A 64322-nucleotide genomic window follows, 5' to 3' on the forward strand; every position below is an offset into this window, starting at 1 on the left:
TAACATTATTCTACGTTTGATATACACACGACACCATATGAAAAATAATGGAAACTAAACATGGATTTAAGAGAAGTCTTATTAAAACCGCAGAGCCTCAAATTCAACAACAATTAAGAGTGCATTATAGCCCAACCATCCACGTATCGATTGGATCACAGTTTCATCAATCCAAGAAAAGTTGATGCTACAGAGCAAGCATTGCCTATTCAAATTGTAAACAACTAAAAGTTGACGAAGTTGATTATTTCGATATAGCAAAATCACGTGCACAAACGTTAACATCATGAAAGAACTAATTGCACCATAATTAACCTTCATTCAAGAACTGCACGTTCTATTGTAATTGTCTGGAGAAAACATTTATGTGTTGGACAAAAACGTTAACTTATTTAACATGTCCATATAAATACAAAAAACGTATATACTACTACTACTACTACTACTATAATTTATGTAAATAAGTTCATTGTTTATTCTCACCGTACGTGGTGCAATTCTTTGTTCCCTTCGGCTTTATGTTTTTTTCTTCTTCTTGAATTGCTGCAGAATGAATGTCCAGAGAGCGTGCAACAGAGATATATAGTACGAGAGTTTTGCGGTGTCGTAACATTACTACTTCAAACCCATTAAGAACTTCCCACGTGTTTATATATGTAAATTAAAGCTAGCTAGATTTAATTTATATATATTTAGTGGTAGAATTTCATTTTTTTGCGCGGAGTGCCCTTCTTTTGGGGTGGTCTTTAAATTTTTTTCGTATTTGAAATGTTTAAATTTTGCCTTCGGCAATTAACACTATAGGTCGGTTCGAACCACGCGCGGTCGAAATTTTAAAAAAAAATTCGCAAGAGCGATTTAAATTTATTTATCGCCAACAAGCATACATTGTTAAGGAATTACACATTTTATGCGGACCCCGATACTCATGCCTTATGGGCGGACTTGGCATAAGTATGCGGTCCAGATAACTTTGATAATTCCTTCACAAAGTTATGCGGTGGGGGCATACAATGGGCAAACTTTTATGCGGACCGGCATAACTTTGTGAAGGAATTATCAAAGTTATCGGGACCGCATACTTATGCCAAGTCCGCCCATAAGGCATAAGTATGCGGGTCCGGCATAACTTTGGTAATTCCTTCACAAAGTTATGCCGGTTGGGGCATACTTTTAATGGGAAAACTTTTATGCGGATCCGGCATAAACTTTTGAATGAATTATCAAAGTTATGCGGACCGGCATACTTATGCCAAGTGCCCATAAGGCATAAGTATCCGGTCCGCATAACTTTGGTAATTCCTTCACAAGTGTATGCCGTTGGGGGCATAGCGAAATTTGAACTTGCCTTGCGAATTTTTTTTAAAATTTTTAACGCGTGGGTTCGAACTGGAACCTATGGGTTTATGCGAAGGGCAAAATTTAAAGATTTCAAATATGAGGGGCAAAATTTAAAGACCACCCCAAACGAAGGGCAATTCTGCGAATTGCCCGTAGAATTTTATGGAGTCCGGAACCAAAATGACCCAATAAAAGACCAAGTGAACTAAAATACCCAAAAAAAATTGGTACAAAAATACCTTTAGCGCAGTAAAATACTGCGCTATAGGAGTCCCCTATTTTGCTGAAACAGACTCTTATTACATTTTCACAATTTTTTACGTACTTTAGCGGCATATTAATCATGCTTTGAGACTCTGGAACTTCAATATGTTATATCGAACCCTACTTTTTTTTTTGTACGATTAATAAGGTAAGCTCAATCCATCAAGGATACGCAAAAATTCAGATTGTCATTTTAGTGGTTGAAAAGTACACGAAGTGCATTTTTGTTTGAAGACTTGTAGTCCTTAGCTTTACGTTATTTATATTTTAGGGTTTCGTGTTCTTTTTAAATTAATTCTTATCTTTATTTAGAATGTGTCACGTTTTTTATTATCAATTTAGGATGTAACACTTCATAAATAATAATAAAGACTAAGATAATATTTATAAATATAAATAGAAACGCTTTAAATATATAATATTTACTTAAACTGTACAAGATTATTGTATATACTAGTGGATCCCACATGTAGTATGCCGGAGACTATCCTTAGGCCTAAGGCTCATACCTCCCCACCACCCTCGCCATCGTCTCCATCGCCCTTTTTCCTCTTAATAACAGGGCGCTCCAAGTCATGATCATCTCCTCTTCCCCTCCCCCTTGTGCCCTTGACTATAACGTGCTTCTTCTTGGGATCTAGTCCCGTTGCCACGCTCAGAATCTCAGGCTGAGCTGGGTCTGAAAACTCGACCTCTTCCTCGTCGGGAGTTGCCACCGTAGGCGCCGAATGATGAACCTGAAAAATATATACTCCCTCCGTCCCAAAAGATTGTCCTCTTTTGATTTGGTACAAAGTTTAAGAAATAAAGGAAGACTTTTGAAATGTGTGGTCCAAAACAAGCCTTAGATATTTGTGTGGCTGTAAATTATCTCATAAAGTTAAATTGTTTCTAAATATAGAAAGGGGACAATCTTTTTGGGACAAACTAAAAAGGAAAGGAGGACATATCTTTTTGGGACAGAGAGAGTAATAATAGTACCATTTCTTATTTATATTGAATACATTAACGTTTGTTGAATAATCAAACCTGTGTATCGACGGGCGACTGAGTAGGCTCTTGAGGTAGGTATGTAGGCTCCTGAGATGGGTCTGGTGCTGAATACGATGTAGTCTCCTGGACGAGATGTTGTTCGAGGTCCAAATAAAGGTTAAAAAAATTAAGTTAATATGCGCCTTATATTAAATAAAATTGATTTTAAGCAAAAAGCTTAATTGATTTTAAGCAAAAAGCTTACCTGTGGCTCGATAGTCTCATTAGAAGATACCACTGGCTCAGCAGGCTCATGAGTAGGCTCCTGAGTGGGTCGCTCTTGTGGACCCACTGGCACCATGTTATATCTCGCATTTTGTACGTCGGAATATTTTAAGTTAGTTGCGACAAGTTAAAGACAAGGCTATTTTTCCGACTTCGTTATAAGACATAAGTTGCCTATGATTTATTGGCATGGATTATTAAGGAAAATTTGGGGCCAAAAGTTAAATATGGAAAGTTGGCTATTTCATGAAAATGAAGGCATGTGGCCGGCCACATGTGATGTGGGCCATGGCCACATGGAAGCTTAGTACATGTTATTTAATAGATGACAAATTCATCATTCTTCATCCTTTGAGACTTAGAAAATTCTAGAGATTTGGAGAAAAGAAAAAAAAAAAAAAAAAAAGGAGAAAGACATGGAGCATGTGCATGGTCATGTGCACATTTTTATAGATATATATATATATATGGATGACCAAGTAAAGCAAGCCTTCATCATTTTCCACTTGAGAAAGTTCAAGAAAATTTGAGAGAGAACAAGGGGAGAGGTTCGGCCACCATGGCTGAACTTGGTGCTCCAAGAAAAGGTCAAGGAAAAATTATTTTCGTCAAGCTTTCCCACTAATTGAGAGGTCCTCTACACCATGGAGTAATTGTTGAAGTAAGAAAAACATTCCTTCTTACAAACACAAGCTAGCCGAGTGAAGAACAAGAGTGAGAGGTAAGGTTCAATCTCATTTTTCATGTGTTGTGGATGATTTGTACATGTTGTGAAATGTAGAAATGAAAGGAGTTCATGAAAACATGGTGTTGTGTGTGTGGCCGTGTGTAATGTGTTGAGGCCGTGTGTGTGTGTGGTTGTGTAGAAGTGAAGAATTAATTGTATATAGCTTGTTTGTGTGTTGTTGTAATGTGTGGAAAATGAATGAAACTCATGGAATGATGTATGATGAGGAATGGTCGTGTAGGGGCTGTTTGGTATGTAAGAAATGAATTAACGTTGTCTAGCATTTTGGTTGTTGTCGTTATGTATTCTATGATGAGAATGAGAGTTCGATGACTCAAGTGGAAGTTGTAGCCGTTGTGGGCTGTTTTGGAAGTTAATGAAATTATAATATGGTTTGTAGTATTTATGATAAGAATGTTGTCATTGTGTGAGTTGTTGATAAAGTTTATGAATTTGGCGGAAAGAAATGTATTGTTGTTGTTCTTATGGAAATTTGAGGTTTCGGGTGAAGTGGAGCATTAATTGGATTGTTTAGAATATTGCGCGGATTGTTGGAAGTATTCTTGAATCGTGTTTAAATGGGTTTGGATTATTATTTAAATATACGATCGTTGATATTAGTTTGAATATACGTAGTTGCATTGAATATAAATGAATGTCGTCAAATTATGTAGAAAGGAGTTATTAATGTTAGAATATGTTGGAAATTGCGTATTGATATCGTTTATATGGTTGTTGGTGTTGTTGTTGAATATTTGGCCGAGTTGAATTCTCGGGGATGTCCAATTTATAGGGAAGTCTTTGCCGAAATTTTTGTAGAAAAAGTAGTGGCTTGGAATTGGATTCTTCGATGTTTATGGCTAATGTTCGATGCCTACTGATGTTATTGTAGATCGCGAGAAGCCGAGACGTAAGTTCGAAGTAGCTTAGGAAGCGGCTAAGGTATGTAAAGCTCACCCCTTCTTTCTTTTGGCATGTCCTAGTTGTAATTAGGCTATGACACGAGTTTCGAGGTAATTCCGCTCTTAAATTCCGGAGTATGTTCCTGATTTATAATTGTTTATTGATGTTAGTATCCATAATAAGGTCATGCTACGGTCTTTATGTCTCCGATATGAATGGATTAGAATGTCGTATGACCGGTTTTGTTTCTAAAGAATCCCATGTCTAGAAATGTCCGTAACTTTCGTAAAAAGAACCGGATTGCTTTGAAACGTTCGTAGAAAGTTTTGTAACGCATGATGACTTTGATTTTCATAGGCGGGCTCGGAATGATTTGATATACGACTATGGTCCCTACGATACTTTGATATACTTATGATATCTGACATGTTTCCGAGTACCGCCCGAAAGATTTTTGATATAACTATTGTCCGGATTTTCAAATGACGATTCGTTCTGACTACTTCATTGAGTCTCTGAAAATGTTTTATGTGCATATGGTTTCTCACTACTCTGCTCGTGCCAAGCTCAAGGTATCCTTCACTAAGACCCGGGCCAGGACACGCATTCGTGCACATTCCTCTGCATTATTCACCGAGTCCCTCACTAGAGGGCCGGGACACGCTATATGTATATGTATATGATGATGTGATGATGGGGATGGCGGCCAGGATGGCATACCGAGTCCCTTTCTAGCGGGGCCGGGACACGCTATTCACCGAGTCCCTCACTAGAGGGCCGGGTACGGTATATGTATATATATATATGTATATGCATGCATGATCATGATATGATTTTATTTACCGAGTCCCTCACTGGAGGGCCGGGACACGCTATATGTATACATGATGATTATACGATTTTGATATGCATGATAAGTGTTTTCAAAGGCAAGTTTTATGATTTTCAGTACTCTTTACTTCAGTATGATCCCGCTTATTATGTTTCATGCTTTACATACTCAGTACATATTCCGTACTGACCCCCTTTCTTCGGGGGCGCGTTTCATGCCGCGCGTACACCTGTGAGTGATGAGATTAGCGAGAAGATGTTCCGGCGGGATTGGCGAGCTCCATTTGCCCGAGTTTGCCAAGTCGAGTATTATGTTATGGTTTCATGTTCCATGTTAGAGACTTTGCAGGCAGTGTCGTGGGTATAAGATGTCGGTTATGTAAGCGGCTATATAAGCCGATGTATTATTACGCATTGTGTTACAAGTTTCATATGTTACAAATTTTTATTTGTTTTGAAAAAGATGAAAAGCATATTTGACTTTCCGAAAAACTTCCGTTATGTATTTATGTCATGGCTAAGGGCCCAGTATGATTATAAATGTCATAAGAGTCAGCGGGTTCGCTCGGCCCTAGGTAAGGGTCGGGTGCCCATCACACCCTATCGGATTAAGGGTGTGACACACCAAACCCTAAAATATGAAAAATTGCGAAATAATAAGTAACATATATATTAAAAATAAGTACTTTACATAATCAAATATATACTTTAACTATTCACCTTATATTGAATAAAATTGATTTTAATAAAAAGCTTACCTGTGGCTCGACATTCACATGGGAAGACACCGCTGGCTCGGCAGGCCCATGAGAAAATGCCCGAGTGGGTCGCTCTGGTGGACCCACTGGCGCCGAATCCTAAAATATAAAAAATTACAAAATAATAAGTAACATATATATTTAAAATAAGTAATTTAGATGATCAAATAAGTATTTTAAATACTAACTGGGATTAAAATGTCATCGAAGTCAAGAATCCTGGGTCCGTCTAAATTCCTCACAGGCCACTCATCACCTAACGAAGTGTGTAACGCCGCCCAATCGAAGTCATCACGCTCCTCCATGTACGCATTCTGGCTCGACTGAAATGAAGACCCAGGTATCTCAGCAAGTAGGAGTGCCGGCGTAAACATAGGTGACTGTCCAGCTGAGCTGGCCTGGAATGACTGCGGATGGACTAGAACGGGAACGACCTCTAGAATGGGAGCGGCCTCGTTTGCCTCATCTACTAGATGGTGTCCTCCACCCGGTGTCCTCAGCGGCGGATCTGCGTCTCTACGAGCACCGCGTCCTTTAGGAAGACCGCGTCCTCTTGCAAAGACCGCGTCTACGGCGCATCGCCTCTCTCGGCAGCGACCACGTCCTCTGCTCGCGCCGCCCGATACTCGATCTCGGGAACGGGATCACTATGTGCCTAAACTCTCTCAAGCACGGATACGATCCTCGAATATCCGTACCATCTCCGCCGCAACCCCTGCAACCCCCGGGGTAAGGCATATGCTCTAACCCCAATATGCGTAATCGTTATACGGTCACCAGCTGCATTTGTGTTCAACGGTAAAAAAAAAAAAAAAAAAAAAAAAAAAGTTATTTTAAAACGTAACAATTAAATCAATTAAATAAATCTAAATACGACAAACTTACCAATGCTTCGTACTGCCCCGCGAGTGCTGAGTATCCTACATCCCTTGCGGGACGCAAAGCTTTGCTGATCAATCGACGTGCGATCCGATGATATCAGCACATGTAATCCTAAATGGGAGTCAAATGGCCGACCACCGCTAAAGTGCCCAACCTGTGTTGCCAACGGTGGAGCTAGACACCCATGAAAACCATAAATGCATCATCAACGGCGGCCTGACCGTCCCTCTAGTAGTGTCGGAGCTCATGACGAACGTCAGGGGGTATACTCTGTGTATGCCCAAACTGTCATAAGATGCGCTCGGGCATGTGGTCCTCAACAATGTCCAAATCAATGGACACCACGACCTCCACACCCCCTGATCTGCCCTGTAAAAGGCCAGCAACCCGTCCAATATAGCAGCGTACGACGTCCATATAAATAGTTGCATAACATATGAATACAAATTAGTGATCACCAAGTAGAAAAGATGTTTAATTAAATTAATAATGTAAAGTTAAATAGTTTTACCGCATCATCCGTCATATGATCAAGCTGGTCCCAAAATGGAAGAATACTATGGTGCATGTCCACATCTCGGTCAAAACCTGCCGTCCACCTCCTCGCATAGGGCATGTCAATATCGAGGTGATGCCTAGATACAGGCTGAAAAGGCAGCATCCTCTCCCACGCCCATAATTGTAAGTGATATTAGAAAATACGATTTTTTAGTCGTCGTTTCAAGAGGTTTGTTTACATTAAAGGAACACACACTTAAAATATTACATGGAGAAGAGCAAAAAATCCACATACATTGCTGACACGACCAATAGATGCTCGGCATAGGCATCTGTAGAGGTATACCAAAACAGCACCGCCCGCCTGTAGTCTCCCAAGCGGTCCAGATGCTCCAAGAAGGCCAAATATCGTAAGCTGACATAGGCACCCGATGAGTTCGGGAACAAGATGCCCCCGAATATAATAAGCAGGTACAAACAGGCATGACGATCAACAACGTCCTGCTGAGTGCTGTCCTCAACAGGATCCTCTGCCAGTAATAAGTGCAAAGTGCACTAATCTGCACCCGACTTTGTCCCGACATCTGGCCCGCGGCATCAGGCATGAAGTGGGTGAGCCTAGTCAACTCAGTCACCCATGTACTATCAGGAAGAGGCTCGTACCGAGTGTATAATAGGTCTCCATCTACCCACAATCCAAACAGGACCTCCACATCCTGAAGTGGAATCGTGGCCTCACCAGTGCGAAGATGGAAGGTATGTGTCTCCGGCCTCCACCGCTCAACTATGGCCATAATGAGCGCCCAATCATGTTGTACCCGACCAATGGACACGCAACGATAGATACCGCCCCGAAACAATATCTCAAAGACGCAAGAGTATGGGGGGCGCTCGCATAAAAGAGCCCACGCTCTCTGCAGCTTACAGGGATGGAGCCTAGTCGATATCTCTATAACACCAATCCATAGTAACTTTGACCTATGATTGTCTTGCAAAGACAAAACTGATCTATCATCGGGCCCTAGGTGATCATTGGGCCCCAGGTGAACATTTGGATCCATGAAAGAGTCGGGTCTGTAAAATTAAATTAGTCATTATTCTTGACATTAAAGAGAAATTATATTAACTAATTAATCATTTATAGGGAATATGTGAATTATGTTGTATTATATCTTGTGAATAATTAACATGAGATAAACAAATAAATAAAGTAACAATAGGAGATTGCCATATTTTTTGTAACTAGTCTCTATGTACGTGCGTTGCACTAATATTTCTTGTCGATTATTATAATGTTATTTATATTCCATTGATAAATAACTTGAAAAAATAATATCTAATTATTATCTTGAATACAATATTTAGTTTGAATGTATAAAAATCAAATATTTACTGCCTCGCACGATTCTGAATATTTGATTTGGTAATTTTGTTATCAATCTTTAGTAGATAGTCTTTTCCAAAAATTATTTTCACTCTCTAACCAAATATTGGAAGAAAATAATTATTTTTCAGAATAACTTTCGTCATATTAAATGTGCGGTAAATTTAATATGTGATAGTAAGGACACGGGGTTTTGAATTATGTGATGGCAAAGACTTTTAAGTTAATTAGTTTGGGAATCGAAATTCAGCAGTAATATTTGTTTAGAACTCTATTTTGAATATGTGATATTTTTTAGTTGACCGAAATAGCCAACACAAATATGATAAAATTAGACTGAAAGAGTATATTCGTCGACCACATATTTTTCTAGAAACTTTGCATTTTATCGTTAACATATCTATTTATGAAATTCATAATAATTTTTATTTCCGTGAACATATATACTAAAAGAAGAACTTTAACTATTCTTTTTTAAGTTTAGTAGATAATCTTTTATTTATTTATTTTGTATGTTATCTAGTTGACATAGAATAGAATTATCTAAATATTGTGTTCTTAACCACAACTTCATCGAGTCCTCTCAAATTTAGGTTTAGTAGTTAATCTTTTTTGTTTTAATATGTTACCTAGTTGACATAGAATAGAATAGCTAATATATATATTCATGCTTTTAAAATAATATAGATTTCACAATTCATAATTAATTAACAAAACGATAATTCATAAACAATTAACAAAATATCAATTCATAATCAATAATTAAGAACTAATTAATTAATAATTGCATATTTTACAAATAATAGTACATTACTATATTAAGCAATTCATAAACAATTAACAAATTAACAATTCATAAATAATTAACAAATTAATAATTCATAAACATATAACAAATTAACAATTCATAAATATTTAACAAATTAACAATTCAAAAACATTTAACAAATTAACAATTCATAAACATATAACAAATAATAAATTAGCCAAAAAAGGGGGGCGGGGAGGGGGGGAGCGGTAGCAAAAGCTACTGCCCAGCCCGATCAACAACAAAATTCAAGACGATTAAATGTTAAACATGCTTAGAATATAATGTATATAACAAAAGTTCATAGTAGAAAACCTTAATCGAAGATTTTTGTAGGGTTGTTTTAATCGAGTTGTAAGCCGCTTTTTTCCAAAATTCGAGCTTAGAATCTCGCTCCTTAACTTCAATATACCGAGAATCTAAACTTTCCCGACGAAAATTAATAGAAAACGACGTATTATGAAGTGAGGACCACGTTGAAATTGCCTCCAATGGCGTTTTTAAAATTCTTTTTGGCGTGGAGGGACCAGTGGTGGAACCCGATGGGTTTTTATGGGGACTCATCGCGCTGAGAGATTTCTTGCTCCTAAAGGAGAGAATGGAATATCTTTATCGCGCTAAAAGTAGGTACTTTTGTACCAATTTTTTTTGGGTATTTTGGTTCATTTAGTCTTTTATTGGGTCATTTTGGTTTCGGACTCAATTTTATGTTGTATCTTCCATTACAAGCAAAAGATACGCGCGAGACATCTCATTATTTGACAAGTGGATCCATTTGTTTAATTTAATTAAATAAAAAAGGAATAGAAAGGTACTCCCTTGTGTGGCATAGTTTAACTTGTTACTGAATGCAAAAAATGCGGGAGAAAATCAACAAAAACTCATTGCATTAATTCATTACATTGTATCTTGAATTGAAAAAAAAAAAAAGATTATATCATTATTTGTAGAGAACTAAAGGGAATAAAATAAAATAAAAATATGTGATTTTCCTTATATATACTAAAGCTGAATATTCTGCAATTAATGTAGATACTAGACTTAGAAGAAAACTAAATATTTTAAAATATTTCTAAACTAAAAATAAAGTAAATATTCTACCATTAATATAAATCACAAAGTAGAAGTAAAGTAAATTTTAACATAACTGAGCGTTAAGTTTCAAAGATCAGTGAACACTTTCGAAATTTATGATATGAAACATGTTATCACATTTGTATAGTGATCGGGTTTCAAGAAACGTAAAATGTGATAACATGTTTCATATCATAAATTTCGTCTCTTACTATCGTCTTAAAAGCAAAACAATTTGTTCTTGCGATATTGTAAAGTCACACTGCAATATCATGATTCTTTACTGGATAAGATTTTAGTTTATTAATTTAAAAAATTAAAGATGAACAACCTTCCCCTAGTAATTTTAAAGAAAAATAAATTAGAAAGAAAGAACAAAATAGTTTAACTTATTATAAAAGAAGAAATAAAAGTTGGACACATAAGGGGCAAACTTGTCCATTTTGGATTATAAAATAGTTTGGTTACACTAAATATCAAAGAAGGAGGTCCATGTAATATTTGAAACCACAAGAGAACCATGTGTTATAAGCCAAAATCTCAGAGGAGGTCTCTGAAATTATCCCCAATTTAAATTAAGCTAACATTGTGTGAAGGGGTGGGAGAAGGGAAGAACGGCAAGTAGGGGTGTACATGGACCGGGTTGGTTCGGATTTCTTAAACACCAAACCAAACCAATTGCGTCGGGTTTTTAAATTTATACACCAAACCAAACCAATAAAATTCGGTTTTTCAACCTCGGTTTTTCTCGGGTTATTCGGTTTTCTCGGGTTATTAAGTTTTTTTTTCCGGAATAATCTTGATACAAAACATATAACTTTTACGTCAAATATTTCTTTAGTCTAGTAAGATACAACTATATAATTAAGGTGTTTCATAAGAAAATAACACAAAATGTGAGAAGAGTGATGACATTGTATTAAAATATTCAACAAAAGATAATAAAATCGGTTAAAATAAATATTGCTAATTAATAAGCCATAAAGAAAATGTCATAATCTAAAAATACTAAGTCATTCTAACATAAGTACGGCTAATAAGTATTAATTACATGATAAGAAAAAAAAAACTTAAGTTCTGTATTTTCACTCTCTAAACCAATTATGCAAAACTAAAGAATAGATATCCAACATTATTGTCATTTCTATGGGTAAATTGAAGTTCTTTTGTTAGTATTAGTGTTGAGTTGGTTTTGGTTTGGACTTTATATGAGTGACTAACATCCATAGGATATAAAACTTATTCACATTCAAAATCCTAAGTTCAAGCTTGAATAATATGATAATAGATGAAAAACTATGAAAAAAATTAAGAAATATTTATAAATTACGTTACAAATAAATATTTTTATGTATAAAATATTTTAAAAATTGAATACATGTAATGTCGGGTTGATTTGGTTCGGTTTAACTTTTTTTAGCTAAAACCAAACCAAACCAAACCAATTATGGTCGGGTTTTTTTTTCCAACACCAAACCAAGTCAAACCAAACCACTAGTCGGGTTTTTTTCTCAGTTTGACTCGGTTTATCGGTTCGGTGCGGTTTATCGGTTTACTTTATACACCCCTAACGGCAAGGATGGGATTGGGGATGAGAAAGACCGACGGACCCGGTTGGGAAGGGGGTAAAACGACACAGATGGTTGGAAATTTATTTTTTATTATATTGTATTTATTGTTTTAATATTATATTTTTGTAAATAATGTGTTATTCAATGATTGGTTCGTTTGGCATATCAATGGACACAAGCGTTTATAAGACGCATTTATGTCAATTTGATACGTTTATCTAATCACTTATTATTTAGAGCGTCTAACTGACAATTTCCATCAACTTCAAATCCGCTTGTCATGCAATGAAAGTGTTTCATATAAACTTATGTTTGTTGTGTCTGTGACAAATAAAATTCTCCATAAAAATATTCTGTTTTCCTTTGTGTTAATTGCAAAATCTTAATTAATGTATTCGGATTAGGGAATACTTGGAGTCTGCTATTTCTAGTTCCGTGGAAAAGAACTTGTTGAATGTCCCTTGCCAGAATATTCTTGACTCCTCTTTCAATAACTACCGATTATTAAAATATCATAAGTAGTAAAAAGTGCTTCATGTGATTCGTGGTAAGAAACTTCTTTTTATTTTATTTTTTTTGTTTCAGAAAATTAACTAGTTATTTATATCAATACAGAAAAGCTGAGTTGTGACTTTTGACATGCAAACTACTATGAGTACACAATATCATGTCCTCTCCAACTTATCGAACATTCATGTTAGCTACTTCTAGATCAATGTAGTAGTATTCAAATTCATTTTGTTATTTCCTTCCTGGCCACAATTTTATGTATTCTGTTTCTATGAGAAAAGAAAGTTAAGTAGGCCTAAGTTTTCACCATTTAAATGTATCTTATAATATGAAGGGACGGTGCTACAACTTACATCATTATGCGCTAATTAAATTATCTAGAGACTCCGTCGATGCACCCAATTTAGTATGCTGATAGATAATCTTGTATAAAAAGCACCTATGTAAGCACGATTATATGACCAATCATAGATGCCATTGAGAATTTTGTCCCACAGAATTTTCTTAGGGCCAGTAAAAAGCTTTTTCTATTCTTTTATTAACTGATTTATGTATCAGATTCCATTCACCCCAAGGTTGGGAATTAATGATTGGCTCTATCTATAAAGATTTTGGATATGTTTCATAATGATCAAATTAAATCTGGTCTTGTTTCCTCCTTTCCAGTCATTCTCGATACAATTTTTAAATATTGGATTTTCCGTTATTTAAATCGTCTGTCGCCGTCACTTGTATTGAACAGGGTTCTATGGTCGGTCTGTGACCCCTGGATGCCGAAGGCGTCCTTGGGGTGATCTCGTAGTTCCTACGGGGTGGAGATGATAGGGTCAGTCCATGAATTTTTCTTCCTTTTCTTTTGTCGCATTTCGCTCAAAGGTTTTTTTCTTATATAATATTGAATAGTTAATAACTAAGATTTCAATTTCAGTAGTTTAGTCAATTATTATGCATATAAGATTTCTGTTTTGTGGGCCTTCTTAGCTCAAAGGTTAGAGCCCCGATCGTGAAGCTTATCCGGGAGATATTTTTTAATTGCATTCATGCCTTTTGGAACTAGATTGTTGTAGCAATTGGACAAAGATTTGTTCAATTGCTTAATGAATTTGGACTTTTCAATTACTTTGTGTAGAGTGGATTCCTAGATTGCAACAATAGATTATTTCAATCGCTTGCGAATCTCATACTTTAACTATTGTCTTAATCTTATACATCCAATATAAATCTATATCTATATATAATATAAAGTTAGATATAAACAAGGTGTTGTGGAACCTCTGTATGACCTCCAATGCTATTTATCTTTATTCTCAAATTTTTTGCATTTTTTCCTTCTCTCCTTTCATTGATCACTCAATTTATATAGCTGAAAATATTTATTACCCCCTTTTAAAAGTAATGGACTGGATCTGACGTGCCCTTTTCTTTCCTCAACATGGTTGGACATGTTTTAACATATTAATTATAATTTCAGCTACTAACTTTATGCCATGAGTTACATAATTTAATTTGCAGATATTGAAGGGTTCTTCCCATTTAAAAATTCAACATCATTATCTACTTTGACAAACTATATGTATTGGAGTAGTGAGTATGCGTCAAAGCTAAGGTTTTTGGGATTTTGATCTCTCTTTTCTTTTATGGTTGATGCAATGGGTTATTGCACTTTTCCTTACGTCTAATATCCCTCAGTATCTTCATATAGTCTCAAATGATTTAGTTTGGATCTACGGGAAGACAAATTATGAATCAATTGGTTTTCATGATTTGGAAAACAACTATTTCCATGGCCATTTGAAATTCCAACAGCAAGTTTCTTGACTATATATAACATTCTTTATTAATTGATTGATATAAAAAGAAAATTGCTTTTGGTGTCTCCAGGCGGAGTGTTTACGAAATTAGAAGCAAGGGAAGGAAGCCAACGTATATGTGCATGTTGCTTAATATTACCCGAGTTATTGCAATTTTATCTCCTAAAACATCGGAAAATTTTCAGTCAGTTTACTCGATTTTATTTTATGTAAAAAACTGAACAATTGGATAATCGATTTGGAGCTCTTCTACTTAATAAAAGTGTATTTCTGGTGTCTGGTGTTAGGAACTCGCATATTTGGAACGAAACTTGTAAGTCTCATTCCTGAAATGAGATTTGTAAGGTGCATTAATGGGTTTTGTAAGTCGCATTATGATTGAGTTTTATAAAACTCTTTTGTAGAGTAATAATTTGCTGCTAATATCATCTCGTAGATGTCCATTAGCTCAGTTTGTATTGAACGCAAACCGCATCTCATGTTTATGGTATTCTCAGAAAAATAGTACATCAGGAATCCAAAACAACACATTTGGGTGGGGGGGGGGGGGGGGGGCGTTGAGGAATCTGTAAATGGAGTCCGCAACTTATATGACCCAAAAAGTGGGTTCGAGTACCAACATAACTCAGTGAAAAAAAAAAGTAACCAAACTACCCTTTGCACACTAAATTAGTGCGCAATAGATTCTATTCTCTTTTTTGTACAATCTTAAAGTTCTCAAATTCACGTTTTTTCCATACTTTGACCAAAGATTAGTCATGTTTCAAAACTCCGAAATATCAATATTTTATATAGAACTTGATATCTTTTTTTGCTGACAATAATGTCGGGTCATTACATCAAGTATACCTAAACGTTTGGATCGTCGTTTTAGGGGTTGTAAAGTGCCCCGAAGTAAGTTTTGTTTGTTTGAATCTTGTTATCTTTAGGTTTAAGTGTTTTATTTTATAAGGTGTTGATTTAAATGTTTTATTATTTAGTCAAGACATTACTTTATTTTGAATGTACAAAAATAACTATTATATTTAAAAATAATTCATCTAATACGAGAGGTTCAAAATAATTCATTGCAATAACCAAGTAATACATCATTATTTACAATAAAAAAATATTTAAAACAATACATCAAGTACGAGACGCTCTTCCACTATGAGAGGTACTTGCACCACCACGGCCTCATAGGCTACACAAACGCTTATCATGGCCAAACTCCTTACATGTAGAGCACCTGCGAGAGTATGTCCTATCATTGACATCCATTTGATTTTGAATCCGAGTTCGTGCGCTAACACGGATATACTCTGATGCAAGAACGGAAACGAAAACAACAATAGAATGCAAGAAATTAAAGAGATTGATAATTTGACACAATTTAGACTCAATTTAGCAACCAAAGTTATAGAAAACTAAGACCTCTAAATTTAAGAACAAGAAGCAACCAAATTCTTAGGATGACCAAGAAAGATTGAAATCCCTAATAACCTATCCTCTCAACAATCACCCAATCCAAGGCTAAACAATCACTCAACTCTCAAGAGTTACAATATCCAAATATCAAGCAATAATAATCAAAATAGTCTAAGTCTTCCAAAATGAAATAAACTCCTATTTATACTAGAAATGTAAAGAAGACAACTAAGTTATTACACTTCTACCCTTAATGAAGTAAGGGTCTTGTTTGGTTGTCTTCCTTGAAATTGAAATCCGAAAAATGCTAGCTTTTAAGTAATAGCCTCCTGCAAGTGTAGCCATCTTCATTCTCTTTCTCCAATCTGTCTTCCCATGCAATCTTCCACACTTGGGATCTCCGAAATGGTGCTAAGGCATGCTCACGAGTGCTCATCTTCATGTATACTCCTTGGAGGTCCTCGCCTTAATTCCACATAGGTGACCTTGGGGCAACTAGGATTGCATCATTCTCCCTATCTTGAAAGGAATTTATCCTCAAATTTAAGGGGTCATCTACACACATCCAACAAGAAGACAACATGCCCCCACTACAAAATTCATTAGTACTAGAGAGATCCGCGAGGACCATCTCACAATGACAATCATCATAAGCAAAAAAGTAATAGAGGAAAGTGTCTCTTAGCTCAAACTCAAATGGAAAATCCCCGTTGGACACATATGCCTTTTGACCATCATAAGAGACTTCACACAAAAACAATTTAGCAAGAAAAGTATCTACCAAAGAAATACCATCAACATAGCTATCATTTAGATTACTCACAACATCAAAGTCAAGCTTATCAATTGACATAGGGCTACTCAAGGATGATACTATACTCTTAGCACGAAGATAACTTTTCTCACTAGTGTTCTCATCAGCAATGGGTCACTTAAATAAAGCCAAGCATGAATGTCATCATCATAAATGGGAGGAGAATCATACAAGGACGCACTATCAATGCCAACATTGTAAGAATAATCTTTAGTTGGGTTTTGCAAATAATCAAGCAAATCAAATTCTTCCTCAACCGAAGGATCATCCCTTTTCAAGAGAGAAAGGTCCACATCAACAAGGGAATAGTTAGCACAACCTTCATCCAAACCTATGTTCTTAGTGGCATTCATGAAATAGAATAAAGAATGAATTTTTATCATGCTATCTTTCTTTTCAAGCAAAATACTCTTTCTACTCTTGCCAACACATGACATTGCACTTGCATTCTTTAAACTCAACTCAAATTTACTTGTACAACTAGAGTTCATGCCTTTACAAGATAAGGAATCAAGACAACTACATTCACTTTGGTTAATAATGCAAGAAGATGAATTATCAAGATTACAAAAAGACATGCCACCACTCACATTCAAGGTGTCAACAATATTACCATTCTCTTCATAAGTGTCAACACTAGATGGATACAAATTAATCTTGCAATAAGATTTAACTGGGTTATCAAAAGGATCAACTAGTGTCACACCCCGACCTTACTAGGGTGTGATGGGCACCCGACCCTCCTCAGAGTCGAGCGAACCCTTAACGTTCGCGCTACTAAAACCTGCCATTTCAAAAATTTTTAAGAAACATGAAACTTTTCAAACAATAATCATTATCTGAAAATACATACTCTTTTAACATTTACAAATTATTCGCACTTCCCGACGCACTATCCACAGGACACTGTCTGCAAAGTCTCTAGGATATACAAATACCATGACATAAATGCCCGACTCGGCAACACTCCGAACCGAAATGGAGCTCGCCAATCCGCGGAAACAACTCCTAGCAAAGTCTTCTCTTCATCCAGGTGTACCGCGTGGCATGAAAACGCGCCCGAAGAAGGAGGGTCAGTACGGAATATGTACTGAGTATGTAAAGCGATTACAAATAACAACCACTGCTCAATTTAGAAGAAAAGAAATCAAAATCAAGCTCATTACCTGCAGCCCTCGCTGGAGGAAATATAAATGTATACATGGGGTCCTAGAACAATCCTTAAGTAAATAATACAAATGAACACACATTCCTTAAGCAAAGGATGCAACCTAACCCGTGTGTCGCCTCCGACAGACCAATGAAATAGTCCCTTCGGACGGCCGCTTCCGCGCGATAATAATGATGGCCCCTTCGGGCATTGCCGCTTCGCATAATGATAATGATGATAATAATAATAATAATAATAATAATAATAATAATAATAATAATAATAATAATAATAATAATAATAATAATAATAATAATAATAATAATAATAATAATAATAATAATAATCGCCGGGTGTGCGGTCCGGAAGATACGTCTATCCCGGCCCCGTCGGACATGCCGGCCCCGACGTAAAATGATGGCCCCTTCGGCATGCCGGTCCGACATACGTCTATCCCGGCCCCATCGGACATGCGGCCCCGGCATCCCAGCCCCTTCGGGCATGCCACTCGTGACATACGGCTATCCCCGGCCCCATCGGACATGCCACTCGTGACATACTACTAATCCTAGCCCCTTCGGGCATAATGATAATAATAATGAGATATCGCACCCCTTCGGAGTGGTTTTGAAAAGTTTAAATAATAAAATCTCACACCCCCATCGGAGTGGTTTTATACGCACCCCTTCGGAGTGGTTTTAGAAAAGCCTTAGAAAATAATATATATCACACCCCCTTCGGAGTGGTTGTAGGAAAGCTTTAGAAAATAATATATCACACCCCCTTCGGAGTGGTTTTAAGAAAGCTTTAGAAAATAATATATCACACCCCTTCGGAGTGGTTTTAGAAAATCGGACTTTATACTTTCTTTAGCTCTTTAGTGTAAAACAAGTTTCAAGGTGATTCGGTTACACTTATGCAAGTTATAGATGTTTGAACATTTTTCTCAACAAGAGGTAAGGAATCTAATTCAATTACATTGAATGAATAGCACTCAATTTCAAACTCGATTTCCATGAACGAGAATAACCCCCGAGGCTCAAATCCAAACTTAGTACCCCTAGGACATGCCAAAAGAAGGAAAGGACGACTTTACATACCTTTTCCGCTTCTTAAGCTTCTCCAAATTCGAATCCCGTTTTCTCCAAAATCTACAAATGGTCATGTTTACCAATTGTGAGTTATAGCTTCCAAGAGTTCAACTTAAATTCATGTTTGTCTACGAAATTTGGCAAAGATTTCCCCTATACATATAGCATCCCCGAGAATCTAACTCGGCAAATTGTAATCAACAACAATCCGGGAATGCAACCCGGCCAAACCAACAATCATAACAACAATATCAATACTCAACTCACAACATGTTCAAGACATTCTAACCCAAATCTTCCAATTGCCATAAGAACTCCAACAATACATTTATTTCTTTCAAACTCATAAATTATGTCAACAATCCGCATGCTAACGATCATCATTCTCATGCACACAAGAATTTATTTTAAAATCATATTGCTCTCCAAAACAGCCCGCAACATTTCCGACTTCCATTTGAGTCGTCAAACCTTCATTTTCACCACATAATCTACAACCAAAATGCTATATAAAATGAGTTCATTATATTTTTCTAAAATCAGCCCCTACACGGCCCAAGTTCCAAGCTACATAATTCCATGAATTCCGTTCATTTTTACATGCCAAACATATGCAACCATCCATAACAACATCAACCAACACTAAATGAATTTAGTTCTACACGTTTATACTACACTACATATATTCGGCTACAACATAATACACCAAAATCTCATGAATTCCATTCATCTCCACACTCTACAACACACAAACCATGCATAGTATATGAAAGAGGAGATGGAATCCTTACCTTTTTCCTCCAACTTCTTTACTTGTCCCAAATGCGAAAACGATGAAACCAACGGTTTATCTTCCGAGATAATTATACCACGTCGAAGAGCGTCTTGAACTTAATAAGAATACAAGAGAATTACAATTTTTGGACCAAGATTGAAGGCTAGGAATTTTTTTTCTCTTTCCTCTTCTCTTCTCTTTCTCTTGTTGTTTTCCTCTCTTCTTTTTTTCTTTGAATTTTTACGGAAAGTTTTGGAACTGTTTTGCTGAAAAAAAAAAATGAGGTTCGTCCCTTTTAAAAACTGCCAACGTCGGGTTCCGTAGCTACGATGCGTAGCGGTCGTAAGCGGCATCTTGTAGCGATGTACCGCGGGATTACTTTGTTCTGCGTCGATAGTTCAGTTTGTAACGTCTATAATTCTCTACTCCGATGTCCTATCAATGAACGGTTTGTTGCATTACAAACTAGACTCGACGAACTTCATTTTAGGCTTTTAAAACACCTTAAAACTCCACATATACTATGAGATATGCGCCTCCATAGCTGACTTAGAAATTCGCCCAGCATTTCCCAAATTTTCGTCGAACTTATTTTCTTCAATTTACTCGATCTCGAAATATTCCAACGCACAAAATGCGGGATATAACAACTAGTGTATGATCACTTTCATTAATAACATCATGAACACTTGAAGTATTAGGGATAGCTATCTTACATTGATGCTCAAGACAAAGGTCTTCTTCCATGGACTCCCTTCTTTCCTCCAAGTATGGAAGTTCTTCATATGAGGACTCCTTTAGCAAGTCTTTTCTTTGGGTACCTATAAAATGATATACACAATGTGGTATGGGAAGCTCCCCTTCTTGAGGCATGGTCATACATGTTAACACCTTCCTTGCCAATTAAAGTGGAACAGTGATATCACTATCATCTTGTTCTTCGTTACTCCCAAGTTTATCATTCTCATGATTACCCTTATTATCTCTTTCCTTACATCCTCCCTCATCATCACCACAAATTTCTCTCAAAATAAAGGCTCTTCGATTAGGTCACTCACTTACTTTATGACCAAAGCAATGACATTTAAAACATTGGATGAGAGTCTTCGTACCTCCTTCCTTTGGGTCGAACTTTAGAGATTGTTTATCAACTTACTTCTCAACTTGAGCATTCTTTTCAAATGGGTTCTTGGCTTCTTGCATGGTGCCCTTACTCTTTTGCCAATTGGAGGAAGAAGTTCCTCCTCCTTTGTTATTGTTTCATGAACTCACGTAGCCTTTTGACTTATTGATTTTGTCTTCCTTGAGACCCTCCTCTATCTCAATAGCCGCTTCAAGGGTTTCTTCAATGCTCCCATAGTTGCGAAGTCTCATTTGGGAGATAATATCACCATTTAACCCTGCTCAAAACCAAGTCATAGCATTCAATTCATTATCTTCAAAGTCGATTTGCGTCTTCACAAGTTGGAACTCATCATAGTATTCTTCCACTCTTTTTGTTTTGCTTTAAGGTATATACCTTCTTGAGTTGCTCTTTTTTGTAGCGTTCGGTGACGTACTTATATCGCATGGTATGCTTTAGTTCATCCCAAGTGGGTGTGGGAGGAAGTCCAACAATTCTTCTTGCTTTCACTTGAGTTTCCCATCATGTGGAGGCGTACCCTTCAAATTTAGAAATGGCATAAAACGCCTTTTTCACCTCGGACATGTCATTTGTCAAGAAGATTCTCTCACAAAGCATCACCCAATCAAGAAACATATCGGGTTCACTTCCCCCTTTGAAGGTTAGGAGAGTGATATTGATGGAATTGAGACTCGTGTCTCGTCCTTCTCCATAACCATGGTTCCCATTAAATTCTCCATCATAATCATAACCTTGATGGTCACGACCTTGGTACCCTCCTTGCCTACCGATGTGAGGGTTAGGGCCATGCCTTCTACCTCTACCTCGATAACCACCTTGTGCTTGCCCTCGTTGCCCCCATCCTTAGTTACCATAACGTTCATGCTCAAGAACAACTTCTTCTATCTCATCCTCATTAAGTTGTTGTTCATCTCGGTTTGTTTGTTAGATGTTTGGATGGTTTTAGGGTGGCATTGGTGCATTTGGATGTGGATCATTTGGATGTGGGTCATTTGGATTTGGATCTTGTGGAGGTGGGTTGTCCCGTTGGCTTATGGGAATGTTATTTGGTTGGGTTATGACGGTATTTCGAGGATTTGTGTTTTCAGGGGTGTTTTGGGGAGTGAGATTCTATAATTGATGAAAGGTGTCGGGTGACAATGTAAGTGAAGTGCTTCGGGTAGCTCCACTTGTACCTCCTTGGTATTGCACTCGGGGCGAATAGGATACCTCCCTACTACCTCCTTCAATTGCTTCCACCCTAATTCCCAAGTTTTCCATCCAACCATCCATACTCCCTACCTTGTCACTCAAGGCTTGCAACGCCCGCATTACATCAACGAGTGTGAGTTCCCTAGTGGGAACTTGTGTTCTATCCTCCGTAGTCATAGTACCTATGCAAAACACTCAACAAACAAACAAACATGTTAGGTTAGTAAAATCAACTCACAATCTCTCAAGTATGTGCACGTTTGATTGCCTCACAATTTGCTTCCGCCAAAGATTGTGTGCTTGTTAATGTCGATTAGTCACAAGGGTTCAAATGCTACTCTTGGTCGGAATAGATTCTTGTTAGACTAAGAAAGACGGACGACTCAATTCAATCTAACGTACTTGAACCAAGAAATTAACAACGAGGCAAAAACGAAGAAAAACATAAAAGAAATTAGCACGAAAGAAAAGCGGGCACAAGAACTAGTAAACACAAGTAGGAACAACTACTAAATGGCTACTAGTTGAGAGACACAAGAAAATGGAATGCAAAAATCGGGAAATAAATAAAATTACGGGCTCGGGTAGGTGATAACTTGAAAACGCAGTCTTGAAGCCAATTGATCCAAGGTATCAATTTGAAATAATAAAAATTTTAAAATTTCCATACTTTTTTTTTTGTGCTCCCTACCAAAGGAATAGGGACACAAAACCAACAAGTAGGGTCAAGATTTTTTTTGAGAAATAGAAAGGAAATGAAACTTGGATCAATGTAGAATACCTTATCTTATACGACCTCACTGATACGGTCCGTGTAAAGCGTTCGTATTTGAGGATGTCACTTTAAGGCAGAATATTCACCTTGTCCCTTTCCTTATACAACCTTACTTATACGGTCCGTATAAAGAGATACGGTCCGTGTAAGTGTCCGTATATAATGATGTCACTTTGAGGCAAAAAGTTCACTTTGTCCCTTGCCTTATATGACCTTACTTATACGGTCCGTATTTTGTGACCGTATTTAATGATGTCACAAAACAGTAAGTGCTCTTTCTTGGACCCTAAAATACGACCACTCACACGGTCCGTATAAAAAGATATGGTCCATATTTTGTGCACCCCTTTTCTACTACAGTGATTCGTCTTGAAGCTCGAATTTCTTGGGATTTCGGCTAATTTTCTGAACTTATATGACTTGATGGGCCCACTAAACCTAGGATCTTTCCATTTTTGGCCTAGAAACACCTTTTCCCAAACCTTAAGGTACAATTTTGGATCTAACTTTCCCTTTTGAATCTTCTTCTTCACTTGAATGTTTGAAGATTGCTCAAGAACACATGAACATTCCAAAATTTAGCTACCTTCAAATCAACTCCAACTACCCCCAAATTTCGAATTTGGGCTTCCTTTAACAAGTAGAACAAAGCCCAATGGTTATCAACCTTCAATTTCAACAAAATTTCAAGATCCACCAAATGTTCTTCAAATTTTCTTCAAAACTCCAACCCAACAATGGTAGATCTCTCAATATTGACTCAAATGACACGAAACTTTGGATTTGAAACCCCAAGACATTAAGAAACAAGAGTCTAAAGTCAAATCAGCAAGACAAACACAAAAGTTTTAGGGCTTTTCAAGAAATTTTCAATTTTTTTTTTTAATAGTAACAAACCCTAAGCTAGATTTGATAGAACAAATCTAATCCAGGCTCTGATACCAATTGATGCAAGAACGGAAACGAAAACAACAATAGAATGCAAGAAATTAAAGAGATAAATAAATTGACACAACTTAGACTCAATTTAGCAACTAAAGTTATAGAAAACTAAGACCTCTAAATTTAAGAACAAGAAGCAACCAAATTCTTAGGATGACCAAGAGGGATTGAAATCCCTAATAACCTATCCTCTCAGCAATCACCTCGTCCAAGGCTAAACAATCACTCAACTCTCAAGAGTTACAATATCCAAAAATCAAGCAATAATAATCAAAATAGTCTAAGTATTCCAAAATGAAATAAACTCCTATTTATACCAGAAATGTAAAGAAGACAACTAAGTTATTACGCTTCTACCCTTAATGAAGTAAGGACCTTGTTTGGTTGTCTTCCTTGAACTTGAAATTCGAAAATGCTAGATTTTAAGTAATAGCCTCCTTGAAAGCGTAGCCATCTTCATTCTCTTTCTCCAATCCGTCTTCCCATGCAATCTTCCACACTTGGGATCTCCGAAATGGTGCCAAGGCACGCTCATGAGTGCTCATCTTCATGTATACTCCTTGCGATCCTTGGAGCTCCTCGCCTTGATTCCACATAGGTGACCCTGGGGAAATTAGGATTGCATCATACTCCTTGTTAGCAACCATTGAAAATGTTTCATTTGGCCAATAAGTTTGATCACCAAGTGGGTAGAAGTGGCCGGCATACACTTTAAGGTAACTTTTGATGCTGTATTCTGATGCCACATAACTTGATGCCATTTTTCCCATTGACTCGAAACACTTGACGGCATGTGGTATGTTTGCCACTTACCACAACTACACGTTCTCGTGCCCTCATAAACGGTATGTAAGTTTCCTCCCCTATCTTAGTAATAACCTGTCCTGACTTCAAACACACGTTCAGCCAGGTTATACTCAGTCATTTTGTGCAGCTCACATTTTTTCCTGTGATGCTCCATCAGTTTTTTCGATTTTGGCATCCATCTCCTACCCTCTGCTAATATGGTTTTGGCATGCCTTGTTCTTGTCATAAACCGCTCCACAACTTGCATAAAAGTCATTCTCACCATTGCAGTAAGAGGTAGTCCCAGAGTAGATTTTAGCAAATCATTGAATGACTCCGAGCTGTTTGTTGTAAGCATCCCCCATCTCCTGCCTTCATCAGCATATAATGTCCATTTTTCAACTTTGATTTTCTTCAACCAAGTATATGCTTCTGGACTCACTGCCTGCAATACACATCTAAATATTACGATGTGTATTAAGATCCAGATGTCTGGATCTGAATGCGCATCTGAAAATTAAGATGTGGTCTCTAGATCTGAACACTGAATGATTAAGACTGTTTGTTTTCAATAACTGAATGTGCATGTGAAATTATACTATATCAAAAAAATATTATAAAAATCCCATTTCAGCAAAATAAATTTATATTTTCGATAGAAATAATATTTGAATATTGTATTTGATAAAAAATTTAAATTATCTGAAATGCAAACTAAAATTTATATATCAATATAAAAAAAATACTACTGTAACGAGGTAACATGATTTTTTTTTTCCAGAATTCAACACAAGTTAATTTTTTTTAACAAAAAAAATCATTCCGCTAAACAAAATCTTGTTCCACTTCAAACGCTCAAGTATAAGATAATTCAAATAATTAACTACATCAGATCAAATTCTAAGGTTCAAACACTAGAAGTATTTTAAATAATGAAAATATGAAACTCTCAAGTATTTCCTCTTCTTTGCATTAGTTGAAGTGCAAGTTGTTCACGCATATTGTGCATTATCTGCGAATCTTCAGCTGTCCAACTTGGTCCACTTGTTTCATCTAACACTTCTTCCTGTTTTCCTTCTTTCTCATCAAATATTAACTGAGGTGAATCGTATTGATTAAACAGTTCATCATTTATATGCTCCTTCTTGATAAAATTATGAACTGCAAAACATGCAACAACAACATCTCTCTGGACATCAATAGAATATGGAGGCATCTTATCTAATATCGGAAAAATCTTGTTTTTAGAACTCCATAAGCACGTTCAATAACATTTCTGAGTTGTGCATGAGCATGATTAAACTTTTCCTCCTTATTTATGGCCCTCCTACGCTGATAATCATCTAACCAATATCGAACATTATGATACGGTGCTAGAAATCCTCGAGTGTTTGGATATGTAGCATCACATAGATAGTACTTATCTGCCATTAAAATAAAAGGTTAAATGGTCATAATAAAGAGAAATTATTGTTTCATAATATTTGAAGTTGCATCACTTACTAGAAGGAGGAAATGGAAAGCCATTTTCTGGATTAGATACAATCTCTGTAAGAACTCGTGCATCATGCGCTACTCCTTCCCATCCAGCGTAAACATAAGTGAAGACCATGTTAAAATAACATATACCTAATACATTCTGATAACATTTACCCTTTCCTCTTCCTCTGTAAATAATTTGTTGATTAGCGGGAACAATGGCATGTACTAATGTCCCATCAAGTGCACCTATTGCTCCCTACAAATAAATATATATGTATATATTAAAAATTATGAGAAACGTTTGTATAAAATTATACAATAGTAGTATAACAAAAGTACCTTAAAATTTTTACGTAGCCTTTTATGAGCACCGGGAATTTCTAGATTTGGATCGGATGTTGTAGATGATATTATCTCTTTTGCAAACTTCATCATTGCTTCAAGAACCTCGTGAAAATATTTGTGAATCGTTTGCGAAGAATGTTGGAATCTCCTCTTGATAACCACAAAACGCTCATTATGCCCTATAATGGATAAAAATATTGCTATCTTTTCTTCTACAGATATATATTACTATCCGTGAGCCATCCATTATGTCTAAAATATTGACACAACCGCACATATGCATCACGAGACATGATCAACTCTAAACATTGTCGACTAGAGCTAGACAATAATTCCAATGTGTAACTCTGACCAGATAAAGATGATGTTAAATCTTTATTTCTTTGAACATTCTTGAGTCTAAGACGTTTTCTACACCAATACAAGCTCAACAACCATAATATCTGATCTTCAGTGTCCATGTCTAAACTATTTTAACCTGGAAAATGTACAATACGCGATAATAACCATAACATGTTATATATTTGGTCAACATAAAAGTTACATAACCACAAATTATCCATAATTCTCAAGCATAACCCAAAAAAGGCATTTAGAAAAGGTAGAATAGCTTGGGACCCCCCTGAACTTGTCGATTTTTATTCGGTGTACACCTAAACTATGCGTTGGCTTAATTACGCCCCTAAACTTGGTAATATGATAGTCTCGACCCCCCTAGACGTTGACAACCCATGGACGTGTGAAACACGCGCTGCCACATGGATTTTTTTTATCCATGTGGCATTTTTTAAGGATAAAATATATATTTTTTACCTTTTGAAGTTCACCAATTATTTAGATCATCTTTTTCCTGCCAAATCTATAAGAAAAGAACTTGAAACAACAATATTTTGACCATACTTTTTTTTTATTTGGCTAAAGATAATGATATTCTAATCAAGTTATTTTTATATATTTGGACAGAAAAAGAAGAAATACACAGTTAAAGCAAATAATCATTGTATCTAAAAAGAAATAAATAAAATATCAACCAAATATTTTAAGAATTTGACCCGAAAAAAATAATGTAGAGTTGAAATAAATAGTAATTGCATGAAAAGAAAAATACACAATTTTTTTTGTAGAAAATACACCGTCTAAACTTCATTACTTTTGCTAAACCTTCTCTTTATTTGGCTAAAAAAATAGAGTTTCAACTAGGTTATTTAGATTTGAATCCAAAAAAGAAAAAAATACATAGTGGAAATAAATAATCATTATATCTAAAAATAAAAAACTACAATTGGGATAAAATATGCAATGAATATTAAGAAAAACTGAAAAGAAATATAATCGAAAAAAATAAATCATTATATTAATTATATGGCGATTAATAGTTGAAAAATACTCCACTTAGAAGCTGATTTTTCGATTTTTGACCCTTCCACGCACCTAAAAGAGAGAGTGTTCACGCTCTTTGTCACATCAGCGTATAGGGGTCGAGACTATCATATTACCAAGTTCAGGGGGTAATTAAGCCAACGCATAGCTTAGGTGTACACCAAATAAAAATCGACAAATTCAGGGGGGTCTCAAGCTATTCTGCCTTTAAAAAATATATCACTAACCAAAATGGTTCCAACATAATATAATATCAAAAAGGTTCAATAAGCATAATAGATACTAGTAGAAAAATAATAAAGAACGTTTCACATTATCAACGCCTAATGCATATTTTAGCTAATTAGCAAAGTTAAAGAAGTCCCTTTTGTTTCCCCAAGACTTTAACCCAATTCTCTAACTTGTCAACCTCTAGTTTCATCCATGCTTTCCTGTAGCTCACTGTCACGACCCAATTTAGGATCGCACGAGCACCTACCTTTCCCTCCTCAGTAAGCGAACCCTCAATCAATAACACAGTAATCAAGTAAAGACAATTTGAATATACCAATAACTAAGTACAATTAACAGCATAAATCAATTACCTAATAAACTCCAATATTCAAAGTATTTACAACCGTTAAATAAATAAATACTCTTTTCAAGTTCCCACGACATGGTCTAGACTAGTACAAGAGCCACTAAAAGATACGGATTACAATAACACGATAAGACCCAACCTCCGCCCCGGAGTGAAGTGGGAGAAGGCCTTCAGATTAGGCACCGCGTATCTCCGAACATGTTGCAATCAATCACCTGAAACACTCTACACCCGAAAAGGGTGTAGAAAGAGCAGTATCAGTACAATCAACGAGTATTGAGTAAGTATCATAGGCCGACAATGTTAGAAACACATATCAAGAAAGAAGTCACAAATAAACATGATCAGCAACTAAATCAAGTCCTACATCTATTTATCACACAATATGACACCAAGACCCTTAACTCATTCACCTTCCGTTAATAACCACATGCCAGATCCACAACAATATCACGACAATCATATATGATTAATACCATTCGTTTTTAGTCTACATCCTTTAGAGGCCAAACATACAACTGATCCTACGAGCGATCCACAAGACAACCAACCAGTGAAAGTCACAGATAATCGAAGACAAGTATACATCATTGCCTAAAAGGCATCTAATCCCAATTGTGCCAAGTCTCAATTTATCAATCCGAATCCAACACCACAAGCAAACACTAAAATCATCTCAACAAGCCATAATGTAATGCAATGCAATGATGTATGAATGCAATGCAATGTCATGCCAATGCTGTGTACACATGTACTCCGGACGGAAATATCGACATCTCGGTAGCACAACCTAGTGTGACTCGAGAAGTCTAAGTGCCACCCGTCCCGGATCTTTGCCCAACAGACAGACGGGACCCCGGATCTTTGCCCACGGGGGGTTCTTACTGGCACCACTCTGGGGAACCTGCGAAGTCCATGCACTCACTCAATCAACAATTCCGTAACTAACATTGGATATCGGCCATCTCACGTCACTCGGGTAAAACCGAGCCCAGCTCATTAAAGTATTTCATCAAGTATCATCAGTATCTCAACAGTGTATCATGGCGAGAGTGTATAATGCATGCATGTATCATCATCAATAATCATGTTCAATATCACAAGTACCAACAATGGCACGCCAACAATATATCCAAATCACAAACACCAACAATGGTTGCGCCAACAATATATCCGAATCACAAACACCAACAGTGGGTACGCCAACAATATATCCGAATCATAAACACCAACACCTGGGTGCGCCAACAATATATCCGAATCACAAACACCAGTGATAGGTGCGCCAACTCTATTATCAATATCTACACAAGTCATACGGAATTCTATCCACGTATCAACATCAAATTAAGGTACCATCATAACACAAACAAGTTGTAACGATAATTCTCAAAACCAATTACTCACTCATGGCATCAAGCCAACACAATAGATCAAATCAGTCGCAACACAATATTACCGCTCTTCCTTTATCAGCCTATTAGCTTAGTACAAGTAAATTCACCTCTTACTCACAAAGCATTCATTCCTATTCAGTCTAGAACTCAATCGCAACCGTTGGTACATTTCATCCTTCCATTTATCAACTAGATTGGCTATTAGTAGCATAACACACTTAATCACATATTACGGAAATTCTTATCGTGAGACACAAAAAATATGTATCACCCACTACTCCCAAGTCACACAAAATCCACCGATACTCACGAAAAGCAAATCAAGCATCCTAGAGAATCTACAGGCCACAAGCCCGAACATACAAATCGTACGACAATACCATCCTAGGATTCCATCCCAAATCTCCAATTCCTACACATGCATTCTCCGTTCCTTCTAATACATGAATATGGAAAACTAACTGAAGTCTACCGAAGGGAAGCCGTAACCTACCTGGCAGTCGAACAGGTGCCATGAACCCACACATTTGCCTTGTCTTTCAAAGCGTCTTCAAATAATCAAACTCTATTCACATGCAAATTCTATGTAAGAAACCATGAAGAATGATATCCATATTGACTACTTTCTATTCGGGTTAAATTCCACCCTTTAATTTAGGAAAATGTTTCTCAAGGCCAAAACAGAAATTTTATGGTAAAAATACCAAATTCAATACCAAAAGATCAAAACCCATTACTATAATCATAGGAATACTCAATTAATTATCAAAATCACCTTTCTATGAAAACCCCCCAATTTGGGTCTAAGAACCCTAGTTTTGATTCAAGAAATTCAACTTAATAAACATGGGTATTGATTACAAAGCATAGATACATGACAATTTAGCATAAACAACAATAATTTCATCATTAAACATCATCTAAGAATCAATTTCATTTTTAACCTTTCTTCACATGAAACCCATAAAAATCCTCTTTGATTCTAGTCATTACAAGGTTGAAATCATGTTTAGAAGATCATAATGGTTAGATATAAGATTAGGAAACTTACTCTAGGAAGGAAACAACCCTCTAGACCTTCAAGTCGCCTCCAAGAGTGCTTACAACGAGTTTAGAAGTTATGGGAAATGTCTAAGGGTTTTAGTGAATTTAAACAGGTCTCAGACACAGTTATACCGCTCCGGCGGTCGCGGACGCCCCCCCGGTACGGTCCCAGCGGTCGATCGGATCGTCCCGGCGAACAGTCACAAAATGCACTTCTTCGCTCCGGCGGTACCATCACGCCCGGCGGTGCCATTGCGCCGACGGACACCGGACAGATCGAGACACCGAAAACCGGTTTTACGGTTTCGCCAATTCCATCTCGATACTCGACTATCATACGGAACCCAAATTACATAAACAAAACATGCAGATATACGTAAAAACGCACTACGAATTTACCCGCGGTCTCTGATTTCCCAAATAAGGTCTCGTTGACCAATTCAACTCTCGGTCAAAGGTTCTCACTTAAGGTCAAGATTTCTCACATGCCAAAATAAACACTAACGAGGCTCAGAAACGGTCAATAAGGGAAAATCACGCTAACGTCCAAACATGTCATTACACTCTCACTTTCACAAATTATAGCAAGAATTGTACTGTATAATGGATCTTTCCAGCCAAGTCCTTGTAATTTGTCCATACATTCTTCGACGTCAGGTGCACTACTTTTTTTAATCAATAACTCCAATGCAGTACTCATCTTCTCATCAATTTCCATATTAGACGATGAGAGTTTTCTCTTCTTTCCCGAAGCTTTCTTTTCAATAGAAAATGAAGATTGGGATGAAGAATCTTTAGGAGCTTCATTATTTCTGTCACCAAATAGATCTTCAGCTCTATCAATCATATCAATATCTATAGGAGTAGATACAGAAGAAACACCAGGTCGAGGATAGGTACAACTTGGACTCCAACCATGAATTCCTATTGCAGTAGAACCCTAAAAAAGTTTTGTGCACAGGTCTGGAAAGGGTAGAGGTGAATTCCTCAATGTCTTTGCTTTTGGATGAGCCCATATTCAAATATAAGATATCATACTTTTAATTAAACCTTCTTCTTTACAACAAAATAAAGAAGAAATTATCAAATAATGGACTGACCTTTATGTACTCATCCCACTCACTATTAGACATCTGAAAGGTATTGGTTGTTGGATCATAAATATTGGCAGTCTTTTTAGTTAGTGGCAACCAAGCTTGATATTTTTCTTTCAGATAATCATAATATATTGGTTGTTGGATCATAAATATTGGTAGTCTTTTTAGTTAGTGGCAACCAAGCTTGATATTTTTCTTTCAGATAATCATAATAATTCTTCATCTTCTTTTGGGGAACGCTAAAGCGATAACAAGTCTCCAGAGCTAGTTCAACCTTGTTCCATCAGTCTGGCTTCAAATTACTTCCAAGTCTCCCAGTTAAGGATAATTCTTGAATACAATTTTCTAAAAAAGTCTTTACCACATCCATATCCTTCCAACTCACTCTTGAATTTTCACTAGATTGTTCCGTAGCTGAAATATTGAAAAATAATAAATATAACAGATAAACTGACGCAACCAAAAGTAAATAAACAAAGACAATCAAAATTGAACTCTTTTTCCTTCTTCAGAAACTAACAGAATCATTGTTTCAGCATTTCTTCTACCATAAACCAACTTATACATTTTGTGCTCAGGACTTGTCCTTTATATTAGTTCTAAGATTCTTTTACGTGAGGTAAATATGATTATAATGATCTATATATATAGCTAGGAAACTATAGGCAACATTTACTTTATGAAGGTCTTCATACTCTTTAAGTCAACTGTGTCCGTCTGGGACACACCTCCTCTACTTGTTCACTGACTTTTTACCCTACGATCATCCAAATTTAGTGCCTAAAAATGATCCTCAAACAACTTTTTCCATCAGTGACACCACTAATATAGATAGAGGTTGGACAGTGGTCTCTTTCAACAAAAAACCACCTAAAACTCTTTCTACAGCTCCCATTAATTTTCCGACGACTCCTTCTAATTGTGCTAAGCTGGTCAAAGTTCATCCTAAACCCTCCGCTGCTAAGGATTATCCAGGTAAGTATTCGCAACGAAAATTTAGCAGCTGCATGCAGAGAGGACCACCCTATGGCTCTGAATGTTTTAAAACCAAACCAAAAAGAAACATAGAATAGAGTGGTCCTTTATTAATTAATGGCTGACCATAATCAGTCACCACTGCAGCTTGACTTCACACACACATACACGGTAAAAACTTACTCACACCCGGCCAATAAACACATAACATGTGTCATTTTATTTAACTATAATTCTTAGTGTTTAACCATAATTTACTATCATATATTTTCCAAAAGATCTTCAATAATAATTAAAAATATAACAGTCTTATAAAGGAGAAGACAGCATACAACAGTTGTCTCATGTACTGCCCTGTTCATAAGATCAACTTTTCCATCCAGCAGCCAAACATCAAGTTTTTGACAAGGAGTAACCAAACATCAACTATGACTAAATAAATTTATCTAATAAAAAATTATAACTCATGTAAAATAATCCAGCCCGTCAAGCACTAGACAAACAAAATTACCGTGGATGACCTAACAATGCATCAACTAAAAAGCTAATCGTGAAAGACCCATCCACTAAAATGCTGTTACCATGGACTACCTAACAATTCCCACACCTACTTATATTTGGGTTGCTAATTGTGAAAGACCCAATAAAAATCCATCTTTAGCTACTGTTGGAAATTTTTTCGATAGCTACATCATACATTGTATGGTAAAAACTTCCTTTTAACCTAAGGTTCTTTTTACTTTTATTTTTTTGTGGTAAAAGTAAAAGAGAAACATAGACTAGAACCTAGGGAAGTGGTAGGCTTGTTGCATCAGCAATGGAGCAGAAGCTCCATTAGTTGTTCACTTTGCTGCCTCTCTAAACCAACCAGAAATCAGGAAATTTTTTCAAACTATACAAGTATCAATAAAATAATTACAAGAATTGAAGTACAGATTTTAAATTTCAAAACAAACAAAAAGGTGGTTGATATGATAGCCCATAACCCATAAATCTCTATCACGGTACTAATCTCAATAGAACCTTAAACCAAGAAAATAAAATTTCTTATTACTTTGAGCAAAAAGTTCAATCTTTTTTCATAAATAGGGCAACAGAAAAAAACCGCAGCAGGTTGAAAAATATCAATACACCCAAAAATATTGTGAATATAAAAGATACTAGACAGAATACTTGTAAAGATTATGAAAACTTACCAGTTCAAGAGGGAAAAAAAATAGCATTTTGGTTGAAGAAATAGAGAGGGAGGCGTGGAAATTTTGCCAGAGAAAGAAGCAGAGGCGTGTTTTGTTAATAGCGTGTATTATTTAGTGAGCCTGAATGGAATAAGACTCTTTTATTGATCTGATTTGTTCAGATCTATTCAGATCCATTAAGAGGTTTTATAAGGAAACAAAACAAATGCACTTAATGGACTGAATCTGAATAATTAAAATTCAGACCTTAAAAACAAATGCACTTAATGGGCTGAATTTGAATGATTAAGATTCAGACCTTCATTAAGTGCAAACAAATGAGGCCTAAGTCTACCAAAATGAGATAAACTCCTATTTATACTAGAAATGTAAAGAAGACAACTAAGTTATTACACTTCTACCCTTAATGAAGTAAGGGCCTGGTTTGGTTGTCTTCCTTGAACTTGAAATTCGAAAATGCTAGCTTTTAACTAATAGCCTCCTTGCAAGTGTAGCCATCTTCATTCTCTTTCTCCAATCCATCTTCCCATGCAATCTTCCACACTTGGGATCTCCGAAATGGTGCCAAGGCATGCTCACGAGTGCTCATCTTCATGTATACTCCTTGTGATCCTTGGAGCTCCTCGCCTTGATTCCACATAGGTGACCTTGGACCAACTAGGATTGCATCATACTCCTTGTTAACAACCATTAAAAATGGTTCGTTTGGCCAATAAGCTTGATCACCAAGTGGGTAGAAGTGGCTGACATACGTTTTAAGGTAACTTTTAACGTTATATTCCGATGCCACATAACTTGATACCGTTTTTCCCATTGACTCGAAACACTTGACGGCATGAGAACACGGCATGTGGTATGTTTTCCACTTACCACAACTACACGTTCTCGTGCCCTCATAAACGGTATGTAAGTTTCCTCCCTTATCTTCGTAATAACCTGTCCTGACTTCAAACACATGTTCAGCTAGGTTATACTTGGTCATTTTGTGCAGCTCACATTTTTCCCTGTGATGCTCCATCATTTTTTTCGGTTTTGGCATCCATCTCCGACCCTCTGCTAATATGGCTTTGGCATGCTTTGTTCTTGTCACAAACCACTCCACAACTTGCATAAAAGTCATTCTCACCATTGCAGTAACGGGTAGTCCCCGAGCAGATTTTAGCAAATCATTGAATGACTCCGAGCTGTTTGTTGTAAGCATCCCCCATTTCCAGCCTTCATCAGCATATAATGTCCATTTTTCAACTTTGATTTTCTTCAACCGAGTATATGCTTCTGGACTCACTACCTTGATCGTCTCCATCCTTACAAGCCATTTTTTTTGTTGATGCTCCATCGTAGCCACCTACATCAATTTGTTGAGTGTGCTGTTTCCAAACTTCGTTTGAAAATTTGCCTTAATGTGCCTTAAATAATAGCGATGGTCTTAAATAATAGCGATGGTTAGCAAAGGGAGGTTGCCTCCCTTCCAAAGTAGGCATACTGCAGTATGCCTTGATGTCGATCAGATCGCACGCATATGCCCATACAATCCTTAATAATATACGACCTCAAATGTGTCAAAAACACCCCCCATGTCTCGTTGCTCTTGTTAGCGGCAATTGCGAAAACAAGAGGGAATATCGACACATTCACATCCATTCCTACCGCAATCAGTAGCTTGATGTCGTATACACCATATACATGTGTGCCATCTATGGATATGACTGGCCGGCAGTGAGCAAAACTATCAATACATGGTTTGAATGTCCAAAACACAAAATTAAAAATATTATAGGGTAGAAGCCTCCACTCTACAACAGTACCAGCATTGAATTTTTGTAGAGCGACCATATACCTCGACAACGTCTGGAAAGAGCCCTCTCAATTTCCATAAATCATTTCAAATGCACGCCTACGCCCAAGATATCCCTTTCTCTTGCTTATTGCTTTATGATATACTGTCTTAACGTTTCTAATGCAATCTTTGATGGGGATCCTGCAGAAGTTTAAATAAACAACATTTAGCAATAATAATTTAATTGATGTAAGAATTATAATGAACAAGGTCGAATATGTTACCTTGGGATTTTGGCAACGTCTTTAAGTAGCACTTGAGCAATAATATTTATATCTAAATTAAAATGACCTGCTTGATTCTCTCCCATATGACAAGTGTGACGTTGGTGGAATTTTATGATAACCCACATACCATCGGGCTTAACAATTCCCCGAAGCATCCATTGACAGCCTTGATACTGTCATCTACAAACTAGTCTGCATACTTTTCTGATTGAATCATCAACCCTATACTCCTTCATTCCCTTGTAAGTATAAATTTTGACTGCCCTTTGCAATGCCTTTTATGATTCGAACATCATGCCTTTTTCAAGGTAGCAATCATCTTTTATAAGATCGGTCAGTTTTTTCCATATTTTTTGGCGACTTTGATCATCTTCTTTGGTGAAGACAAAGGCATCAGCACGACCTTGAAAATTGTCAAGATATGGAATATTGTCAGAATGCCACTGCATAAGGCTTTCGGGATATGAGTTTTCCGGCATTGGACTTTGCATCATTTCTATTAAATTTGCTTGCTGCATACCAGATTGAACATCGACCTCTTCATCATCATCATCATCATTGGTTAATCACTTGATGATGTCTCACAATAATTTGGACAATCATCCCCATCTAAGAAAGGCCTCTTCCTACACAAAAAGTAATATATTTTAAATACCAACATCAATTATATATGGATTATTTAATATCAAGGTGATCAACCTACCGATTTTGATTTATATTGTCATGGTTTGGAGAAAGATCAACTCCACTGAACTGAGAGTTTTGCCCAAAATCAACATTTGGTAGCACTAGTGAGTTTTGTAAATAATTTTCACTGTAAATTTGATTAAAGTGTTGGTTTAGAGAAAGATCAACTCCACCGAACTAAGAGTTTTGCCCAATATTACTCATATCAGGTGTATAACCCCTACAAAGATACTAAGAATGGATATTACCAATAAATAAAATAAACACGTGCTACTACACAAAATAATAATTTAACAATGGATATTTACCAATTTTCAGTGTGAGTTTGATTAAATTGCTAGCTTAAAGTTTCCAGCGGCACTTTACCACGTAAGATGTCTCCATAAGAATTAAATTCTCCATAAGTGTTATCATGGGTGGGCTGGACTTACTTTCTTGAGGTATCTTTTCAATATACATTTCAAGAACATAAATGGCGACTAAATCCCTATATTCTTCAGGCGCCCTCAAATACTCCCTCAAAGAGTCATCATCATTGATATTCCACACACCATAAAGTACTAAACCTTGTGAAACAGTGTGTGGATATCTGCGTATTCAGATAATTCATACTGAGGGGGATTAGTTTTTATTTTTTTTGTGTAAGTAACTGACTAATGTTTCGTAATTCAAGGTTGTTGGAAACTTTACATGGGCTTGTGGTTTGATACTATAATGAATGGTATTATTGTCATCAAGTATATCTCCATCCCAGAATAGAGAAACCTTAACAATTGAAGAAGGAGAAGACATTTTTTCTCTGAAGTTCGATTTTTTTTCAAGAACTTAAAAGACTTAAACTTATAAAATGGATGAGTTTTTACCTCATCCAACATTCATATTAAATAGGAAAAAATTGAGCGCAAAAGGAACATTTAAAAAACTTGGGATTAACCTCTATTGCGCATGAAAACACTGATCAATACTTTTGCGCATGAAAATGTTGCGCAATGGGTAGGACATGGGAACTAGATGATGATTTTAAATACTCAAATAACCCGAACAACAGATTCAATTGACAATACAATAATATAATAATACAATGAGAGAGGAGTGGGATTGGCATGTCAGGGAAGCTGCGGCACTGGAACAAAACTTGAGGTCATTAGGGCTTAAACGCTCAAAAAAACATGCTATGTCAATGCCTCGTGACACTCCACAAGAGTTGAATTTTGCTCTTAACTGTTTTGGTGAAAAGAACAATCGAATGAAAATACGTTGTTTAAGGGTAGAATGTGGTCAACGTGGTTATGTAAGATTCAGATCCCAGTGGGATGAGATGTCCGATGAAGATTAATATTTTTTTTTTATAATAAAGTAAGTAGGTAGGGTCATAATGACCACCCCCGAGGGTACTTGGTGGTTTGCAACTATTTAAATAGCCTTTCATTTGTTATTAGACTACAACATATTCAATGTCGAGTAGTAGAAATGTACATTGGTCTTTATTCCTTTCAAATAATTCGAATGGCAGTGGTGATGATAGTTCAAATCATAGCAGCTATTCCAGTGAAACAAGTTTTCTTGATAACAATGATTTCAAATTAGATGATCTGAAACCCCATCATCTTATAGAGCGTAATGGTGATTTTTGCAGCGTGAAATATTCAGATCCACAAGAATATTTTTTGCGGCTTATGTTGAGAATGGGCATATCAGCATGCCGAATTAGAACGTCTTGTTCGTGACTTGAAAAATCTCAACGCTCAAATTCCAATAAGGTACTCAATAAACACGCCTCGAGTAGGTCCAGAAACTTGTGAGCTTGCGGTACAAAGGATTAGAAAAGAAAATAACAGAATGCTAGCAAGACGTTTAGATTTTACATGCTAAAGTTGGCCGAAGAACAAGCATCGTCAGCAAGTAGAGAATTAACATCTACAGAAAAAAGATATGTCTTAAGAAACCAAAAATATTGTTCTGAGGACGTTATTGAGGACTTCTATTTTGATGATGATTAGGGGTTATTTTGGTTCACTCTCTTAGATTTTGGGTCATTTAAGTTTCAGCCTCATGTGGTTAATTTGTATTTTTAGTGTATGGTGAAGTCATCAATTTGAATATTTTTAGTATGTTTTTAATTTGCTTTGATTCTTATAGTCTATTATTAATTTATATAATCTTCTTAGAGTTAATAATACATAAAAATTTCAACAATTCACAATTCAAAAAAAAAAAAAAAAAAAAACAAATAAATTGGTATATAAAGGGTGCGGATTACATAATAAATGAAAATGTGCAACTAGTAAAAACAAAGTACATAAAAATAACAAATTAAATAGAAAATACATAGCAAAACAAAATACATAGAAATATTAAACTTAATAAGCAAAATACATAGAAATAATAAACAACATCAACATAGCAGAAATAATCTTCCAAAATTTCAGTTTTTCTTTCAAAGCATTTTTCTCGTGTTGAGTGTCTCTAAGGTTAGCCTTGAAAAAACTTTGTTTTTCTTTGGATTCTTTTAGCAAGACCTCCAAAAGGTCAAATTTTTTTTTGAGCTTCCATAAGCTTAAACTGCAAGTCAAACTTCACGGTATCTCTAGTGATACGTAAGGTCGGGGTATCTCTATTAACAGGAGGCTTTTTAATCTTCGCCGCCACCATTTTATCAACGGGAATGCTATCTTCCCAACTAAAATGTTTGCAACCGCCCATATCCTATAAACATTACAAGAAAATCAGTTTTTAAAGTAAATTATGTAGATAATGTGAAAAAAATTTAAACCCTAAAACAATTGTAAAAACACTTACTTCGGGCACTTTACAACGCCAAAAATGACGCCCCGAATTATTTAGGGTCCTTGATGTGGAAGCAGTCATCTAATGCTTGCATTAGGATAGGCTACCCCGCTAATACATAATGCTCTGTGCACCGGACTCCCTACTGAGAAGTCATTGTGGAAATACTCCATTAAGCAAGAAAAAAAAAAAAAAAAAAAAAGAAGAAATCCACACTCCCTCTGTCTCATATTACTTGTCACATTTCTTTTTTTGAGAGTCAAACTACATGAACTTTTCATTTGACAGGTATTTTAAGATACTAGTATATTTTTTTAATATATTCATGTAAGAAAAATTGCAACTTATACTAGTACTTTTCATTTATTAGTTTTTAAATATCTAAATTGTAATTTTAAAATATTGAAGTAATCTAATCCATTTTAGTTCTGAAAAATAGTCAAATTCTCTCAAGAAGCGAAACATGACAATTAATATATAACGGTGGAAGTCAGATTTACTTACGAAAAATGAGATGGTAAAACTGCAGGAAAAAGTTGAATAAGTTACTAGGCACTGGCAATGAAAAACTTAATGTTTCCATAAATTCGAAAACTAGTGAGAATTCTTTACAAGAATACTATATTTAGTGGGGGCAAAAAAGGCAGTCCAGTTAAGAATTACTCCCTCCATCCGTCCCAATTTAAGTGTTTTTTTTTTTTTTTTTGGTCTGTTCCAAAAAAAATAACTTTTTTCATATTTTGGTAAGTTGATAATTTAAACATCACAAGTTTGAACCAGAAGATTCAAAGAACTTTTTGCTACTTTACCCATCGATCACAGGATTCAAAAATGTTTTTTTTTATTTTTTAAATACGTGTTAAGTCAAACTAAGACGCTTAAATCAGGACGAAGGGAGTAGTTTATTGCTACTGTTGATGGTAAAGTTGGAGGAAAGTGAGCTAGTGAGTTTACCAATGATGAAGAATGCGGATTTCCATCCACCGGATTTGGCTGGGGTCACCTTATAGTCCACCAACCCTTCAATGATTTCGCCGAGAAATGGTGTTTCTGTGTTGGCTTCGGTGGCTATCAGGAGACCACCACAAGTAGCTGTGTCCAACTACCTATCAGGACTGTAGGTTGCCTGACGCAATTAAGTGTGCTTTGTTTACCACATATATTATATTATACACTAAAAATAGTTAATAATATATACATATGCCAAATATATATTTGATTTAGCTATAAATTACAAATTTAAATACATCAGGCTAGTTTCCATCGGAGTGCGACTATATCAGGTTAACATTCTCACTAGGACATATTTTTCCACAAATTCTATCTCCATATTCTTTTAGTTTAGCATAACACCTAAACGGACCTTCAAATTTGGTCTTAACCGGTAAGTACGCGCTCCAGCTTGGGGTGTGCACAAATAGGCACCTCAACTTGTCTTTGTCAGTTGAACACTACAACTTATAAAATAATCATATAGACACCTTCAAAATTTATGTTTACGTGATCAACTTTATACAAGTTGAAGTTTTTACTTGTGCACACCCAAAATTGGAGGACAGACATATCAGCTGAGGCCATATTTGAGGGTCTGTTTACATATTTTGCCATAAAATTTTAGTTTATTTCCTTTTCGAAATTTAATTGCTACCCTCCGTCCCAATTTATGTGGCACCATTTGATCTGGCACGGAGTTTAAGAAAGAAAGGAATACTTTTGAAATGTGTGATCCAAAACAAGCCTTATATAAATGTGTGACAGTAAATCATCTCATAAAGTTAAATTATTTCTAAATATAGAAAAGTGACATTCTTTTTGGGACAAACCAAAAAGAAAATGATGTTACATAAATTGGGACAAAGGGAGTAATGCACAACAGAGAAATCGAGATTTTTGACCAATTATAGTTTCTCAATACCCTTCAACCACAAGTATATCAGGTGCAACTTCACGTAATTGTCTTCTCAATACCAATTGCTCTTTTCTTGAATATTTAAGCTTTGCCTTTTCTATTTTGATGTACATGTCATCAGTGGCGAATTTAGGGGTAAAAATGGGTCATGTGAACACATGATCATCCGACTAAATTAAATATATTATGTGTATAATTTTTAAAATATATCTAATATTACCTGTTGGAACACATGCTATAAAAGGCTTGGTGGTGTACTTAGTTGCAAGCTAAGTTATTTATCTAGAGGTTCAAGAATCAATCCCCACTTAAAGCATTTTTTTTCCTCCTTTTTTTAGTAGTGAACTCATCTTTTAGAAATTCTAGATTCGCCTCTGCATGTCATGTACAAAATCTATAGCTTCATCATGTACACCTATAAATAATATTTATTTATACATTAATAAGTGTTTGAATTCAAATCTTTTAAGGAAAAAATCAATATAACTCTAGTAATATTCAAAATTATTAAATTTCTTATTTTTCAATTAAATATTTGCAAGGCATTATGGTGATAAATTAAGAAAATGAAGATATTTTAAATTAATCTTGTAATAATTTTGATAAATTTAATATTTTACAATAATTAAGAATATTTTAGTAAATTTACTAATTATAATGCGAACGGTATAATTAAACCAAATAATAAGTTGGTTATTTAACCGTAGTGAAAAATACAATTTATTCAATATTATATTCATAAAATATTAAGAGTACAGTTTATTATAATTAATACGATACAATATGAGTATATGACACATGAAACAACTCTCTAAAATAAGGAGAAAAGGACCAAAACAGTACATTATCTTTGGGTTTGGACTTAAAATCATACATGTTCTTTAACATGGAGCATTAATAGTCCATTGTGTTTGCAGAAGTTGTGCACTTTTAGTCAACCCCCAAATATTCTGTTAAAAAATTAAAGGAAAAGGGCAAAAATGTTATGCACTTTTTTTTTTTAGTTAAAAAAAAAATACCCTTCAACCATCTATTTTGCTAAAAATACCCCTAAATTCAACTTTTTGGCTCATTTATGCTCTTTGACTAACGGTCAGCACTAAATTTAAAGAAAAAATAATTTAAATTACACATGACATTTTATTACTAGTCTGATTTTCTAAATGTTAAAAAAATTGAATTTATAAACTCCGGAACAACTAATTTTTTTAAAAAAATGTGGTAAGCCCTTTTTTATTTTAAAAAAAATCAGGATTGGATTTTTATTAACAAATGTGGAATTTTTTTAAATATGGAAAATTGATTTTTTTTTAAGGGTGGAAAACCCATTTTTAAAAAAATATGGAAAATTTAATTTTTTAAATCTGAACTGATTCTTTAAGTCAGATGTGCACTCCATAATCTTCTTCTAGATTTAAAAAAAGATAGTTTTCTGGATTATTTTTTTTAACACGGTTTTTCCACACTTTTTGTAAAAAATAATAATCTTTAAAAATCTAGTTTTTCAGAAAAGTCCACTTTTTCCCTTTTTTTTTTTAAAAGTGTCCTAAAAATAAAATCATGAAGATCTAAATTTTCAGGACAAAAAATAAATCAATTTTCTTAATTTATAAAAACCATTTTTTCAGATAAATTAATTTTAAAAATCCAGCTTTCCAGTTTTTTTTTTTTTTAAAAAGCGGGTTTTAAAAAATCATTTTTCCTGATTCTAGAAAAAAACATTTTCCAGATTTAAAAAAAATCAATTTCTAGTAATAAAATGCCATGTAAAAATTTAGTGTTGACCGTTAGTAAAAGGGCATAAATGAGTCAAAAAGTTGAATTGAGGGGTATATTTAACAAAATAGATGAATGAACGATATTTTTTAGACCTTTTCTAATAGTTCAGGGCATTTTTGCCCTTTTTCGATAAATGTTATCAAAATATTTAGGAGTTTGACTAAAAGTATACCACTTATACAAATATAATGAATTATTGGTCCTGTAGGTAAAAGAACATGTTTGGTTTTAGATTTAAACCAATGATAATGTAATACGTTGGTCCTTTTCTCCTAAATAAGCTTATAAATAATTACTCATTTTGACTAAATGCTGAAAAAGTTGTCTCAGACTTGTGATACTCAAGGGTTTGATGTTTGGATTTGGTAGCAATGGCGCTAAAAAGCATCTCTCTTCCATGTTTTATACTTTCAGATTTCACTTGTTTTATTCCACACTTCCAGCTACTTCCCGTGCTGATATATTGGTTGATTTCATGGTAAACTCACTTGGTTTCTCAACACACGAAGCCATTTCTACAAGTGACAAGGTAACTCGTTCAAGACTCAGAAATTATGAACCCCATTTGTTACTTGATGTCTTTCACAATATGGGTTTGAACAAATCACAGATCAAAACCCTCATTTCTTCTTCCCCTGAAGTGTTGTTTTGTCATATTGACAAAAACCTTAAACCCAAGATTAAGGTTTTACAACAACTTGGCTTATCTGGCTCTGACCTTGTTACATTTATCAAGAAAAGTGATTTCTTAACAAGAGGTTTACATACTACAATAAAACCTAGTCTTGATTATCTTAAGGAGTTATTAGGTAGTTATGATTCTGTAGCTATGGTTGTTAAGAAAGAGCCTAGGTTGCTTTCTAATAATCTCCGTAAAGTAATACCACCCAATATATCATTGTTGCAAAATCTTGGGTTTTCAAGAATGGATATTGAGACGATTTTTAATCGGCGTCCTAGGTATTTGCTTAATAACCCTGTGTGGCTTGAGAGAGTTGTGCATCAAGCAGAAAACATTTTTCACATTCCTCGGGAGTCACGGATGTTTCTTCATGGCATTGAAGCACTTGTGTCGCTTGATGAATCTAAATTAGAAAGAAAATTAGATATCTTTCGGAGTTTTGGATGGTCTGATTCTGATATTTGCGCAATGGTGAGAAAGCTTCCTTACTGTTTGACTTCATCAGAGGCTAAGATAAGCTTTACGTTGAAGTTTTTCATGAATGAACTGGGGTACGAACCTAGTTATCTGGCTTCTCATGCGCCACTTTTAAAGTACAGTTTGGAGAAGAGGGTCATGCCAAGGAATGAAATCTTGAAGTTTCTCAAAGAAAAACAACTGATAACAAGGAAACTAAGTCTCTACACTGTCGTGGCATCTACTGAACTAGAGTTTCAAAAGAAATATGTGCTTCCTTTCAGGGAAAAGATGCCTGATTTGTATGATTTATACATCAAAGTACAAGCTCAAGAGAAGTCGTGACACTGAGACAGTGCCTGCAGACCATTGTTTGTTTAAGAGGTTTTTATTCACTTCTTGATAATTTAGTTCTTTCATTTTTGTGCTCTTTTCAAGCATGTTGCTAGTTCACTTTTCATTGATGATGATACATTATTGAGCAATGTCTTTTCAAAAGAAAAATACTGAGTGATGGAAACTAGAGATTGAGGGCAGTCTCATTTTCAAATCAATTGATGCTTCTTGTTTAATGAAAAGGAAAGCAATGCAGAAATAAGACTTGATGTGTAGGACTTTTCTCTTTTAGAATGCTTATCTCAATCATGACAGTAATTGTTGTCGTAGTAACTGAAGTTTCTTATATCTTTTTGGTTGGACAGTATTGCTTCTCGACCTAATCTTGACTTAAGTATTTTCCTTTGTTGCTTTGTCTAGGTTAGTGGGTCTAAAATCATTAATTTTTCGGTAATGGGTCTAAAATCCTCATTATATTTGAAAAGCACATTCCTTCAAACTTGGTCAAATGTAGTCATGATGCTCTACATGTGACATGTACCTATTATTGACAATTTTGAAAGGAGTTATAGGCCATTGCTTGTTCTCAAGAAAAACGGACATATGAGAATCAGATACAAGTAAATTAGGATGCATTCTGTGAAAGTTGTTTCAGAAAATCAATTTTAGTGTGTCATGTATATGGAATTCGGCTTTGGTTGACTCTTAGTAATGTACTTGTCCGGGGAGAATGTGGTTCATGCGTGTACAAGTAAAAGAGAACCTGAAGTATCTTCTGAAGTACTTAACAGAATCAACATATATGTTTACGTGTTCAGGCGTAACTGACCCTTCATCTATATGATATCCACTTTTTACATACTACTATATAACCTAGTCTTGATTATCTAAGGGAGTTATTGGGTAGTTATCATTCTGTAGCTATGGTTTTCTAGAAAGAGCCTAGGTTGCTTTCTAATAATCTCCCTAAAGTAATACCACCCAATATATCATTTTTGCAAAATCTTGGCTCCCGAATGGATATTGAGAGTTTCTCATCGGCGTCCTAGGTATGTGCTTAATAACCCTGTGTGGCTTGAGAGAGTAGCATATCAAGAAGAAAGGATTTTACACATTCCTCGGGAGTGACGGATGCTTCTTCATGGCATTGAAACACTTGTGTTGCTTGATGAATCTAAATTAGAAAAGAAATTAGATATTTTTCGGAGTTTTGGATGGTCTGATCCTGATATCTGCGCAATGGTGAGAAAGCTTCCTTACTGTTTGACTTCATCAGAGGCTAAGATAAGGATTACGTTGAAGTTTTACATGAAGGAACTGAGATATGAACCTAGTTATCTGGCTTCTGATGCGCCACTTTTAAAGTACAGTTGGAGAAGAGGGTCATACCAAGGAACAAAGTATTGAAGTTTCTTAAAGAAAACCAGTTTATTATAGGGAAGCTAAGTCTTTTACACTGTCATGTCATCTTCTGAATCAGAGTTTCAAAAGAAATATGTGCTTCCTTTCGAGGAAATGATGCCTGAGTTGTATAGGGAAGCTAAGTCTTTACACTATCGTGTCATTTTCTGAATCAGAGTTTCAAAAGAAATATGTGCTTCCTTTCAAGGAAAAGACGCCTGAGTTGTATGATTTATACATCAAAGTACAAGCTAAATATAAGTCTTTACAGTGAGAAAATGGCTGCAAAGCAGTGTTTGTTTAAGAGGTTTTATTCACCTCTTGATAATTTAGTTCTGTTTTATTCACTTCTTGATAATTTAGTTCTTTCATTTTTGTGCTCTTTTCAAGCATGTTGCTAGTTCACTTTTAATTGATGATGATACATTATTGAGCAATGTCTTTTCAAAAGAAAAATATTGAGCAATGAAAACTAGAGATTGAGGGCAGTCTCATTTTCTAATCAACTTATGCTTCTTGTTTAATGAGAAGGAAAGCAGTGCAGAAATAAGACTTGATGTGTATGACTTTGATCTTTTTGAATGCTTATCTCAATCAGGATATTATTTGTTGTCATTGTAATTGAAGTTTCTTATATATTTGTGATTGGACAGTATTGCTCCTCGACCAAATCTCAACTTAAGTATTTTCATTTGTTGCTTTGTCTAGGTTAGTGGGTCTAATTTTTTTTTATTTTCGGTAATGGGTCTAAAATCTTCATTATTTTTTGAAAAGCACATGCCTTTAAACTTGGTCAAGTGTAGGCATGACGCTCTACATGTGACATGTACCTATTGTTGACAATTTTGAAGGGGTTATAGGTCGTTGCTTGTTCTCAAGAAAAATGAGTATTATCTGAGAATCATATACAAGTAAATATAAGATGAATTCTGTGAAAGATGCTTCAAAAAATCAATTTTAGTTATGTATATGAAATTCGGTGTTGGTTGACTCTTAGTAATGTACTTGGCCTGGGAAAATGGGGTGGTTCATGAGTGTACAAGTAAAAGAGAACCTAAAGTATCCTGAGAAGTGCTTGACAGGATATCGGATATCTGTTAAGTGTACTGGTATAACTGATTCATCTATATGATATCCACTTTTTTTCCAAATTAGAGATCACTTGACATTCTTCATCTTTGTAGTCTCAAGTCAGTCATGGTAATGTAGCACGCTAGGCCATCTGTGCTACAAACCTGCACAATGTCTCGATTTTTTTTTTTTTGGTTGAATAGGTAAGTATCTTATTGTTGTTGTGCAATATGTACATGTATTACACCGTAAAGAGTTAGTCGCATTCCTATCCTTGTAGGACTCTATGAGATCTTTCAATGACTCAACTACATTTACCATTTCCTTTTTACATAAAAAATGTAAAGCATGTATGTGCTTAATCTTGATATTCTGTAGAGAGCTGATTTTGTCTTCAAAGCGTCTTACATTCCTCTATCTCCAAACAGTACGCCGTATACTTTCACGAGTGAGATTCCATCATTTATTGTGTCTCCTCTGCTTACACCCCCCCCCCCCCCACACACACACACACACACCAACAACAACAATCATTTGAGCAGTTCATTGGTGCTCCTAGGCATCACCATTCAATGCCCAACCATATTCATAAACAGCTGTCACCACTTAGACATATTGGGGCAATGGATAAGTAACATCCGGAACAAAGGTGGAAGCGCCTTTTCTACAGGTGTCGTGTGTCAAGCATGATTCTTTGGCTAGTAGTCAAGAGAAACATGCAACTTTTGATGGTATGTCCACCTTTCATCTCTGTTTCCAGGTAACAAGACTGCTTGTTGATCATCTGAGGTAATCAAATTAGTCTCTGGTTGTTGTACATGGTTGAGTATGTCAGGGAACTGTTCTTTCAGGGGACCATGCCTAATCAATTGTCATTCCAAAAGGACACCCTCCTACCATTACCCACTTTAATATCAATATATGATATAAAAGAGGGCCATAGATTGTCTACTATTCCTCTGTACTCCCCAGTCCCCACCCCAGATTTTCTACTATTCCTCTGTACTCCCCACCCCATATGAAGAAGATGATTGTTTAAATACCAGGGGCTTTCTTGACAATATTTAATAATGATTACTTCTCTGGATAGTGCTCGTTCTTCTGAATTGTATCTTTTGTTTTGTTTTTTGAAACTGATAAGGATCTGAATTGTATCTCAATGGCCATTTCATCAGAAGGCTGCTATTATTCTGCCTGAGATCGCCAGTCCTTTTTTCGGCCAATAGTAATAGAGCTCCATTTGATTGAGTGAAAAGATCTATCTATGTTGCTTTGCCAGTGAAAGTTTCTCCACACTAGCTGGTAACAAGAATATCGACTGTAATCTAAGTTGGCATAGAGTCGTACGGTAGGAATCAGGATTTACCTTCCATCCAGTGAGAGATATGAACATTTTCATCTTGCAAATATTTTCACATCTTTTATCCCCTTGCCAATTTTCTTATGGCTTGTTCTTTTCACCTAAATGGAGCCCTAAGTAGCTAGTTGGTCAGCTACCAACTAGACATTCTGGTATGCTATCAAGTATTAAATCATTGGGCATTTGCTTCACAGACAACATATACTCTCCCTCCAATTTACTTTTAGGCCAGATAATTCTTCAAAGACAGTTAATATAACCTTAAATGCCTTATTTGCTCCGCAATAGCATGAAAAAACTAGTGTCATCAACATGTAAAAGGGGTGGAATTTCCATAGTGTTAAAGCCAATGGTAGCCACTTTAAAGCCCCTTATCCATCCACTATGACTGGTTATCCTTTGATTTCTGTTAGATCCTTCCATAACCAGTACAGCCTATCAAGAGCTTGGAGATGATTTGGTATATGCTTCCTATCATACTGATCGGTCTAGAATCTTTCATTGCCAAGGTGCCATTCTTCTTTGAGATAAGAGCAATGTAAGTGGCATTTATGATCTGTTTCCCTCTAAGATCCCTCTGGATCTTCGTCTGTTTCTCCATTAATATCCAACTTATCAATCGTATTGTATTCTCTATCTCCATCCTATTTTCTCACATTTATTTACATCTTCAATTTCTATCAATACACTACCCCACATTGTGGGATTCAACTGGGTATGTTGTTATTGTTGTACAGTACCTTTTAGGATCAAATCTTCCTTAGTAAGTTGTTCCTGATCCAACTCAGTCTTTTGGTTCATAAGTCGGATATCTTCTCTCTAGACTGCCAAATTTGTTGGTATTCTCACTTCAACAAAAAAAAAAATTGTTGATATTCTCCTAAGTTACACGGACTCGGGTGCGGGTATCCGATACGGGTACGGATTCGAGTGTCGGATTCAGCAAAATCTAAATTTAACATTCGGGGGGTGCGTATCCGGTTATCGATACGGGTGCGGGGATTCGGCTAAGAAAATTCAAAATTATATAAAAAATAGAGCTATAAAGATATTACAAATTTTGAGAGATATTCTTATGAAAAACTTACATGTATATGAAATAAAAGTACTATAATATTGAAGGTATGTCATTTTCCTTATCTTAAATCTGTTTTATTTTTAATTTTGAGAAATCAAAATCTCAAATTTCCCCCCCAAATTTGTCGACGGACTCCTGTCAAAATATCCGTATGTGATTGAACGTATCCGGAACGTTTGCCGTTCCAGCACCCGCACCCGTCCGTATCCGGGACGGGGACGGCACCCAAAATGGCGAGTCCGTGTAACTTAGGTATTCTCACATTACCAGCTTTGTTTTAATAAAATTCAGTTTCTTTAAGAGTAAAATCAGGCTTACTTGCAGGAGTCCCACCATTCTCTTATCTTCTCTTTAAAACTTTTAACATCTAAGCACCAATTTTTAAATTTGAAGGACGACCTATTATTACCCCCCCCCCACCCCCCCCCCAACCCCCCCACCCCCCCCCCCCCCCCCCACACACACACACACATTGGAGTAATATAGGATTATGTCCGGAGGCAATTCTGGGAAGTGCGGACTACTTGATGTATCTAAACTCTTCATCCCATTATGTTGTGGAAGAGAATGTGTCCGATCTTGAGGAACTATGATGATTGTATGCTCCCCCTGTGAGTGGTGGATGTTCTATGCATTTTGAAAACTCATACATGGCCCTTGGTGCTCTGTTGTTGTTAGATCTCTCAGATACAAATCTTGTCACATTAAGCTCTCCATGTACTACCCACGACCCATGCATAGACCTCTGGTTGCTCATTGCTGTCATTTTCCACCAAAGTTCATGTCTTTAAATTCTACTATTAGGATTAGGACCATATATATACACCAGTTAGTTGCCATGAGAAATTATTGAGCAGAGATGTGATCTGTAGAGATATGTGGATGCTTAGTTGGATGTGTGGGCATACTAGGAGAGATATGATTAGGAACGAGGTTATTCGGGGCAAGGTGGGAGTGGCCTCTATTGAGGACAGAATGAGGGAAGCGAGACTGAGATTGTTCGGGCATGTGAAGAGGAGGTGTGAGGATGGGCCAATAAGGTGTGAGAGGTTGGTTATCGCAGGAGTTAGGAGAAGTAGAGGACAAAATGAGGGAAGCGAGACTGAGATGGTTCGGGCATGTGAAGAGGAGGTGTGAGGATGCGCCAATAAGGAGGTGTGAGAGGTTAGTTATCGCAGGAGTTAGGAAAAGTAGAGGTAGGCCGAAAAAGAACTGGAGGTAGGTGATTAGACAGAACATGACACATCTTCAGCTTACTAAGGACATTACCCTAGATAGGAAGGTGTGGTGGTCGAGGATTAGGGTAGAACGGTAGTAGGTAGCTGTGAAGTGTCGCACTTTAGGTGGGAGAGGTAGGGGCTTATTAGTAGTATTATTTTTTAAGCGCGTAGTTTCTATTCTTCGATGTGTATTCCTATCTATTGCGCCTTTGCTATATATCTTGTTACTTTGCTGTCCTATTTTTTGTATCTGCGTCGAATTTCTTTCTTTTATTTACCTTTCGTTTCTTCTCTTGTTTTTCCTTTTGAGCCAAGGGTCTTTCGGAAACAACCTCTCTGCCCCACAAAGGTAGGGGTAAGGTCTGCGTATATCCTACCCTCCCTAGACCCAACTTGTGGGATTACACTGGGTATGTTGTTGTTGCTGTTGTAGATGTGATCTGTACAGTACCACTGTGGGTACCAGTATATATAGTTCTCTCTTTCCACTATCAATTAGTAGTAAATGCTGTCTCTTAATTAACATGAATCACCTTATTTGAATTGTATCATTGGGATGATAGCTGGACATTCGTTAGATTTACTAAAACCATTGCTTCTCCAAGCAAGGATATTACTGCTAGGTCATCTTTTGGTTGCTGTCAGACTTTAGAAATCGATTAGAAACTGAAAATGGAAGGCATGCTCGTTTCCTTGTCCAAGATGCTTTTTATAATGGTGGAAAGAAAATAGCAGACGTTTTGCCTCCTATTCCTAAACTATTGACTGTATGAATGCATATCTCAATCATGATTGTATATGTGTTTATCTTGGGAGAGTATCTTCTGTTAGCTCGGACGTGTGTGAGCATAGAGAAGCTTCCTTAATCACAATCTGGGATGGCAATGCGGGTTGAGCCTTAACCCGCAAAACTTTCACCCCCCGCCCGCCCCCCCACCCCGCGTCCAGCATAGAACCTTTGTCCGTCTTTAACCCGCCTCGCCAGCTTCAATCACAATTTGAATGTTGTAGTGATTATGTCATGTTAGAAGCTCATGCTACTAACATGTTTAAGCAAGGCCACTCTCCAATGCATACTTTGTTGTTGAAGTAAAGCAGTACTAAAGAGAAAGCAGTCTTAAAGCACTCAATTTTATTAGATTTTTTTTTTTTTTTTTTAAAAAAAAAAAAAAAAGAAAAAGAAAAAAGAAGAAGCTATGGTGCTTAAAGTAACTGTTGTAAGAAGCTTATATTAGATCTGGGCCAAATTCATTGTTTGGAAGGAAAAAAGGGTGAAAAAGTTTTTGGCCAAAAAATTCGTTAAGTAATTTGCAAACCTATCAAACAGACACCATTAAAACTTGAAAATTGTTTTTGCCAAAAAATTCTGCACCTAATTTTGCAAGCAAACAGGGAAAGTTTTAGCAGCATAACTTTCCTTGAAATCACATTTACAAGAAATAATGCCGGTTAAAAATAATGTCTGTATCAGAGGTATACCTAGGTAAGGACAGAAGTGCTGAATTCTTGTCCTGTGAGTTTGGCTTCACTTGCTATGTGGTCTAACCTTGTAAAGATGTGGTATCATATTATTGTGTTCAATTCAAGTTGCTTTTTCACCTATTTGGGTTAAAATATGCCCTTAATGTATTAAATGGCTCAGACATACCCTTTTTCACCTATTTTAGAGTTGATTACTCTGTTGCAGTTTGTCTTTGTAGATACATAAACTCAAAGCATTAAGCCCATAAAATTAACCAATTTAGTACATGACATAGGTTTTAGGATGGAAAGCTCGTGCACATAATCATATTCGAATAAGTATATCTCCAAGTTACACTCACCTGTTAACTCAAATTTAGTGCTCATGAACTTTGAAATTAATATTTATAAATAAGTAGGTTAAAAAAAAACGTAAAACAAATAGAATAGACGAGTACAGCCAATGAATTGAAGGTTACCGCTAGTGAATGCACAAGTTAATCCCAGATGCTTCTGGTGATAGTAATACAACGGGAACATTGCTGCACACACGCCATAAATTAATCGGGTCAATTTACGAACACCTTAATTAGTTAAAATTAAACTTATATAAAATTTACTACATTACTAATATAAGTAATTAAGGCATTCTAATGAAGGAAGTGATGATAAGAACAATATCGAGAGCTTATCCTGCCTCAGTTGATACAAAGTGCGCAATTGGGTGAAAATGACCACTGAGGCAACAATAAACCTTTTTTTCTTCTAGGCATGGTTTGGACACTACATTGCAGGTCATACAGTTTTATCTCTTTATTTTTCTTTTTTAGATTTTTTTTTTTTGGGGAATGGCTCTTTTTTTTTTTTTTTTTTTGCATTTGATTTGGAAGTTATTAGTAGTCATTTAGAATTAATTTTGCATCCACCCATTTATTAGAAACAATTTATTTAATTACAAAGTTCATGAGTGTTAAATTTGAGTTAACATGCGATTGTACTTGGAGATATACTTATTTGGATGTGATTATGTGCGCACAACTTTCCGTCCTAAAACCAAAGCCATATAACTAAATTGGTTAGTGTTGCGATTTCCAAAGGGGAAAAGCCATGAAAATTAACTAAGGAAAATCAAGGGAAGAAACAGAGAAATAGAAAATTCAATATGGTTCTTACAAAGCCTTGGTACAGAATATAAAGGAAAGCTAAGGACTACAATAGAAATGTTAGTACCTCAGGGACTAATATGTAAATAAGAGTTCCCAATTACCCCATTCACAACATTCCATTCCCCTTTTAAAAGAACCTTAACCTCAAGGTTGAAATGAAAAACTAGAAATGGAATGCTCATGAAAATTGCGAGCTTGTGACTGAAATGCAGCAAACCGGTGGGCTTTTGTCTGCAGTGTAACCAAAGAAGAAATTCCATGCATCTATGTAGGATCACGACATCTTCAACTAGAACACCGCATAAGTTGTTCTCCCTCCAGGATCAAAGATGAAAATATTCCTCTCGCCTTTCTTGCCTAACACATAGGTGGTAGCTACATCAACTTCTTGTTGAGATATATAGTTGAAGTGGAGATAAGTGCAACATATTTGGTCTCATGTAGCTTTTGAGGACACCCCACCCTAAGATTGGTGCTAAAAACGATACAAAACATCTCAAATACCCATAAAGTGATCAATCCAAAGTACCACCTCCAGGATCAAAAATCAAAATTGTTGTCTCCAATTTTTGTTCGAATTCATTAGTCAAGGAAGTAACAAACCTATGGTTTACTTACATAAACGGACCTTGCTAAGGAGGTAGCGTTCACTAGCCTTTTACCAATATCTTTGCAAGGAAGACCATATTGAATAGCATCGGTATTAAGCTTCTTCCCAACAATGTTATCTGCCGCTCAACTTCTATGATGAATATGAGTAGTAACTACCTGGTTTCTTGCACCTTTGCTACTCTCGGTAACCGGCAATGAAAGAAATAGGTAGAACTTGTATTTCAATCTCATTTAAGGTTGTCGTGCACTTTGTATCATTACAAACACACCTTGCACCATTGTAATACTGTTGGACCATTGCAACTTTGCAAATTGGCATAGGAAGACTAGCTGCACCATTCAATTCATTCTGAATAATCCTTGAAAATTTAAACAAGCTTGCCAATTTTCCCACTCTCTTCAACTTTAACACTGCACCATCGCAATTAAGAAATATACTACTCACCACAACACCATAGCTATTCTCTTTTTTGATTACACACATCCTGACATGTCCACCTTGAAATATAATTAGAATCGTTGGCGTCTCAAGCACCATCTCAAACTCATCACAATCAATATAGATAACATAAAAGGTAGAGAGCCACGCGAAATCACCATCATTGAACTGATGAAAAAGTTCACTGTAAATGTCATATCTGAGATCAAAGACCATCATTGTTTCATTAATTTTCTTTTGAGGACTATAAATCAATAGAGTTGCAACACCATTTCCATCTTTCAAATAACTGGATGAAGTGCCAATGAAGCTAATGTTGCGACATACAAGTCGATTACCTTAATAGTAATACCAACTACCTTTCGGTCATCTTGACAATCGGTTGCCAACTACCTCCTTCAGTTTACACCATAAATAAGGTATTTTCTCGTTTAAACTTTCAGCGTTATCCTCAATAATCTGCCGTCCAACCAACACCTTCTTAATCCCATCAAAAGATTCTTCGAGTGTATGTTGATCCCCATCTGTCAATGATATCCCAAGTCCCGCTATAGAAGGACTCGGTTGAAGCAAAAGTCTCAGCTTAACAATATCCCAAATGGTATGTGAAAAAAGATTTGCAGGTGCAAATACATGGTGATCACAAAATCTGAGCCTCTTTAAACTCTGCCCCATATCAAACCAGCTACAGCCATGAATATAGACTAAGGTAACCTCATATGATGCAGATTTAGCAAACACACTACCCCTAACAATCACTTGGTTGTTGCAATTACCAAAACAAGCCAAAGATGTGTCTGAAATCTCATTGCAAGCCATGAGAGAACTTTCTAATCCAAGCTCAACATCATCCATGTTAGATTCCCTTTTCACGACTAATACCACTTTAGGTTGCATCTGCATTTCTATAGAAATTTTCACTACCCCTTGTAAATTTTCACCTCGAGCAATGTACTTCACTGATGAAACATGATTGGGATCTCTCTGAAGAAATACGGAATCTCTAGTATCTACTACGACAATGTTAATATTAAAGACTCCGTCATGTGACAAATCAGCAAGAGCATTTTCATGTAGTGCAAGTGAATAAAACTCAGGATTAAGTGTATCCTTTCTCACAGTCTTTTGAAGTTGACAACCAAAAATGATCACGTCATGCTTCATGAAACATCTTCGAAAGGTGCTGTGCATACAATTGTTAACAACTGCGTTCAATAAACTCTCGTCAGAAGGGACAGGAACCAACTGTTGTCTTATTTGCTCAGCGTCAAGCAAATTGCCATTATACAAGCCAAAGTCAGATTGTAGCCACCAGATGTTTTCATTAATTATAAGCGTCACTTCTTTCTTTCTCGGTTGTTCAGAAGTTACTCTCAGAGTATGATTGTTTTGAGTCTGAAGCTTATTTTTAATGGTAGTCAGCACTAACAACTCCTGGTATCCAAGATAAGTGAAGAGCGACTGGTTATAAATGAATGGTTTAAGTGACTGGATTTCATTTCCTGTGGAGCTCTTGTCAAACACCTTGCCCACATAGTTTGAGTCTCCCGCTTCAGTGTTGGATTCCACCTCTGCGTAAATGACTTTTGTGAGGCCAGTATCTCTGGGTTGAACCCCCATTAGAATAGGCAGATAAGGTTATTCCGACTCATCCACACATGCATAACTAATTTCATGATTAACCTCGATATGTTGGTAAGATACCTCCAACTCGTCCACACCATCTTCAAGCTCCATAGGCTTATCTCCTTCACTTTCATCCCATTGCATATCCGTCATATTAATTCCATATAACCGAAGAATTTGATCAAGCACTTGATATCCGTTATCTTCTAATTTCTCCTCTTCGGGTTTTCCAAATTCTTCAAACAAAATCTCATTAGTGATAATTTTTTTAGTCTCATTGGACACTCGACACTCTTGGTCAGTATTCATTAAGTCACCTCAATTGTTTGGAAACTCTTGAAAAATATCTACTGTTCTTTGAGAACATTTATCAAACAGGTTGTTCTCATAATGAGTAGCTTGTTCATTTACTTCATTCTCAATAACATCGATTCAGGGACTAGAGGCAAGGTGACACTTTCTTTGGTATTACCCGCCGATTCCCAACAAAAGGGTGACTAATTTCTTTGCAAGTAAGGGACCTCTAATGTTTCTTTAGAAATAGTACAAGAAGAAACGAATTTGCACTTACCCTTGAATTGTATGTATCCGGTGATACCACCGACCAAGAAGTGACATTAAACTTCCAACCCGGATAAAGATTATCCCAATATTGACGACCATCGACAATTTCGTCACCTGTAATCGAGTTTGTGGTTGTCGAATACAGATTCTCTCGTTGTGGAATGATATTGATAAGCTGGCCACCAACAATTGTGTTTGTGGTAAATTCATAATAGTGACTCGTTATGTAAGCTCTCCATGTGCGTATGCATCAACTGGGTTAATTGAAGCATTATTTGCTCGGCCGGCATGGATCCCACTCCCTTCCATATCAGTTGCATGTGGGTTAATGAAGCCTCCATGTGCATACAGATATGATGGAATCTGCTGCTCCCTACTGCTCGTTTGAACGTCATATGGAATTGGTAAACCATGGCTATAGACCTCGGGAATGGATGCAGTAGCTAAGCTTTGCAGTGAATGACAATAAAAGTGGTGGAACATCGCTGTGGAATTAGGGCCGAGAATCATCGGCTCTGATACGAATTGTTGCGATTCCCAAATGGAAAAAGCCATGAAAATTAACTAAGGAAAATCAAGGGAAAGAAACAGAGAAAAAGAAAGGACAAAATTGATTTCTCATTCAATATGGTTCTTACGAAGCCTTGGTACAGAATATAAAGGAAAGCTAAGGACTACAAAAGAAATGTTAGTACCTCAGGGATTAATATGTAAATAAGAAAAGTTTCCAATTATCCCATTCACAACAGTTAATTATGGGCTTAATGCATTGAGTTTAATGTATGTACATAAGCATAATCTAACTTTAAAAATTGGTGGACAGAGGCCACTTTTAAGCCATTTTTAGTACATATTTTCGACCCAATAGGTAGAACATAGGCATTTTTGTGCCATTTATGATACTTTCCTTTTATTGACGATTGTTCACAAATTTCAAGAGTCTTACGGTGGTTAAAAGAGCATTTTCACCCCTTTTGCTTGTTAAATTGACCTAACACTCAAAACAGCTTCTAAAGTCGAATCCACTCCGGTAGTGGCCTGCAAACGAAGATTGCTTGCAGCTATGTTTAGAATTAGTAGCAAAAAGCATCTCTTTTCTTTCACATTTCACCTCTTTTACTCCACTGCTCCAGCGACTTGCCGTGCTAATGTATTGGTGGACTTCATGGTAAACTCACTTGGTTTCTCAACACAAGAAGCCATTTCTACAAGTGACAAGGTAACTCGTTCAAGAATCAGAAACCATGAGCCCCATTTGTTACTTGATCTCTTTGACCAAATGGGTATTAACAAATTACAGATCAAAACCCTCATTTCTTCTTCCCCTAAATTGTTGATTTGTCGTGTTGACAAAAACCTTCTACCCAAAATTAAGGTTTTGCAACAACTTGGCTTATCTGGTTCTGACCTTGTTACATTTATCAGCAAAAGCGATTTGTTGACAACAGGTTTACATACTATTATAGAACCTAATCTTGTTTACCTAAAGGAGTTATTGGGCAGTCATGATTCTGTAACTAGAATTATTATGAAAGAGCCTAGGTTGTTCTCCTGTAATCTCCATAAAGTTATGCCACCCAATATAACATTGTTGCAAAACCTTGGGTTTTCAAGAATGGATATTGACAAGGCTTTTCATAGGCATCCTAGGTTTCTACTCAATAACCCTGTGAAGCTCGAGAGAGCAGTGTATCAACTAGAAAAGATTTTTCATATGCCTCGGGAGTCACGGATGTTTATTCATGGCGTTGAAGTACTTGTGTCGCTTGATGAATCTACATTAGAAAGGAAATTAGATATATACCGGAGTTTTGGATGGTCTGATTCTGATATCTGCAAGATGGTGAGAAAGCTTCCTTACTGTTTGACTACATCAGAGGCTAAGATAAGGATTACATTGAAGTTTTTCATGAACGAACTGGGGTATGAATCTAGTTATCTGGCTTCTTATGCGCCACTTTTAAAGTATAGTTTTGAGAAGAGGGTCATGCCAAGGAATGAAATCTTGAAGTTTCTTAAAGAAAACCAACTGGTTAAAGGGAAGCTATGTCTTTACACTGTTGTCAAATGTACTGAATTGCAATTCCTAGAGAAATATGTGTTGCCTTTCAGGGCAACGATGCCTGAGTTGTATGATTTATACATGAAAACAAGAAGCTAAAGACAAGTCTTTACCGTGGAGGCAGTGGCTGCAAAGTAGTGTTTGTTTAAGAGCTTTATTCAGTTCCTTGAAAATATCGTAGATTCTTTTTCATGCCCTTGTCAAGCATATTACTGCTTGTTTACTTTTCATTGCTGGAGATCTATTATTGAATGGAGTCTTTTAAAAAAAAGGCTATCGAGTGAGGAAAACTAGAAATTGAGATCAGTTTCATTTTCAATTCAACTGATGATTCTTGTTTAATGAGAAGGAAAGCAATATAGAAATCAGACTTGATGTATATGACGTTGATATTTGAATGGTTAGACAATGTTTGTTCTCGTTTAACTGAAGTTTCTTTATCTGATATCTTTGTGATAGGACGCTATTTTGGCTTGAGGATTTTCCTTTATTGCCTCATCTAATATCTTCATCATATTTTGAAAGAGTACCTTCTTTCAAGCCTGGTCAATTGTGGGCATGATGCTCTACATGCAACAGGTACCTATTGTCGACAATCCCGAAAGGTGTTATAGGCCATTGCCTTTTGACAAGGAAAAAGAGTGTTATCTAATATGTCGCATACAATTTTCATGAAAGTTGCTTCAGGAAAACCAATTTTACTTTTGGTGTGAGCTGTATTCATTTGTTTTGCTGCAGTCATGTACTCCCTCCTTCCCAATTTATGTGAAGCTGTTTGATTGGACAAAAAGTTTAAATGAAACATAAAGACTTTTGAAACTTGTAATCTAAAGCAGCCATAGAATTTCTGTGGCTAGAAATTATCTTATTAAGAATGAAATGGGAAGTTTAAAGTTAAATTATCATATAGAAAGATGTCATTCTTTTTGGAACTAACTAAAAAGGAAAAAGTGTCACATAAATTGGGACAGAGGAAGTATATGAAATACGTCAATGGTTGACTCTTTATGGGAGAATGGGGTGGTTCATGGGTGTATAAGAAAAAAGAGAACCTAAAGTTTCCTCTGATGCACTTCACAAAATCAGCATATATGTTTAAATGTTCCTGCATAACTGATCATTCATCTATATGATATCCAGTTTTTCCTAACTGGAGATTACTTGACAATTTTTCATCATTGTAGTCTTAAGTCAGTCATGGTAGTGTAATCTGTGCGTCACTCTAAAGCCTGCTAACTGTCTCTATGGTGTACCTATTCGCATAAGATGAACCTAAATTGAATAATATGCTCAGTTTGGATTCATATAGCCGAGCTTGTTTGGAATTGAGACATCGTTGTTGTTATACATGCACTCGTTAGCTATTATGGTAGCTTCCATGTTTAGCCTACCGTTGATTAATGCCATCTGCTGTTTGTCATTTAACTTGTGCATCACCCTCTCGAATCAGTCTAGAACCCTCATTGCCTAGAGGTGATTTCTTATATGCTTCCTATCACACTGATTGGTCTAGAATCCCTCATTGCAAAGGCTCCATTCATCTTTGAGATAAGAGCAATGTAAGTGGCATTTATGCTCTTTTAAAATTTTACCTTGTCTGTGAAAGTACTCCACTGCCTTCATAATGTCTTCTTTAATGATTGGCCAGCATGTTTGACAGAAACTAGTGTAACTGTTAGAGCTCGGGATTTATTATTTGCACAGATTTTGATGGTCTCCGCTACTTCCTTTTCCCGGAAGGACCTTGTAACCAGCTATCTTCCTCTTTACTGATTGTTGGGCATTTATTCATGTTGAACCTTGGTGTCTATTTTTCATTCTCAGTCTACTAGTTAACGCTAAGATCCCTCTTCTGATTGCCTCTGGATCTTCCTCTTATTAATATCCAACATGTTAAGTCATTATTTGGAAAAACTTAGTGTATTTGTCACTTTATTTCAACCGACGAACCCTAGATCTCTGTCTCCATACTATCTCCTCTGATTTATCTACATCTTCAATTTCCATGAATACACTAGCTTTTAGGATCAAATCCTCCTTAGTAAGTTTTTCCTATATTTTATCCAACTGAGACATTTCGTTCATATGTCGGATATGTTCTCTCTAGAGCGCCAAATTTGTTGATATTCTCACTCGAGCAGCTTTGCTTTCAAAAATTTCAGTTTCTTTAAGAGTAAAATCAGGCCTACCTGTCACCATAAAGGAGTCCCACCATTCTTTGATCTTCTCTTTAAAAGCTTCGACATCTAATCGCCTATTTTTAATTTTCAAGTACGACCTATATTTACCCCTTCCCTGCATTGGAGTAATATAGGATTATGTCCGGAGGCAATCAGGCAATTTTGGGAAGTGCGGACTACTTGATGGATCTAAACAAATAAAATCCTTCTTCTCTCTTAGTTGGTATGCGATGTCACATAAAATTGCTTTTTTTAAATAATAAATTTATTTAACTCGTCAAATTCATTTAACTCAACCCAAATCCAAACCCGTTTAACCAATCAACTCATGTCTTATACCCATTTAACCCGGTTAGAAAACATCAAAGAAGCGTAACTTTTATACTCGATTTTAGATTTTTTGCATTTTGCACCCTATCCTATTTTTTTAACGATATGCACCCGAATCTCTGTATTTCCTTACAAAACCAGAAAAGACTTGTTTTGTTTTATCGTTTACAAATGGTAAAAATGAGAAAACCAGTTCACGCCTTCACCGAACCCTCCAGTGATCTTTTGTCTAGTACTTAAAATTTCTTCTTATAAGAAACCCCAAGGCTCATTTAAAAGTATTTTTTTCAAAATAATAGAATTGATGTTGTGCTAATGTGTGCATGTAAGTATATACATGAAAATTACATCACCTAATGCCTTGTCACTTTCTAATACAAGACCTACAGAAATAACATTAGTTCACTAAATGATTCCGTGATTTCTCTTTCTTTTTCATTGCAATCCATATTCTGAGTTTTTTTTTTACACTGCAATATAATATTACATTTTGATTAAGTATTTTCTAATATTCTTTTAAAAAATGCGGGGTGGGGCAGGTATCTCTGGAAAAAAGAAAAAGATAGGAAAACACTCAATATTATTACTTAGTAAAAAAAAGGGCTCAATGTGCCAAAGTAACCTGGGAGTTGATTTCGAGAAGGTCACTTAACTATCGTAATTACAAAAGTCACTTAACTTTTGTTTTGTAACTAGAATGTGTCATCAACTTTCATTTTTGTAATACAAAGTCACTTCAATTTTGTTTGTAACCTGGAAAGTCAATCTCTTCATCTTTGCGACATAAAAGTCATTCAACTCATTTTAGTCAATTTTTGCTGACGTGACATTTAAAAAAAAAAGTTAAATCCTTATTTAACATAAACCCACTCATTTTTGCCATTTAGTGATCCACCCCACTAAACCGACCCGCTATCCAAATTTTTATAACAAAACGCTATGGACTGCAATTTTACTAGTAATTTTTTACTGGTAACGTGGCTGAATTCTCCTCCCTACTCAGGCCTTAAAATTTTGCCTCAAGTTCATCCGGTTACTATGACACTACTGCTAAGCTATTTGCCAGTTCGTCAAGGAAATTTATGCATTCTATTCACAAAATATTACCCAAATCAACTGAATATAGTTGTACTTTTGTTCTTCTTTTCATCTATGTTGTATTCAGAATACAATTCCCTTGTGCAAGCAGCTTGAATTTTACAAAAAATACCATAAGAAGTTGGTAGGGATTGTTGGGAAAGTAAATGCCTCATCTATAATCAACGTTTCGATTCACTTAGTTAATGCAGGAGCCAGGAAGTAGTGATTTTGTTCAAAATTACTATATTAATCCTCGGCTCTACAAAATTTACTACGTCGATTTTCGAAATCATAAATCCAAGTCTTACACTAAATTCATTGGATAGCGGGTCAGATTAGTGAGGTGGGTCACTAAATGTAAAAATGGGTGAGTTTAGAAAATTTTTAATAATATGTATAACCTAGTAGCCGGTCGTATGTAGGAAAATTTTATTTTACATTGAGACAAAAAAATAACCTAAAGTTTGTGGACCCATTAGTGTAGATGTGGAGTTTATTTTTTTGTCTCACAAAAAATAGCCTCGCACAACAATGTCGGTGCAATAGCTGCAATAGTAAAACTTTCCGTGAGTTTATATTAAATAAGGATTTAACTTTTTAAAAAATGTCACATCAGCAAAAGTTGACTAAAATGAGTTGAATGACTTTTGTGTTACAAAGATGAAAATTGAGTAAGAGCCCATTTGGATTAGCTGAAAAAAGTGGCCTTTAAGCACAAGTGCTTAAAATACTTTTTAAATGCTGAAAGTTATTTTATAAATAAGCAGTTACGTGTTTGGATAAAAGTACTTAAAGGGTTTTTAGAAGTAAGAGTAGTATTAGAATTAATAGAAAATATAAGGGATAAAAGGGTAAAGTTGTTGTTCAAACCAAAATGGCTTTTAAGCCAAAAAAAAAAAAATTGGGGTTGAGCAACTTCTTGGTTTTGGCTTATTTTAAGCACTTTTAACAATTTAAAGTTTTCTATTTTTGCCAAACACCCAAATAAGTTAAAAATGGCATATAAGCTGGTTTGACCAACTTATAAGCCAATCCAAACGGGCTCTAACTTTCCAGTTACAAAACAAAGTTAAGTGACTTTTGTGTTACAAAGATGAAAGTTGAGTGACTTTCCAGTTACAGAACAAAGTTAAGTAACTGTTGCAGAAGCTTATGTTAGGTTTGGGCCAAATTATAATTAAATTGATTTATTTTTGTGCGGAATGCCCTTTAAAGGCACTGGTCTTTAATTTTTGCTCTTCGCCTAAAATCCAAGGGTTTTGGGTTCGAATTTTCGCTCAGTCAAATATTAAAAAAAATTCTCAAGGCAGATATTTGTAGTAAAATGGGCAATTGGCGCGAATGCCCCTCAGACACGCTGGTCTTTAAATTTTGCCACGCTAATTCGTGGTCTTTAACTTTTGCCCTTGTGATCTAATGGAACGGAACAAAAAGACTAAAATACCCCTACCCCATAAACATATAAATAACGAAACTCAAACGAAACCCAAACATAACGAAAATGAAATCAAAACGAAACCAATACGAAATTAGAAATCTCAATTGATTCCAAACACAGAAATCTCCATTGGTTGAAAACGCAGAAATCTCCATTGATTCATAATACAATGTCGGAAAAAAGGTAAATACAAAACATATAAATTCAAATTTATTCATATTTGATTAAGTTTAGATTTTTCGATATTTGAAAGTAACAACAAATCACCTTCGTTGAGATATTATGACCTAATTGTTCAGAAACATCTGATATTCAACTGAAAATCAACATTGAGGATGATAAAT

At 35.9% G+C, this 64322-nt stretch overlaps 4 protein-coding genes and 2 long non-coding RNA genes across 6 annotated transcripts in view; 2 read left to right on the forward strand and 4 right to left on the reverse strand.

Annotated features, from left to right (window-relative positions):
* LOC132032556 (exocyst complex component SEC10b-like) overlaps nucleotides 1-616 on the reverse strand; it is a 23473-nt gene extending 22857 nt beyond the window's left edge. The window contains exon 1 of the mRNA XM_059422194.1: nucleotides 484-616. The gene's annotated coding sequence lies outside the window, so the exon portion shown is untranslated. The remainder of the gene's footprint in view (nucleotides 1-483) is intronic.
* A 24884-nt stretch (nucleotides 617-25500) lies between these two features.
* LOC132032558 (uncharacterized) lies at nucleotides 25501-26742 on the reverse strand. Its single transcript, XM_059422196.1, has 3 exons — nucleotides 26516-26742; nucleotides 26198-26432; nucleotides 25501-26118 (listed from the first exon to the last, which is right to left on the reverse strand). The coding sequence occupies exons 1-3, from the start codon at nucleotides 26609-26611 to the stop codon at nucleotides 25916-25918; spliced, it is 534 nt and encodes a 177-aa protein (XP_059278179.1). The 5' UTR covers nucleotides 26612-26742; the 3' UTR covers nucleotides 25501-25915.
* Nucleotides 26743-28423: 1681 nt separating this feature from the next.
* On the reverse strand, nucleotides 28424-34488 carry LOC132034510 (uncharacterized). The gene is made up of 2 exons (XR_009409131.1): nucleotides 34191-34488; nucleotides 28424-28706 (listed from the first exon to the last, which is right to left on the reverse strand). It is a non-coding gene; the product is annotated as an uncharacterized LOC132034510 (long non-coding RNA).
* Nucleotides 34489-39114: 4626 nt separating this feature from the next.
* On the reverse strand, nucleotides 39115-40867 carry LOC132032559 (uncharacterized). The gene is made up of 3 exons (XR_009408516.1): nucleotides 40683-40867; nucleotides 39741-39870; nucleotides 39115-39647 (listed from the first exon to the last, which is right to left on the reverse strand). It is a non-coding gene; the product is annotated as an uncharacterized LOC132032559 (long non-coding RNA).
* A 2795-nt stretch (nucleotides 40868-43662) lies between these two features.
* Nucleotides 43663-48539, forward strand: LOC132034511 (transcription termination factor MTERF15, mitochondrial-like). Its single transcript, XM_059424920.1, has 2 exons — nucleotides 43663-44938; nucleotides 48123-48539. Exon 1 carries the CDS (start codon nucleotides 43769-43771, stop codon nucleotides 44897-44899), a length of 1131 nt encoding a protein of 376 aa, XP_059280903.1. The 5' UTR covers nucleotides 43663-43768; the 3' UTR covers nucleotides 44900-44938; nucleotides 48123-48539.
* Nucleotides 48540-57951: 9412 nt separating this feature from the next.
* Nucleotides 57952-59049, forward strand: LOC132035087 (uncharacterized). Its single transcript, XM_059425405.1, has one exon. It carries the CDS (start codon nucleotides 57952-57954, stop codon nucleotides 59047-59049), a length of 1098 nt encoding a protein of 365 aa, XP_059281388.1.
* Nucleotides 59050-64322: the final 5273 nt, after the last annotated feature.

This window comes from Lycium ferocissimum, chromosome 10 (genome assembly GCF_029784015.1).
Source record: "Lycium ferocissimum isolate CSIRO_LF1 chromosome 10, AGI_CSIRO_Lferr_CH_V1, whole genome shotgun sequence".
NCBI classification, from domain to species: Eukaryota; Viridiplantae; Streptophyta; class Magnoliopsida; order Solanales; family Solanaceae; genus Lycium; species Lycium ferocissimum.

What these genes read in the sequence shown, in the direction of transcription:
- LOC132035087 (XM_059425405.1), top strand. Translation starts at nt 57,952, where the DNA reads ATGTTTAGAATTAGTAGCAAAAAGCATCTCTTTTCTTTCACATTTCAC.
- LOC132032558 (XM_059422196.1), bottom strand. Translation starts at nt 26,611, where the DNA reads ATGATGAAGTTTGCAAAAGAGATAATATCATCTACAACATCCGATCCA. An exon ending in GGCTACGTAAAAATTTTAAG is followed by an intron (nt 26,433 to 26,515) that starts GTACTTTTGTTA and finishes ATTTATTTGTAG; the next exon opens with GGAGCAATAGGTGCACTTGA. An exon ending in CTTTCCATTTCCTCCTTCTA is followed by an intron (nt 26,119 to 26,197) that starts GTAAGTGATGCA and finishes TTTTAATGGCAG; the next exon opens with ATAAGTACTATCTATGTGAT.
- LOC132034511 (XM_059424920.1), top strand. Translation starts at nt 43,769, where the DNA reads ATGTTTGGATTTGGTAGCAATGGCGCTAAAAAGCATCTCTCTTCCATG.